Source organism: Pongo abelii, chromosome 22, assembly GCF_028885655.2.
Source record: "Pongo abelii isolate AG06213 chromosome 22, NHGRI_mPonAbe1-v2.0_pri, whole genome shotgun sequence".
Lineage (NCBI taxonomy): Eukaryota > Metazoa > Chordata > Mammalia > Primates > Hominidae > Pongo > Pongo abelii.
The window spans coordinates 8,941,832-9,013,920 of record NC_072007.2 but is presented as its reverse complement, the minus strand read 5'-3'; positions in this window follow the sequence as shown (position 1 = coordinate 9,013,920).

The window sequence follows — 72,089 nt, the reverse complement described above, 5'->3', positions numbered from 1 at the left end:
AAGTCTAATGGAATGTGGAATGGAATGGGAATGGAATGTGGAATGGAATCGATTGTGGAATGGAATTTAATTTGGAATGGAATGTAATGAAATTTGCAATGGAATGGAATGGAATTTGGAATGGAAAGGAATGGAGTGTGGAATGGAATAGAATATCGAATAGAGTGGAATTGAAAGGTATCTGGAATGGAATGGAATGGAAAGGAATGGAATGGAAGTTGGAGTGGAATGGAATGAAACTTTTAATGGAACATGGAATGGAACATGTAAAGGAAGGTGGAATGGAATGTGGAAAGGAATGTGGAAAGGAATAAAATGGAACGTGGAATGAAATGTGGAGCAGAATGGAATGGAATGTGGAATGGGATGCAATGGTTTGTGGAATGGAATGTGGAATGGAATGGAATGTGCAATGGAATGGAATGCAATATGGCATGGAACGTAGAATGTAATGGAATGGGACGTGGAAGGAACGTCTAACGGATAGTGGAAGGGAACGCCGAATGGAACGGAATGTAACGTGGAATGCAATGTCTAATGGAATATGGAATGGAACGTGGAATGGAGTGGAATCGAATGTGGAATGGAATGTGAAATGGAATGGAATGAAATGTATTACACAACATGGAACGGAATGGAAAGGAACGTGGAATGGAACGGAATGGAATGTGGGAAGGAATGGAATGGATTGTGGAATGGAATGGAATGCAATGTTATGGAATGTGCTATGGAATGGAATTGAATGTGTAATAGAGTGTGGAATGTAATGGAATTGAAAGTGGAATGGAACGTGGAATGGAAGGTGGAATGGAATGGAATAGAATGGAATGTGGAATGCAATGGATTGGAATGTGGAATGGAATGGAATGGAATGTGGAATGGAATGCAAACGAAGGTGGAATTCAATGGAATGGAATGTGGAATGGAATGGAATGGAATAGAATGTCGACTGGAACGTAGATTGGAAAGTGGAAAAGAATAAGCAAAGGAATGCAATGGAATGGGATGTGGAATGGAATGGAATGTGGAATCGAATGGAATGGAATGGAACGTAGAATGGAATGGAATGTGGAATGGATTGGAATGGAATGGAATGTGGAATGGAAAGGAAAGTGTAACGGATTGGAATGTCTAAAGGAATGGAATGGAAAGTGAAATGGAACTTGAATGGAATGGAAATTGGAAGGGAATATTGAATGGAACTTGGAATGGAATGTACAATGGAATGTGGAATGGAAAGTGGAATGGAATGGAATGGAAAGTTGAATGGAATGTGGAATGGAATGGAATGGAACTTCGAATGGAAAGTGGAATAGAATATGGAATGGAACGTGGAATGGAACGTGTAATGGAATGGAATGGGTGGTGCAGTGGAATGTGGATTTGAATGTGGAATAGAATGAGGAATGCAATGGAATGTAATGTGGAATGGAATGTGTAATGGAATGGAATGTGGAATGGATTGTGTAATTGAATGTGGAATGGATCGTGGAATGCAACGTGGAATGGAATGGAATGGAATGTGGAATGGAATATGGAATAGTAAGTATTGGAGTGAGGAATGGAGTGTCGAATGGAATGTTGAATGGAATGGAAAGTGGAATGGAATGTGGAATGGAATAGATTGGAATGTTTAAATGAAATGGAATGGAATGTGGAATAGAATGTGGACTACAATGGAATGCAATGTGGAATGGAATGGAATGGAATGTGGAATGTAATGTTTAACGTAATGTGGCATCTAATCTGGAGTGGAAAGTGGCATGCAACGTGGAATGGAATGGAATGGATTGTTGAATGGTACGTGGAATGGAACATGGAATAGAAGGGGTAATGAAGCGTGGAATGGAATGCAATGGAACGTGGAATAGAATGTGGAATAGAATGTGGTATGGAATGGAATGGAATGTGGAATGGAAGGGATTGGAATGTGGAAAGGAATGTGAAATGGAACGGAATGGAAAGTGGAATGGAATGTGGAATGTAATGGGATGCAATGTGGAATAAAATGTGGAATGGAATGCAATAGAACGTGGAATGGAATGGAATGCAATGTGGAACGGAACACAATGGATCGTGGAAAGGAATGTGGAATGGAATGTGGAGTGGCACGTGGAATGGAACGGAGTGCAATATGGAATGGAAGTTGAAATGGAATGTGAAATGGAACGTGGAACGGAATGCAATGTTGAATGGAACGTGGATTGGAACGGATTGGAACGTGGAACGGAACCTGGAATGGAACGTGGAGCGGAAAGCGGAATGGAATGGAATGTGGAAAGGATCGTGAAAAGGAATGGAATGGAACGTGGAATGGAATGTTGAATGGCACGCGGAATGGAATGTGGAATGGAAAATAGAATGGTATGTGGAATGGAACCCAGAATGGAATGGATAGCAATATGGAATGGAATGAGGAATGGATTGTGTAATGGAATGTGGAAAGGAATATGGAAGGGAAAGTGGAATGGAAAGTAATGAAATGTGGAAGGAAATGTGGAATGGAACGTGGAATGGAATGGAATGGAATGGATTGTGGAATGTAATGTGGAATGGAATGTGGAAAGAAAGTGGAATGCAATGGTATGGAACGTGGAAACGTATATACTGGAACGTGGAATGGAAAGTGGAATGGAAAGCGGAATGGAATGTGGAATGGAACGTCGAATGGAAAGTGGAATGGAATGGAATGGGCAATTCAATGGAATGGAATGTGGAATGGACTGTGGAATGAAATCTGGAATGCAATGGAATGGAATTTGGAATGGAGTGGAATCGATTGTTGAATGAAAGATGGAATGCAATGTGTAATATAACATGGAATGGAAAGGAATGGAATGTGGAATGGAAAGGAATGGAATATGGAATGGAAAGCAATGGAATGTGGAATGGAATAGAATGTAATTTGGAATTGAATGTGGAATGGAATGGAATGGAATGTGGAATAGAATGTGAAATAGAATGGAATGCAATCCAGAATGGAATGGAAAGGAATGGAATGCAATGTGAAATGGAACGTGGAATGTAAGGAGGAATGGAACGTGGAATGGAACGTGGAATGGAATGTGGAATGGAACGTGGGATGGAATGTGCAATGGAATGTGGAATGGAACGTGGAATGGAATGGAATGGAATATGGAAGGGAACGTGGAATGGAATGGAATGGAATGTGGAATGGTATGTGGAATTGAATGTGGAAAGTAATGGAATGGAATGTGGAAAGGAATGTGGAATGGAATGGAGTGGAATGGAAGGCGGAATGTAATGTGGAAAGGAATTTGGAATGGATTGTGGAATGGAATGGAAAGGAATTTGGAATTTAAAGTGGAATGGAAGGTGGAATGGAAAGTGGAATGGAATGGAGTGGAACAGAATGGAATGTGGAATGGAATGTTGAATAGAACGTGGAATGGAATGGATTGGAACGTGGAATAGAACATGGAAATGGAATGTGGAATGGAAAGTGGAATGGAAAGTGGAATGGAACGTACAATGGAATGTGGAATGGAAAGTGGAATGGTAAGGAATAGAAAGTGGATGGAATGCGGAATGGAATTGAATGGAAAGTGGAATGGAATGTGGAATGGACTGTGAAAGGAACTTGACATGGAACGTGAAATGTATTGTAATGGAATGTGGAATGGAATGTGGAATTAAATGTGGAATGGAATGCAAGGCAATGTGTATTGGAATGTGGAATGGAACGGAAAGGAATGTCCAATTGAATGTGGAAAGGAAAGTTGAATAGAAAGTGGAATGGTATGGAATGAAATGTGCAATGCAACGTGGAATGGAACGGAACAGAACACGGAAAGGAACTTGGAAGGGAGAGTGGAATGGAACGTGGAATGGAATGTGGAATGCAGCATGGAATGGAATGTGGAATGGAATGTGGAATGGAGTGCAATGAAATATGGAATAAAATGGAATGGAATGCGAAATTGAATTTGTAAAGGAATGGAATGCAATGTGGAATAGAATGTGGAATGGAATGGAATGGAATATGGATAGGAATGAAGTGGAATGGAGTGAAACATGGAATGGAACCTGGAATGGTATATGGAATGGAACGTGGAATGGAATGTGCAATGGAATGCGAAATGGAACGTGGAATGCAAAGGAATGGAAAGTGGAGAGGAATGTGGAATATAATGGAATGGAACGTGGAATGGAATGTAGAATGGACTTTGGAATAGAACGTGAAATAGAACGTGGAATGTATTGGAATGGAATGTGGAATGGAATGTGCAATAGAAGGTGAATGGAATGGAAAGGAATGTGCAATGCAACGTGGAATGGAATGGAATGAAACTTGGAATGGAACTTGGAATGGAACGTGGAATGGAAAGTGGAATGGAATGTGAAATGCAGCATAGAATAAAATGTGGAATGGAATGTGGAATGGAATGGAATAGAATGTGGAATGGAATGGAATGTAATGTGCAATGGAATGTGGAATGGAATGGAATGGAATGACGAAAGGAATGTGGAATGGAATACAATGGAATGCGGAGTGGAATGAAATGGAATGGTATGGAATGTGGAATGGAATGGAATGGAATGTGGAATGGAACGTGGAATGTAATGGAATGGAAGGTGGAATTGAATGTGGAATGCAAAGTGGAATGGAACGTGGAATAGAACGTGTAGTGGAATGGAATGGAATGTGGAATGGAATGAGGAATGTAATGTGGAATGGAATGTTGAATGGAATCGAATGGAATGTGGAAAGGAATGCGGAATGGAATGGAAAAAAATGGAATGGAATGTGAAATGGAATGTGGAAAGGAATGGAATGGATTGTTTAAATGGAATGGAATGGAATGTGGAATGGAATGTGGAATGAAATGGAATGCAAAGTGGAATGGAATGTGAAATGGAATGGAATGGAATGTGAAAAGGAATGTTTAATGGAAAGTTGAAAGGAAAGTGGAATGGAATGTGGAATGGAATGTGAAATAGAATGTGGAATGGAATGTGCAATGTAACACAGTGAAATGTGGAAAGGAAAGTGGAATGGAATGTGGAATGAAACGCAATGGAATGTGGAATGGATTATGGAATGGAATGTGTAATGGAATGTATAATGCAATGTAATGTTATGCAGAATGGAACATGGAATACAATGAAATGGAACGTGGAATCGAACTTGGAAAGAAACCTCTAATGGAACGTGGAATGGATTGTGAAATGTAATGTGGAATGCAAAGGAATGCAATGTGGAATGGAATGGAATGGAATGGAATGGAAACTGGAATGGTGTGGAATGGAATTTGGAACTGAATGTGGAATGGAAAGAAATGGAATGACAATAGAATGCTGAATGGAATGTAACGGAATGCGGAATGGAAAGGAATGGAATGGTACGGAATGTGGAATGCAGTAGAATGCAATGTGGAATGGAATGGAATGGAACATGGAATGTAAAGTTTAATGGAATGTAGAATGGAATGGAAAGGAATGTGGAATGGGTGGGAATGGAATGTGGAATGGAATGGAATGGAATGGAATGGATTGGAATGTGGGATTGAATGGATTAGAATGTAGAATGGAAAGGAATGCAATGAGGAATGGAATGGAATGGTTTGGAATGAGGAATGGAAAGCAATGGAAGGTGAAATAGAATGGAAAAGTTTGGAACGTAGAATGGAATGGAGTGGAATGGAAAAGAACGTGGAATGGATTGGCATGGAATGTGGAATGGAATGGTATCAAATGTGTAATTTAATGGAATGCAATGGAAAGTGGAATGGAATGGAATGTGGAATATAATGTAGAGGAATGTAGAATGGAAGGGAATGGAATGTGGAATGGAATGCAATGGAATGGAATGTTTAATGGAAAGAAATGGAATGTGGATTAGAAAGGAATTGTTTGGAATGTGGAAGGGAATTGAATGGAATGAAATGTGGAAAGGAATTTGAAAAAGAATGGAATGGAACGTGGAATGGAATGGAAAGGAATGTGGAATTTAATGGAATGGAATGGAATTTGGAATGGAATGGAATGGAAAAGAATGTGGACGTGAATGGAATGGAATGGAATGTGGACTGGAATTGAATGGAATGTGGAATGGAAGGGAATGGAATGGAATCGAATGTGGAATGGAATGGAATGGAGTGGAATGTGGAACAGAATGTGGAACGTAATGTGAAATCGAATGTGGAATGGAATGTGGAACACAATGAAATTGAACGTGGACTGGAATGGAATGGAACGTGGAATGGAATGGAATGAAACTTGCAATGGAACAAGGAATGGAACATGGAATGTAAAGTTGAATTGAATGAGGAATGGAATGGAATGGAATGTGGGATGAACTGTGGAATAGAATGCAATTGAATGATAATGGAATGTGGAATGGAATGGAATGGAATATGGAATGTATGTGGAATGGAATGGATCGGAAAGTGAAATGGAATGTGGAATGGAATGTGGAATGGAACTGAATGGATTGCGGAATCGAATGTGGATTAGAAGGTGGAATGGAATGTGGAATGGAATGGAAAGGAATCTGGAATGGAATATGGAATTAAATCGACGGAAACATGGAATGGAAAGTGGAATGGAATGTGGAATGGAATGTGGAAAGGAATGGAATGGAATGTGGAATGCAATGTGAAATGTAATGTGGAATGGAAACTAATGGAACATGGAATGGATAGTGGAATGGAATGTGGAATGGATTGTGTAATGGAATGTGGAATGGAGCAGAATGGAATGTGGAATGGAATGTGGAATGGACTGTGGTATGGAAATTGGAATGCAAAGCAATGGAATGTGGAATGGAACGTGGAATGGAATGGAATGGAATGTGGAATGCGTTGTGGAATGGAAAGTGGAATTCAATGGAATGGACAAAAAATGGAATGTGGAATGGAACTTGGAATCGAATGGAATGCAATGGAATGTGGAATGGAACATGAAATGGAATGGAAAAGAACATGGAATGTAACGTGGAAAGGAACGTGGAATGGAATGTGGAATTGAACGTGGGATGGAATGTCAAATGGAATGTTGAATTGAATGGAATTGAATGTGGAATGGAATGTGGAATTGAGTGTGGAAAGGAACATGGAATTGAATGGAATGGAATTTGGAAAGGAACGTGGAATGGCATGAAATGGAATGGAATGGAATGAAATGTGGAATGAAATGGAAAGAAATGGAATGGAATGTGGAATTGAAAGGAATGGAAAGTGGAATGGAATGTGGAATGGTATGAAATGAAATGTGGAATGAAATGTGGATTGGAATGGAATGGAAGGTGGAATGGAATGGAATGGAATGTGGATTAGAATTTAACGGAAAGTGGAATGGAACGTGGAATGGAATTGAATGCAATGGATTGTGGTTTACAATGGAATGGAATGTGAATTGGAAAGGAATGCAATGTGGAATAGAATTTAATGGAAAGAGGAATGGAGCGTGGAATGGAATGGAATGCAATGGAAAGAATGGAATGTGGTATGGAATGGAATGGAATGTGGAATGGAATGTGGAAAAGAATGGAATGAAATATGGAATGGAATGTGGATTGGAATGGAATGGAATGTGGAATGGAATTGTATGGACTGCGGAATGGAATGTGGAATGGAATCTGGAATGGAATGGAATGGAAAGTGTATTGGCATGTGAACAGGAATGCAATGGAACGTGGAATGGAATGTGAAATGAAATGCAATGGAATGAGAATGGAACGTGGAATGGAATGCGGAATGGAATGTGGAATGGACTGCGGAATCGAATGTGGAATTGAATGTGGAATGGAATGGAATGGAAAGGATTTTGGAATGGAATGTGAATTGGAATACAAAGGAATGTGGAATGAAATGAAACGATATGAGAATAGAATGTGGAATGGAATGTGGAATGGAATGTTGAATGGAGTGGAATGGAATGTGGAATATAATGTGGAATGGAATGGAATGGAATGTGGAATTGAATGGAATGCAATGTGGAATGGAACGTAGAATGGAACGTGGAACGGAACGTGGAATCAAACATGGAATGGAACGTGGAATGGGACGTGCAATGGAATGTGGAATGGAAAGTGGAAAGAAAGGGAGTCGAATGGAACGGAATGTGGAATGGAATGTGTAATCGAATGTTGAATGAAATGGAACGCAATGTGGAATGGAATATGGAATTGAATGTGGAGAGGAACGTTGAATGTAATGGAGAGGAATATGGACTGGAAAGTCGAATGGAATTGAATAGACAGTGGAACAGAAAGTGGAATGAAATGGAAAGGAACGTGGTTTGGAATGTGGAATGGAACATGGAATGGATTGGAATCAAACGTGGAATGGAATGTGGAAAAGAACGATTAATAGAAAGTGGAATGGAATTTGGAATGGAATGGAATGTGGAATGGAATGGAATGGAAAGTGGTATGGAATGGAATGTGGTATGGAATGGAATGGAAGGTGGAATGGAATGTGCAAAAGGAATGTGGAATGGAGTGGAATGAAATGTGGAGAGGTATGTGAAATGGAATGTGGAATGAAATGGAATGGAAAGTAGAATGGAATGGACTGGAATGCGGAATGGAATGGAATAGAATGTATAATGGAAAGGAATAGAATGTGGAATGGAATGGAATGGTTTGGAAGGAGGAATGGAAAGGAATGGAATGTGGAATAGAATGAAACGGTATGGAATGTGGAATGGAATGGAATGGAATGGAATGTGGAGTGGAATTGAATGGAATGTGTAGTGGAGTTGACAGAATATGGAATTTAACGGAATGGAATGAAATGTGGAATGAAATGGAATGGAATTGAATGCAGAATGGAATGTAATGGAATGTGGAATGGAAGGGAATGGAATAGAATGGAATGTGGAAAGGAACGGAATGGACTGTGGAATGGAATGTGGAATGGAATGTGGAATGGAATGTGGAATGGAATGGAATGGAACGAAATGGATTGAGGAATGGAATGTGGAATGGACTGTGGAATGGAAAGTTTAATGGAATGGAATGGAACTTGGAATGGGATGGAATGGAACGAGGAATGGAACATGGAATGCAACGTGGAACGGAACATTGAATGGAACCTGCAATGGAATGTGCAATGGAACGAGGAATGGAACGTGGAATGGAAAGAATGGAAGGGAAAGGATCGTGGAAAGGAAAGTGAAATGGACTGTGGAATGGAAAGTGAAATGGAAAGCGGAATGTATTGGAAGGGAATGTGGAATGGAATGTGGAATGGAATGTGGACTGTAATGCCAGGCAATGTGGAATGGAATGTGGAATGGAATGGAATGGAAAGTGGGATGGAATGTGGAATGGAATATGGAATGGAACGTGGAATGGAATGGAATGTAACATTCAATGGGATGTGGAATGGAATGGAATAGAATGTGGAATAGAATGTGGTATGGAATTGAATGGAATGCAGAATGGAATGGAATGGAATGGTTTGGAATATCGATTGGAATGGAATGGAATGTGGAATGGAATGTTATATAACGTGTAATGGAACATGGAATGGAAAGTATTGGAAAGACGAATGTAATGTGGAATGGAATGTGGAATGGAATCGAATGGAATGTGGAATGGAAAGTTGAATGGAATGGAATGGAATGTGGAATGGAATGGAATGGAATGTGGAATGGAATGGAATGGAATGTGGAGTGGAATGTGGAATGGAATGGAATGGATTGTGGAATGGTATGTGGAATGGAATTGAATGGAATGTGGAATGGAATGAAATAGAATGTGGAATGGAATGGAATGGAATGTGGAATGTAACGTTTTGTGGCACGTGGAATGGAATGGAGTGCAATGTGGAATGGAATGTGGAATGGAATCTGGAAAGGAAAGTGCAATGGAAAGGAAGGAAAAGGAAAGGAAAATGAAATAGAATGTGGAAAGGAATAGAATAGAACGAAATGGAACGTGGAATGGAATGTGGAATGGAATATAGAATGGAACGTGAAATGGAATGGAATCGAACGTGGAATGGAATGTGGAATGGAATATGGAATGGAATGTGCAATGGAATGGAAAGGAACATGGAATGAAATGTGCAATGGAATGTGGAATGCAAAGTGAAATGGAAAGGAATTGAAAGTGGAGTGGAACGTGGAATAGAATGGAATGAAATCTGGAATGGAACGTGGAATGGATTGTGGAATGGAATGTGGAATGGATGGCGGAATCAAACGGAATGGATTATGGTATAGAATGTGGAAAGGAATGTGGAATAGATAGTGGAAAGAAATTGAATGGAATGTGCAATGAAAGGGGAATGGAATGTAAAGGAACGTGGAATGGAACGTGAAATGGAAAGTGGAATGGAACGTAGAATTGAATGTGAAATGCAGCAAGGAATGTAATTTAGAATGGAACGTGCTATGGAATGCAATGGAATGTGGAATCGAATGTGGAATGGAATGGAATGTGGAATGGAATGGAATATAATGTGGAATGGGATGGAATGGAATGTGGAATAGAAAGTGGAATGGAATGGAAAGGAATGTGGAATGGAATGGAAGGGATTGTCGAATTGAATGTGGAATGGAATGTGCAACGGAATCTGGAATGGAAAGGAATGCAATGGAGAATGGAATGTGGAATGGAATGGACTGGAATTCCATATGCAATGGAATGGAAAGTGGAATGGAATGGAATGGAATCTAATGTGGAATGGAATGGAATGCAATGGAATGCAATGGAATGGAAAGCAATGTGGAATGAAATGGAATGGAATGTGGAACACAATGTGGAATGCAATGGAACGGAATGTGGAATGGAATGTGGAATGAAATGCAATGGAATTTGAAATGGACTGTGGAATGAAATGCAATGGAATGAGGAATGGAATGTGTAATGGAATGGAATGGAATGTAGACTGGAATGTGGAATGGAATGGAATGTGCTTTGGAATGTGGAATGGAATGGAACGTAATTTGGAATGGAATGGAAAGTAATAGAACGTGGAATGGAATGTGGAATCGAAGGTGGAATGGAATGGAATGTGGAATGGAATGGAATGGAATGTGGAATGCAATGTGGAATGGAATGGAATGGAATGCAATGGAATGGAGTGGAATGTGGAATGAAACGGAATGGAATGTGAAATGGAAAGTGGAATGAAACCTGGAATGGGAGGTGGAATTGAGCATGGAATTGAATGTGCAATGGAAAGCGGAATGGAACGTGGAATTGAATAGAATGGAAATTGGAATGGAGCGTTCCAGAATGGAATGTGGAATGGAACTTGGAATGGAACGTGGAAAGGAATGTGGAATGGTAAGTGGATTGGAAAGTGGAATGTAATGTGGAATGGAAAGGAATGGAATGTGGAATGTAATGGAATAGAATGTGGAATAGAATGTGGAATGGAATGGAATGGAACATGGAATGGAATGGAGTGGAATGCTATCGAATGTGGAAAGGAAAGTGGAATGGAAAGTGGAATGGAATGTGGAATGCCATGGAATGGAATATGGAATGGAATGAGGAATGGAATGAAATGTAAATTGGAATGTGGAATTGATTGTGGAATGGAAAATGGAATGGAACGTGGAATGGAACATGGAATGGAAAGGAAAGGAATGTGGATTGGAATGTGGAATGAAATGGAATGGAATGTGGAATGGAATGTGGAAAGGAATGGAAAGTAGAATGGAATGTGGAATGGAATGGAATGAAATTTTTAAAGGTAATACAATGGAATGTGTAATGGAACGTGCAGTGAAATGGAATGCAACGTGGAATGCAATGTGGAATGGAATATAATGGAATGTGGAATGGAAAGTTAATGGAAAGAGGAATGAAATATGTAGTGGAACGTGGAATTGAACGTGGAAAGTTATGGAATGGATCATGGAATGGAACGTGGAATTATAGGTGGAATGGAGGGTGGAATGGAGTGGAATGCAACGTGGAATGGAATGGAATGGAAAGTGGAATGGAATGGAATGGATCGTGGAATGGAAAGTGGAATGCAACGTGGAATGGAATGTAGAATGGAACGTGGAATGGAATGGAATGGAACGTTGAGTGGAATGTGGAATGGAATGTGAAATGGAATGGAATGGAATGTGGAATGCACTGTGAAATGGAATAGACTGGTATGTGGCCTGGAATGTGGAATGGAATTGAATAGAATGTGGAAAGGGGTGGAATGGAATCTGGAATGGAATGCAATGGAATGGGGAATGGAATGTGGAATGGAATGGATTTGAAAGTGGAATGGAATGTGGAATAGAATGTGGAAAGAAATGTGGAATGGAATGGAATGGAATGGAATGTGAAATGGAATGTTGAATGGAAATTGGAATGCCATGTGGAATGGAACGGAATGGAATGTGGAAAGGAAAGTTTAAAGGAACGTGGAATGGAATGGAAAGTGGAATGGAAAGTGGCATGGAATGGAATGGAATGTGGAATGGAATGTGGAATCAAATCTAATGGAATGTGGAATGGAAAGTGGAAAGGAACGTGGAATGGAATGGAATGTGGAATGGAACGTGGAATGCAATGTAATGGAATGTGGAAGGGAATGTGGAATGCAAATTGGAATGGCATGTGGAATGGAACGGAATGGAATGTGGAATGGAATGTTTAAAGGAAAGTGGAATGGAATGAAATGTAACGTGGAATGGAAAGTGGAATGGAATGGAACGGAATGTGTAATTTAACCTGGAATCGAATCTAATGGAATGTGGAATGGAATAGAATGATATTTGCAGTGGCATGTGGAATGGAATGGAATGGAATGGAATAAAATGTGGAAGGGAACGGAAAGGAATGTGGAATGGTATGTGGAATGGAACGTGGAATGGAATTGAATGGAATGTGGAATGGAACGTGGAATGGAATGGAATGGAACTTGTAATGGAACGTGGAATGGAACGTGAAATGCAATGTGGCATGGAACATGGAAGGGCATGGGCAAAGCAATGTGGAATGGAAAGTGGAATGTAATGGAATGCAAAGTGGAATGGACTGTGGAATGGAATGGAATGGAACGTGAATGGAATGTGGAATGGAATTGGGAATTGAACATGGAATGGAACGTGGAATGGAATGGAATGGAATGGAATGTGGAATGGAATGTGGAAAGGAATGGAAAGGAACTTGGAATGGAATGCAATGGAATGTGGAATGGAAGATGGAATGGAATTTGGAATGGAATGTGGAATGGGAAGGAATGGAATGTGGAATGGAATGAAATGGAATGTGGAATTTAATGGAATGGAATATGGAAAGGAATGTGGAATGGAATAGGTTGGAACGTGGAATAGAATTTGGAACGGACTGGAATGGAATCCAGAATGGAATGGAATGGAATGGAATGGAATGGAACGCGAAATTGAACGTGGAATGGAACACGGAATGGAATTTGGAATGGAATGGAAAAGAATGTGGAATGGAAGGTAATGCAATCTGGAATGGAATGTGGAATGGAATGGAATGGAATGTGGAATGGAATGGAAAATAATGTGGAATGGAAGTTAATGTGGAATGGAATGTGGAATGGAACATGGAATGGAACGTGGAATGGAATGGAATGGAATGTGGAATGGAATGGAATGGAATGTGGAAAGGAATGGAATGGAACTTGGAATGGAATGCAATGGAATGTGGAATGGAAGATGGAATGGAATTTGGAATGGAATGTGGAATGGGAAGGAATGGAATGTGGAAAGGAATGAACTGGAATGTGGAATTTAATGGAATGGAATATGGAAAGGAATGTGGAAAGGAATAGAATGGAACGTGGAATAGAATTTGGAACAGACTGGAATGGAATCCAGAATGGAATGGAATGGAACGCGAAATTGAACGTGGAATGGAACACGGAATGGAATTTGGAATGGAATGGAAAAGAATGTGGAATGGAAGGTAATGGAATCTGGAATGGAATGTGGAATGGAATGGAATGGAATGTGGAATGTAATGGAAAATAATGTGGAATGGAAGTTAAACTGGAATGGAATGTGGAATGGAACATGGAATGGAACGAGGAATGGAATGGAGTGGAATGTAGAACGGAATGTGGAATGGAATGTGGAATGGAATGTGGAATGGAATGTGCAATGGAATGCAACGGAATGGAATGGAATTGAATGTGGAATGTTATGGAATGGAACGTGGAATGCAAAGTGCAAAGGAATGGAATGGAATGTGAAATGGAACGTGGAAAGGAATGTGGAATGGAAAGTGGAATGGAATGTGGAACGGAATGTGAAATGGAATGGAATGGAGTGAGGAATGGAATGAGGAATGGAATGTGGAATGGAATGAAATGCTGTGGAATGTGGAATGGAATTTGGAATGGAATGCAATGGAATGTGCAAGGGAAAGGAAATGAAAGTGGAATGGAATGGAATGGAATGTGGAAGGGTATCGAATGGAAATTGGAAAGGAATGGAATGGAATGGAATGGAATGGAATGTGGAATTGAATGGAATGGAATGCAAAGCAGAATGGAATGGAATGGAATGTGGATTGGTTTTGAATGGAATGGAATGAAATTGGAATCGAATGTGAAATGGAAGGTGGAATGGAAATTGGAATGGAATGGAAATAAATGGAACGTGTAATGGAATGGCATGGAACGTGGAATGGAACGTGGAAATGAACGCAGAATGGAATGTAGAAAGGAACGTGGAATGGAATGGAATGGAATGTTGAATGAAATGGAATGGAATGTCGAATATAATTTGGAATGGAATGGAAAGGACTTCAGAATCAAATCGAATGGAATGGAATGGAATGGAAAGCAATGAAATGGAATGGAACGTGGAATGAAAGGGAATGGAAAGTGGAATGGAACATGGAATGGAACGTGGAATTGAATATGGAATGGAATGCAATGGAATGTGGAATGGAAGGGAATAGAATGTGGAAAGGAATGTGGAATTGAATCGAATGGAATGCAATGGAATGTGGAATGGAATGGAATGTGGAATGGAATGCGGAATAGAATGTGGAATGGAATGGAATGCAATGGAATGTGGAATGGAATGTGCAACGGAATGGAATGGAATGCGCAAGGGAATGGAAACGAAAGTGGAATGGAATAGAATGGAATAGAATGAAATGTGGAATATTATCTAATGTAAAGTGGCATGGAATGGAATAGAATGGAATGGAATGGAATAGAATGGAATGTGGAATTGAGTGAAATGGAAAGCGGAATGGAACGGAATGGAATGGAATGGAATGGAATGGAATGGAATTGGAAAGCAATGTGAAATGGAATGTCGAAAGGAAAGTGGAATGGAATGAAATGGAACGTGGAAAGGAATGGCATGGTACGTGGAATGGAATGGAATGGATCGTGGAATGGAACGAGGATTGGAACGCGGAATGGAACGTGGAATGGAATGTGGAATGGAATGTGCAATGGAATGGAATGGAAAGTTGAATGGAATGGAATGGAATGTAGAATGGAATGGAAAGGACTGTGGAATGGATTGAGGAATGGAAGGGAAAGGAATGTGGAATGACATGTGGAATGGAATGTGGAATGTAATGTGGAATGGAATGGAATGGAAAGTGGAATGGAATGAAATTGAATGTGGAATGGAATGGAATGAAATGTGGCATATAGTGTGGAATGTAACGGTATGGAAAGTGGACAGGAATCTAGAAAGGAAACTGGAATACAATGGAATGGACTGTGGAAAGGAATGTGGATAGGAATGTGGAATGGAACGTGGAATGCAATGGAAAGAAACGTGGAGTGGAAAGTGGAATGGAATGTGGAAAGGAAAGTTTAATGCAATGTAGAATGTAATGTGGAATTGAAAGTAATGGAAAGTGGAATGGAATGGAATGGTATGTGGAATGGAATGGAATGTGGAATCCAATGGAATGGAATGTGGAATACAATCTGGAATGGAACAGAAAGAAAGACGGAATGGATTGGAAAGGCATAGTATGGAATGTGGAATGGAATGGAATGCAATTTGGAATGGAATGAGGAATGGAATGGAATGGAACGTGGAATGGAAAGTGGAAGGGAATGGAATGAAATCTGGAATGGAAGGGAATGGAGGTGGAGTAGATTGTGTAATAGAATGGAATGGAATGTGGAATGAAATTCAATGGAATGTGGAATGGAAAGCAATGGAATGTGGATTGGAAGGGATTGGTATGGAATGTTGAATGGAATGCAATGGAATGGGATGGAATGTGGAATGGAATGGGATGGAATGTGGGATGGAATGTTGAATGGAATGGAATGTGGAATGGAATGGAATGGATTGTGGAATGGAATGTGGAATGGAATGGAATGTTATGTGGAATGGAATGTGGAATGGAACAAGGAAAGGAATGTAGTGTAATGCAGAATGGAAGGTGGAATGGAATGGAAAGGAAAGTGGAATGGAATGGAATGGAATGTGAAATGGAATGTGGAATGCAATGGGAAATGGAACGTTTAATGGAATGTGGAATGGAAAGGAATGGAACGTGGAGTGGATCGTCTAATGGAACGTTGAAGGGAACATGGAATGTGACATGGAATGGAATGGAATGGAAGGTGGAATGGAACTTGGAATGCAATGTGGAATGGAAGGTGGAATCGAATGTAGAATGGAATGGAATGGAACATGGAATTGAAAGTGGAATGGAATGGAAGGGAAGGTGGGATGCAAGGGAACGAAAGGTAGAATGGAATGCAATGGAATGTGTAATGTAATGTGGAAAGGAACGTGGAATGGAAAGTGGAATGTAACGACGAAACGAACGTGCAATGGAACGTTGAATGGAATGTGGAATGCAATGTCATGTGTTATGCAATTCAATGTGGAATGGAATGTGGAATGGAACGGAATGGAATGTGTAATGGAATGGAATGGAGTGTGGAATGGAAAGCAATGGAATGCTTAACAGAATGGAATAGTATGGAATTTGGAATGGAATGGAATGGAATGTGGAATGGAATGTGGAATGGAATGTGGAATGGAATAGAATGTAAAGTGTAATGTAATGGAATGGAAAGTGGAATGGAATGGAATGTGGAATGTGGAATGGAATGGAATGGAATGTGAAATGGAATGGAAGGGAACGGAACGTGGAATGGAATGTGGAATGAAATGTGGATTGGAATGTGGAATACAATGTGGAATAGAATGGAATGGAATGGAATGTGGAATGGAAAGTGGAATGGAATGGAATCGAATGTGGAATGGAATGGAATTGAATGTGGAATGCAATGGGATGTGGTATTCAATGGAATGTGGAATGGAATGCAACGCAGAATGGAACTTAATGGAATATGGATTGGAATGGAATGGAATGGAATGGAATGGAATGCGAAATGTAATGTGGAATGGAATGTGAATTGGATCGTGGAATGGGATGAAATGGAATGTGGAAATCTAAGGAGTGGAACGTGCAATGGAAAGGATTGGAACATCAAATGGAAAGTGGAATGGAAAGTGGAATGGAATGTGGAAAGGAATGGAATGGAATGTGGAATGGAATGTAGAATGCAATGTGGAATGGAACGTGGAAAGGAATGGAATAGAATGTGGAATGGAATGAAGAATGGAATGTGGAATGCAATGGAATGGAACATGAAATGGAATGTGCAATGCAATGTGAAATGGAACGTGGAAAGTAATGTGGAATGGAATGAAATGGAAGGTGGAATTTAATGCAAAGGAATTTAATGGAACGTGGAATGGAATGTGGAAAGGAATGTGGAAAGGAATAGAATGGAATGTGAAATGGAATGGAATGGTATGTAAAATGGAATGGAATGGAATGTGGAATGGAATGGAATGGAATGTGCAAAGGAATGTGGAGTGAAATCTGGAATGTAATGGAATGGAAAGTGGAATGTAATGTGCAACGGAATGTGAAATGGATTGGAATGGAATGTGGAATGGAATGGAATGTGGAATGGAATGTGGAAAGGAATTTGGAATGAAATGTGAAATGGAATGGAACGGAATGTGGAATGGATTGTGGAATCGAATGGAATGGAATGTGGAATGGAATTTGGAATGAAACCTGGAATGGAATGGAATGGAATGTGTAATGTATTGTGGAATCAAATGGAATGGAATGTGGTATGGAATGGAATGGAATGTGGAATGGAATGTGGTATGGAATGAAATGGAATGTGGAATGGTAGGTATAATGGAATGGAATGGAATGTGGAATGGAATGTGGAATGGAATGGAATGGAATGTGGAATGGAATGTGGAATGGAATATGGAATGAAATGTGGAATGGAATTCAGTGGAATTTGGAATGAAAGTTGAAAGGAATGTGGAATGGAACGTGGAATGGAATGTGCAATGCAACATGGAATGTAACATGGAATGTAATGTAGAATGGAAAGTGGAATTGAATGTGGAATGCAACGGAATGGAAATTGGAAAGAAACTTGTAATTGAATGGAAAGGAAGGTGGAAAGGAATGTGGAATGGAATGTGGAATGGAAAGTGGAATGAAATGTGGAATGGAAAGGAATGGTATTTGGAATAGAATGGAGTGGAATGTGGAATGGTATAGAATGGATTGTGGAATACAATGGAATGCAATTTGGAATGGAATGTGGAATGGAATGGAATGGAAAGTGGAATAGAATGTAATGGAATGGTATGGAATGTGGAACGGAATGTAATGAAATATGTAATGGCATGTGGAATGGAGTGAAGAACGGAACGTGGAAAGGAACTTGGAATGGAACGTGGAATGAAATGTGGAAGGAATGTGGAATGGAATGGAATGGAATGTGGAGAAGAATGGGGAAAGGAAGACAAAGGACAGTGGAATGGAATGAGGAATGGAATGTATGGAATGTGGAATGGGATGTGGAATGGAATGGGGAAAAGAACGGAATGGAGTGAGGAATGGAAAGTGGAATAGAACAGAATGGAATGAGGAATGGAATGTAGAATGGAATGTGGAATGGAACGTGGAAAGGAATGGAATAGAATGTGGAATTTAATGGAAAGGAATTTGGTATGGATTTTGGAATGGAATGTGTAATGGAATGGAATGGAATGTGGAATGGAATGTGGACTGGAATGGAATGGAATGTGGAATGGAGTGAAATGGAATGAGGAATGGAAAGTGGAACGGAATGGAATGGAATATGGAAAGGAATGTTTAATGGAATGTGAAATGGAAGGTGGAATGGAATTCAATGGAAGGTGGAATTCAATGGAATGGAACGTACAATGGAAAGTGGAATGCAATGGAATGAAACGTGCAATGGAAAGGGGAATGGAACACGGAATGCAACGTGGAATTGAATGTGGAATGCAATGGAATGGAATGTGGAATGGAATGGAATGGAAAGTAGATGGGAATGTGCAATGGAATGTGGAATGGAATGTGGAAAAGAATGGAATGGGGAATGGAATGTGGAAAGGAACGTGGAATGTAATGTAATGGATTGTGGAATGGATTGTGGAGTGGAATGTGGAAAGTAATAGAATGGAATGGGGAATGGAATGTGTAATGGAATGGGGAAGAGAATGTGGAATAGAATGGATTGGATTGTGGAATGGAATGAGGAATGGAATGGAATGGAATGGGGAGTGGAATGTCAAATGGAATGGGGAATGGAATGTGGAACTGAATGGAATATAATGGGGAATGTAATCTGGAATTGAATGTAATGGAATGTGGAAAGCAATGCTGAATGCAATGTGGAATGGAATGGAATGGAATTTGGAATGCAAAGTAGAATGTAATGGAATGGAATGTGGAATGGAATGCAATGGAATGAGGACTGGAATGTGGAATGGAATGGAATGGAATGTGGAATAGAATGGAATGGAATGTGGAATTGAATGGAGTGGAATGTGCAATGAAATGTGAAATGAAATGGAATGGAATGTGTAATAGAAAGTGGAATGGATCGTGGACTAGACCGTGGAATGCAATATGGAATGGAATGTGGAATGGAATGTGGAAAGAAATGTAATGGAAAGAGGGACGGAATTCTGAATGGAATGGAATGTGGAATGGAATCGAATGAATGGAATGTGCAATGGATTGGAATGTGGAATGGAATGGAATGGAATGAGGAAGGGAATGTAGAATGGAATGCAATGTGGACAGGAGTGGAATGGAATGTGGAGCGGAAAGGAATGTTGAATGGAATGGAATGGAATGAGGAAGGGAATGTAGAATGGAATGCAATGTGGACAGGAATGGAATGGAATGTGGAATGGAATGGAATGGAATGATGAAGGGAAGGTAGAATGGAATGCATTGTGGACAGCAATGGAATGGAATGTGGAATGGAATGAGGAATGGAATGTGAAATGGAATTTAATGTGGAATGGAATTTATTGGAATGGAATCCAATGGAATGGAATGGAATGGAATGTGGACTGGAATGGAATGGAATCTGAAATTGTGTGTGGAATAGAATTGAGTGGAATGTGGAATGGTATGTGGAATTGAATGGAGTGGAATGTGTAAAGGAATGTGAAATGGAATGGAATGGAATGCGTAATGGAAACTGGAATGGAACGTGGACTAGAACGTTTAATGAAATATGGAATGGAATGTGGAATGGAATGGAATGGAACGTAGAATGGAATGAAATGGAACGTGGTAAGGAATAGAATGGAATGAGGAAGGGAATCTGGAATGGAATAGAATGTTAAATGGAATGGAATGGAAAGGAATGTGGAATGGAATAGAATGTGGGACGGAATCGAATGTGGAATGTTATGTGGAATTGAATGGAATGGAACGTGGAACTGAATGGAAGGTGGAATGGAAAGGAAAGTGGAACAGAACGGGTTGCGGAATGGAATGCAATATGGAATGGAATGGACAGGAAAGGACAGTGGAATGAAATGGAATGGAATGGAATGTGGAATGAATTGGAATGGAATTTAGTGGAACTTGGAATGGAATGGAATGGAACGTGGAATGGAATGGAATGCAATGTGTAATGGAATGGAATGGAATGTGGAACGGAATGGTTTGGAATGGAATGTCGAACGGAATGGAAATTTGAATGGAATGGAATGGAACGTGGAATGGATTAGAATGGAACACGTAATGGAATGGAATGGAACGTGGAACGGAATGAAATGTGGAATGGAAAGTAGCAGGGAACGTGGAAAGGAATGGAATGGAAAGGAATGGAATGTGGAATGGAACGTGGAATGGAATGCAATTGAATGTGGAATGGAATGGAATGTAATATGGAATGGAATGGAATGCATTGTAATGGAATGTGGAATGGAATGGAATTGAATGTAGAATTGAATGGAATTGAATGTGGAATAGAATGGAATGGAATGCAATGTGGAAGGTAATGGAATGCAATGTGGTATAAATGAAACGGAATGTTTAATGTAATGGAATGGAATGGAATGTGGAATGGATTGGAATGTGGATGGAATGGAATGTGGAGTCGAATGGAATGGAATATGGAATGGAATGTGGAATGGAACGAGGAAAGGTATTCAGTGGAAAGTAGAATGGAACGTGCAATGGAATGTAATGAAATGTGGAATGGAATGGAATGGAATGTGAAATGAAATGTGGAATGGGATGTGAAATGGAATGTGAAATGGAATGTGGAATGGAATGGAACGGAACATGGAATGGATTGGAGTGGACCGTGAAGTGGATCGCGGAATGGAACTTGGAATCGAACATGAAATGGAACGTGGAATGGAATGGAATTGAACGTGGAATGGATCATGGAATGGAACTTGGAATTGAATGTGGAATGCAATGGAATGAAATGTGGAATGGAATTTGGAATGAAATGGAAGCGAACATGGAATGGAAAGTGGAATGGAATTAAATGGAAGATAGAATGGAAGGGAATGAAATGTGGAATGGAAAGTGGAATGGAACGTGGAGTGGAATGTGGAATTGAACGTGGAATGGAAAGGAATGGAATGTGGAATGGAACGGAATGGAAAGTGCACTGGAAAGTAATGGAATGTGAAATGGAAAGGAATGGTATGGAATTTGGAATGCAATGGAATGGAATGCATAATGGAATGGAATGGAATATGGAAGGGAATGCAATGGATTGTGTAATGCAATGTAATGGAATAGAATGTGGAATGCGGAAAGGAATGAAATGGAATTTGGAAAGGAATGGAATGAAATGGAACATGGAATGGAATATGGAATGGAACGTGGAATGGAATATGGAAAGGAATATGGAATGGAATGTGGAATGGAATGTGGAATAGAATGTGAAATGGAATGGAGTGGAATGCGAAATGGAATGCGAAATGGAATGTGAAATGGAATGAGGAATGGAAAGTGGAATGGAATGAAATGGAACGTGGAATGCAAAGGAGAGGAAGGTGGAAAGGAAAGAAATGGAAAGTCAATTGGAAAGTGGAATGGAACGTGGAATGGAATGTGAAATGGAACGTGGAATGGAATGTGGAATAGAATGGAAAAGAACGTGGAATGGAATGTGGAATGGTATGGAATGGAATGGAATAGAATGGAATGTGTAATGGTAAGGAACGGAATGTGGAATGGAATGTGGAATGGAAAGGAATGCACTGTGGAATGGTGTGGAAAGTGGAATGGAATGGAAAGGAATGTGGAATGGAATGGAATGGAATGCAATGGATTGCTAAATGAAATGCGAAGTGGAATGATGAATGGAATGTGGAGTGGAACGTTGAATACAATGAAATGAAAGGTGGAATTGAATGGAATGCAACGTGGAAAGTTATGGAATGGAACGTGGAATGGAACGTGGAATGGAATGTGGAAGGTAATGTGGAAAGGAATGCAAGGGACTGTGGAATGGAATGTGGAATACAATGGAGTGGAATGTGGAATGGGATGTGGAATGGAACGTGGAATGGAAAGTGGAATGGAACGGAATGGAACGTGGGGTGGAATGTGGAATGGAATGAAACGTAATGTGGAATGGAATGAAGAATTGAATGTGGAATGGAATGGAATGGAACGTGAAATGTAATGTGCAATGGAATGTGAAATTGAACGTGGAAAGGAATGTAGAATGGAATAAAATGGAAAGTGGAATGTAACTGAATGGAATTTAATGGAAAGTGGAATGGAACGTGGAATGGAATGCGGAATGGAATGGAATGAAATATGGAATGGAAAGTGGAATGGAAAGGAATGGCATGTAAAATGGAATGGAATGGATTGTGGAATGGAATGTGGAATGGAATGGAATGGAATGTGCAAAGGTATGTGAAATGAAATGTGAAATGGAAACTGGAATGGAATGGAGTGGAATGTGGAATGGAATGTGGAATAGAACGGAATGGATTGTGGAATGGAATGTGGAATGGAATTTGGAATGGAATGTGGAATGGAATTGAATGGAATGTGGAATGGAACGCGGAGTTGAACGTGGAATGGAACGGAATTGGGATGTGGTATGAAATGGAATGGAATGTGGAATTGAATGTGATATGGAATGGAATGGAAGGTGGAATTGTATGTATAATGGAATGGAATGGAATCTGGAATGGAATGTGGAATGGATTGGAAAGGAATGTGGAATGGAATGTGGAATGGAAGATGGAATGGAATGGAATGGAAAGTGGAATGGAATATGGAATTGAATGTTGAATGGAATGTAGAATCAAATGCAGTGGAATGTGGAATGCAACGTGGAATAGAATGGAATGGAACGTGGAATGGAATGGGGAATGGAAAGTGGAATGGAACATGGAATTGAATGTGGAATGGAATGTGGAATAGAACGTAAAATGGAATGGAATGGAACGTGACATATAATATGCAATGGAATGTGAAATCGAACGTGGAAAGGAATGTGGAATGGAATAAAATGGAAAGTGAAATGTAATTCAATGGAATTAAATGGAAAGTGGAATGGAACGTAGAATGGAACGTGGAATGGAATGGACTGAAATATGGAATGCAATATGGAATGGAAAGGATTGGTATGTAAAATGGAATGGAATGGAATTTGGGATGGAATATGGAATGGAAAGGAATGAAATATACAAAGGGAAGTGGAATGAAAAGTGGAATAGAAAGTGGAATGGAATGGAATAGAATGTGGAATGGAATGTGGAACGGAAGTTGGAATGGAACGTAATGGAACGTGGAATGGAATTTGGAGTGGAATTTGGAATGGAATGTGGAATGGAATGGAATGGAATGTGGAATGGAATGTGGAATGGAATGTGGAATGGTTTGGAATTGGAATGTGGTATGGAATGGAACGGAATGTGGAATGGAATGTGGCGTGGAATGGAATGGAAAGTGGAATTGTATGTATAATGCAATGAAATGGAATGTGGAATGGAATGTGGAATGGATGGGAATGGAATGTTTAATGGAATGTGGAATGGAAGATGGAACGGAATGGAATGGATTGTTGAATGGAATGTGGAATGGAAACGGGAATGCAACTTGGAATGGAATAGAATAGAACAAGTAATGGAATGCAATGGTACTTGGAATGGAATGTGGAATGGAACGTTTAATGGAATGTGGAATGAAATGTGGAATGCAAAGGAATGGAATCTGGAATAGAATGGAATGGAATGTGGAATAGAATGGAATGGAATTTGGAATGGAATGTGGAATGGAATTTAATGGAATGTGGAATGGAATTTAATGGAATGTGGAATAAAATGTAATGGACTGGTATGGAATGTGGAAAGGAATGGAATGGAATATGAAATGGAATGTGGAATGAAATATGAAATGGAATGTGGAATGGAACGTAGAATGGAACGTGGAATGGAATGTTTAATGGAATGGACAGGAATGGGGAATGGAATGTGGAATTCAATGGAATGGAATGGGGAATGGAATGGAATGGAAAGCGAAATGGAAAGTAATGAAATATGGAACGGAATTGAATGCTATGGAATGTGGATAGGAATGGAATGGAATGGATTGGAAAGGGACTTGGAATGGAAAGGAACGGAATGTGGAATGCAATGAAATGAAATATAATGTGGAATGGAATGGAATGGAATGGAACGTGGAATGGAATGGAATCAAATGGAATGGAAAGCGGAATGGAATGCAATGAAATGTGGAATACAATGGAATGGAATGGAACGTAGAATTGAATGGAATGGAATGTGCAATAGAATGGATTGGAATGTGGAATGGAATGTGGAATGCGATGGAATGGAATGTGAATTGGAATATGGAATGGAATGTGGAAAGTAATGGAGTGGAATGTGCAATGGAATATGTAAAGCAAAGTAAAGGGAACGGAATGTAATGTGGAATGGAATGTGGAATGGAATTTGTAATGGAATGGAATGGAATGTGGAATACAATGTGGAATTCAATGTGGAACGGAACGTGGAATGGAACGTGAAATGGAACACAGAATGGAATCTAATGGAATGGAAAGGAATCTGGAATGGAAGGGAAAGAATGTTGAATGGAATGTGGAATGGAATGGAATGCAATGGAATGTGGAATGGAATGGAATGGTATGGAATGTTGAATGTAATGGAATGGAATGGAATGGAATGTGGAATAGAATGGAATGCAATGTGAAATGGAATGGAATGGAATGTGGAAAGAATGGAAAGGAATGTGGATTGGAATCTAAAGGAATGTGGAATGGAATGGAATCGAATGCAATGGAAAGTGAAATGGGATGTGGAAATGAATCTGAAATGGAATGTGGAATGGTATGTGAAACAGAAAGAAAAGGAACGTGGAGTGGAATGGAATGGAACATGGAATGCGATGGAATAGAATATAGAATTGAAAGTGGAGTGAAACTTCGAATGGAACATGGAGTGAAATGTGGAAGGAATGTGGAAAGGAATGGAATGGAATTTGGAATGGAATGTGGAAAGGAATGGAATGGACTGTTGAGTGGAATGAGGAATGGAATGGAATGGAATGTAGAGGGGAATGTGGAATGGAATTAGGAATAAAACCGAATAGAATGTTTTATTCTATGGAACGTGAAATGGAACGTGAAATGTAACGTGGAAGGCAATGGAATAGAACGTGGAACTTAAAGTGGAATGGAATGGAATGGAATTTAGAATGCATTTTGGAATGGAAATTGGAATGGAATGGAATGGAATGTGGAATGGAATGTGGAGTGAAATGGAACGGAATGTGGAATGGAATGAAATGGAATGAGGAATGGAATGTGGAATGGAATGGAATGGAATGTGGAATGGAATGTTGAATGGAATGTGGAATGGAATGTTGAAAGGAATGTGGAATGGAATGTTGAATGGAATGTGGAATGGAATGTTAAATGGAAAGTGGAGTGGAATGGAATGGAATGTGGAATGGAAAGTGGAATGGAATGGAATGGAATGTGGAATGGAAAGTGGAATGGAATGGAAAGAAACGTGCAATGGAAAGTCGAATGGAACGTGAAATGGAAAGTGGAATGGAATGTGGAGTAGAATGTAATGGAATGTGGAATGGAAAGGAATGGAAAGTGGAATCGAATGTGGAATAGAATGGAATAGAGTCTGGAATGCAATGGAATGGAATGTGGAATTGAATGGAATGGAATGTGAAATGAAATGTGAAATGGAATGTGAAATGGAATGTGGAATGGAAGGTGGAAAGGAATGGAATGGAACTTGGAATGGAATGGAATGGAACGTGGAATGGATCGTGGAAAGGAACGTGGAATGGAACGTGTAGTGGAATGGAATGGAATGTTTAATGGAACGTGAAATGGAATGTGCAAAGGAATGTGTAATGTAGTGGAATTGAATGCGGAATGGAAAGGAATGGAATGTGGAATGGAATGTAACGTGCAATGGAAAGGAATGGAATGTGGATTGGAATGGAATAGAATATGGAATGTAATGTAAAGGAATGGAATGGAATATTAAATGGCAGGTGACATGGACTTCGGAAAGGAATCTGAAACGGAATGTGAAATGCAACGTAGAATGGAATGAAATGCAATGTGGAATGGAAAGTAATGGAACGTCTAATGGAATGGAATGCAACGTGGAATGGAATGCAGAATGGAACATGGAATGGAATGTGGAATGCAATGTGTAATGGAACGTAGAATGGAACGTGAAATGAAATGCGGAATGCAATGTGAAATGGAACGTGGAATGGAATGGAATGGAATGTGGGGTGGAATGTGGAATGGAATGGAATTAAATGTGGAATGGAATGTGGAATGGAATGGAAGGGAATCAAATGTCATATGGAATGTGGAAAGGAATGTGAAATAGAATGTTGAAGGGAATGTGGAATGGAACGTGAAATGGAATGTGGAAAGGAATGTGAAATGGAATGTGGAATGGAATACCGATTGGAATGAAATGGAAAGTGGAAAGGTATGGATCGGAATGGAATTTAACGTGGAATGGAACGTGGAATGGAATGTGAAGTGGAATGGAATGGAATGTGAAATGGAATATGGAAAGGAATGTCAAATGCAATGTGGAATGGGATGTGGAATGGAATGGATTGGAAAGTGGAATGGAATATAATGGAATAGAATTTAATGTGGAATGGAACATGGAATGGAATGTGGAATGCAATCGAAAGGAAAGTGTACTGGAATTTGTAATGTAATGAAATGGAATGTGGAATGGAATGTGGAAAAGAATGTGGAATTGGAAGTGGAATGGAGCGTGGAATGGAATGGAATGCAATGGAAAGGGGAATGGTATATGTAATGGAATTTAATAGAATGTGGAATGGAATGAATAATGGAAAGGAATGGAATGTGGAATGGATTTGAATGGAATGTGAAATGGAATGTGGAATGCAAGGTGGAAAGGAATATGGAATGGAACATAATGGAACGTGGAATGGAATATGGAATGGAATGGTATGGAATTGAAAGTGGAATGGAACATTGAATGGAATGTTGAATAGAATGTGGAAAGTAATGGAATGGAATGAGGAATGGAAGGCAAAGGAATGTGGAATGGAATGGAATGGTATGTGGAATGGAATGTGGAATAGAATGTGGAATGGATTGGAATGGAATCTAGAATGGAATGGAATCGAATGTGGAATGGAGTGGAATGCAATGGAATGCAGAATGTTATGCAATGGAATGTGGAATGGAATGGAATGGAATGGAAAGGAATGAAATGTGGAATTTAACGGAATGGAAAGTGGAATTGAAATGCAATGTGGAATGAATGGAATGGAATGGAAGGCGCATTGGAATGTGAAATTGAATCTGGAATGGAAAGTTCAATGGAATGAAATGGAACGTGAAAACGAATGGAACGGAACGTGCAATGGAATGGAATGGAACTTGGAATGGAATGGAATTGAATGTTGAATGGAAAGGAATGGAATGTGGAATGGAATGGAGTGGAATATGGAAAGTAACATGGAATGGAAAGGAATGGAACGTGGAATGGAACGCGGAATGGAACTTCTAATGGAACGTAGAATGGAACGTGAAATGGAAAATAGAATGGAGCGTGGAATGGAATGGAATGGAAAGTGGAATGCAATGTGGAATGGAATGTTGAATGTAATGGAAAGTAGCGTGGAATGGAATGGAATGGAATGTGTTATGGAATGTGGAATAGACTGGAATGGAATGTGGAATGGAATGTGGTATGGGATGTCGAATGGAGTGTGAAAGGGAATGTGGAACGCAATGTGGAATGGAATGTGGATTGGAATGTGGAATGAAATGGAATGCAATGTGGAAAGGAAGGTGGAATGGATTGGAAAGGAATGTGGAATGGAATGTGGAATGGAATGAAATGGAATGTGGAATGATAGCTGCAATGGAATGGAAAGGAATGTGGAATGTTATGTGGAATGAAATGGAATGGAATGTGGAATGGAATGGAATGGAATGTGGAACGGAACGTGGAATGAGATGTGGAATAGAAGGTGGAATGGAGTGGAATGGAATGTGGAATGGAACGTGGAATTCGACGGAATAGAACATGGAATGGAATGTGGAATGGAACGTGGAATGGAATGTGGAATGTTACGTGGAATGCAATGTGCAATGGAACGTGGAATGGATAGTGGAATGGAATGTAGGGTGGAATGTTGAATGGAAAGTGGAATGGAATGGAATAGAACGTGGAACGTAACTTGATTGGAATGGAACGTGGAATGGAACATGGAATGGAATGTGGAATGGAATGGATTGGAAAGTGGAGTGGAATATGGAATGGAACTTGGAATGGAATTGAATGGAATGTGGAATGGAACGTGAAATGGAATGGAATGGAACATGGAATGTAACTTGGAATGGAACGAGGAATGGAATGTGGAATTGAACGTGGCGTGGAATGTGGAATGGAATGTGGAATGGAACGGAATGGAATGTGGAATGAAATGTGAAATTGAGTGTGGAATGGAATGTGGAATGGAATGGAATGGAATGTGGAATCGAACGTGGAATGAAACGGAATGGAATGTGGAATGGAATGGAATGGAAAGTGGAATGGAATGTGGAATGGTCTGGAATGGAATTTGGAATGGAAGGTGTAATGGAATGGAATGAAATGTGGAATGAAATGTGGGTTGGAATGAAATGGAATGTGGAATGGAATGGACTGGAATGTGGAATGGAATGTGGAAAAGAATTTAATGGAAACTGGAATGGAACGTGGAATGGAATGGAATGGAATTAAATGCAATGTGGAATGGAATGGAATGGAATGTGGAATGGAATGTGGAATGGGAAGTGGAAGGTAATGGAATGACATGTGGAATGGAATGTTTATTGGAATGGAATGGATTGTGGAAGAGAACGGAATGGACATCGGAATGGAATGTGGAATGGAATGTTTAATGGAATAGGGAATATAATGGAATTTAAATTGGAATAGTATGTGCAATGGCATGTGAATTGAAATGCAATGGAATGTGGAATGGAATGTGGAATGAAATTCATTGGAAAGACAATGGAATGTGGAATGAAATGTGGAATGGAATGTGGAATGGACTGTGGAATGGAATTTGGAATGGAATGTGGCATGGAATGTGGAATGGAATGGAATGTGTAATGCAATGTGGAAAGGAATGTGGAATGGAATGTGGAATAGAACGGAATGGAAAGTGGAATGGAACATGGAATGGAATGCGGAATGGAATGTGTAATGGAACTTGGAAAGGAATGGAATGGAAAGTGGAATATAACATGGAATGGAATGGAATGGAACGTGGAGTGGAATGTGGAATAGATCGTGGAATGTAAAGTGGAGTGGACTGTGGAATGGAATGGAAAGTGTAGTGGAATGTGGAATGGAAGGGAATGTGGTTTGGAATGTGGAATGAAATGTGGAATAGAAAGTGGAAACCAAAGAGGAATGGAATGTGTAATGGAAAGGAATACAGTTTGGAAAGGAATGGAATTGTACGTGGAATGGAATGGAAAGGAATGTGGAAATTAATTAAATGGTATGTGGAATGGAATGGAAAGGAATCTGGCATGGAATGTGGAATCGAATGGAGTGGAAAGTGGAGTCGAATGTGGAATGGTAAGGAATAGAATGCGGAAAGGAATGTAATGCAATGGTAAGGAATATGGAAAAGAAAGGAACGGAATGTGGAATGGAATGTGGAATGGAACATGGAATGGAAGGTGGAATGGAATGGACTGGAAAGTGGAATGGAACGTGGAATTGAAAGTGGAATGGAACGTGGAATGGAAAGTGGAATGGAAGGTGGAGTGGAAATGAATGGAATGTTCAATGGAATGGAATGGAATGTGGAATGGAATGGAATTGATTGTGGAATTGAATGTGAAACGGAATGCAATGGAATGAGGAATACAATGAGGAATGCAATGCAATGGAATGCGGAATGGAATGGAATGGAATGGAATGTGGAATGGAATGGAATGTGGAATGGAGTGCAATGGAAAGTGGAATCGAATTGAATGGAATGTGGAATTGCTTCTGAAATGGAATGGAAAGGAATCTGGAATGGAATGGAATGGAATGCGGAATGGAATGGAATGGAATTGTATTGAATGTGGTATGGAATGGAATGCAATGTGGAATGGTATGGAATGTGGAATATAATGTAATGCAATGTGGAATGGAATGTAATGGAACATGGAATGGAACGTGGAATGGAATGTGGAATGGAAAGGAATGGAATGAGAAATGGAATGCGGAATTGACAAGAATGAAAAGGAATGGAATGGAATGTAGAATGGAATTGAATGGAATGTGGAATAGAATGTGGAATTGAATGGAATGGAATCTGGAATAGAATATAGAATGGAATAGAATGGAATGGAATGTGGAATGGAATGGAATAGAATGTGGAATGAGATGCGTAATGGAATGTGGAATGAAATGTGGAAAGGTATGTAAAGGAATGTGCAATGGAATGTGGAATTCAATGGATTCGAATGTGGAATGCACTGTGGAATGGAATGTGAAATGGAATGGAACGGAATGGAATGCAATGCAGAATGGAACGTGGAAAGGAATGGAATCGAATGCAATGTGGAATGCAACGTGCAATGTATCGTGGAATTGAATGTGGAATTGATCAGGAAATGGAAAGTGAAATGGAATGTGTAATGGAATGTGGAATGGAATATGGAATGGAACGTGAAATTGAATGGAATGGAATGTTGAAAGGAACGTGGAATGGAATGGAATGAGGAATGGAATGTGCAATGGAATGTGGAATGTAATGGAATGGAATGTGGAAAGGAATCTGGAAAGGAAAGTGGAATGGAAAGTGGAATGGAATGGAATGGAAGGTGGAATGGAATTTGGAATTGAAAATGGAATGGAACGAGGAATGTAACGTGGAATGGAATGGGCAATGGAAAGTGGAATGGAACGTGGAATGGAACGGAATGGAAAGTGTAATGGAACTTGGAAAGTACGGAATGGAACAAGGATTGGAATGTGCATTGGAATGTGGAATGGAACTTTGGAAGCATGGAATGGAACAAGGAGCGGCATGTGGAATGCAATGTGGAATGGATCGTGGAATGGAACGGGGAATAAAATGGAATGGAATATGGAAAGGAATGGAATAGAACTTGGAATTCAATGTATAATGGAATGTGGAATGGAAGGTGGAATTGAACGTGGAATGAAATGGAATGGAATCTGGAATGGAATGGAATGGAATCTGCAATGGTAATTAATTCAACGTGGAATGGGATGTGGAATGCAACATGGAACACACCGTGGAATGGACCGTGGAAATGAATGTGGAATGCAATGGATTGGCATGTGGAATGGAATGGAATGGAATGTGGAATGGAAAGGAAGGCAATGTGGAATGAAACGTGGAATGGAACGTGGAATGGAATAGAATGGAAGGAGGAATGTGATGTGGAATGGAATGTGAAGTGTAATGTGGAATTCAAAGTTGAATGGAATGGAATGAAATTTGGAATGGTATAGAATGGAACGTGGAATGGAAAGAAATGGAACTTGGAATTGGACATGGAATGAAACATCGAATGTGACAAGGAATGGAAAGTGGAATGGAATGTGGAATAGAATGGAATGGAATGGATTGTGGAATGGAATGGAATGGAATGTGGAATGCAATGGAATGGACTGGAATGTGGAATTGAATGGAATGGAATGGAATGCGGAATGCAATTGAATGGAATGTAGAATGGAATGGAATGGAAGGGAATTGAAGGTGGAATGGAATCGAATGCATTGGAATGAAATGTGGATTTGAGTGGAATGGAATGTGGAATGGAATGGACTGAAATGTGGAATGCAAAGGAATGGAATGTAGAATGGAATGTGGAGTGGATTGTTTAATGGAATGGAGTGGAAAGTGGAATGGAATGGAATGGAATGTGGAATGCAATGGAATAGACTAGAATGTTGAATTCAATGGAATGGAGTGCAGAATGCAATGGAATGGAAGGTGGAATGGAATGGAATGAAATGGAATGGAATGGAATGCAATGGAATGTGGAATGGAATGCAATGCAATGGAATGGAATGAGGATTTCAATGGAATGGAATGTGGAATGGAATGGATTGGAATATGGAATGCAACGGAATGGAACGTGGAATGGTATGTGGAATGGAATGTGGAATGGATTGTTTAATGTAATGGAATGGAATGTGGAATAGAATTGAATGGAATGTAATGTGGAATGGAATGTGCAAAGGAATGCGGAATGAAATGGAATGGAAAGTGGTATGGAAAGGAATGGAATTGAAAGGAAATTGAAAAAGAATGTGGAACGGAATGTGAAATGGAATGTGAAATGGAATGTGTAAGAGAATGAAATGGAACGTGGAATGGAATTGAATGGAACGTGGAATTGAATGGAATGAATTGTGAAATGGAATGTTTATTGGAAAGGAATGGAATGTGGAATGGAATGGAATGGACTGTGGAATGGAATATGGAATGGAATGTGGAATGGAATGGAATGGAATGGACTGAAATGTGGAATAGCATGTGAATTGGAATTCAGTGGAATGTGGAACGGAAAGTGGAAAGAAATGCAGTGGTATGAAAATGGAATGTGGAAAGGAGTGTGGAAAGGAATTTGGAATGGACTGCGGAATGGAATGTGGAATGGAATGTGGTATGGAATGGAATGGAATGGAATGTGGAATGGATTGTGAATTGGTATGCAATGGAATGTGGTATGAAATGTGGAATGAAATGCAATGGAATGAGAATTGAATGTGGAATGTAGGGTGGAATGGAATGTCAAACAGAATGTGAAGTGGAAAGTCGAATGTAATGGAATGGAATGTGGAATGGAACATGGAATGAAATCGAATGGATTGTGGAAAGTAAAGTGGAATGGAAGGGGGAATGAAATGTGAAATGGAATGGAAGGGAATCTGGAAAGGAATGGAATGGAAAGTGGAATGGGACGTGGAATGGAATGGGATTGAATGTGGAATGGAATGTGGAATTGAATGTAATGTGGAATGGAATGTGGAATTCAATGTGGAATGGAACGTGGAAAGGAAAGTGGAATGGAATGTGGAATGCAATGTGGAATGGAATGGAATGAAATGTGGAATGAAACGTGGATTGGAATGGAATGGAATGTGGAATGGAATTGAATGGAATGTGGAAAGGAATTTAATGGAAATTGGAATGGAACGTGCATTTGAATGGAATGGAATTAAATGGAATGTGGAAAGGAATGGAATGGAATGTGGAATGCAATATGGAATGGAATGGAATGGAATGGAATGTGGAATGGAATGGAATGGAATGTGGAATGGAATGGAATGGAATGTGGAATGCAATATGGAATGGAATGGAATGATACGTGGAATGGAATGTGTAATAGAATATGGAATGGAATGAGGAAAGTAATGGAATGAAAAGTGGAATAAAACGTGGATTGCAATGGAATGGAAATTGGAGTGGTATGGAATGGACTTCGGAATGGAATGTGTAATGCAATGTGGAATGGAATGTGGAATGGAATGGAATGGTATGGAATGGAATGTGAAATGGCATGTGAATTGGAATGCAATGGATTGTGGAATGGAATGTGGAACAACATGCAATGGAATGTGGAAAGAAATTCAATGGAATGAGAAAGGAACGTGGAATGGAAAGTGGAATGGAATGTGGAATGCACTGCAGAATGGAACGTGGAATGTAAAGTGGAATGGAATGTGGAATTGACTGTGGAATGGACTGCGGAATGGAATGCGGAATGGAACGGAAAGGATTGGAATGTGGAATGGAACGCGGAAAGAAATGACTGGAATGAGGAGTGGAATGGAACGCAACATGAAATGCAGTGCGGAATGGAATGTGGAATGGAATGTGGAATGGATTGGAAAGGAATGTGAAATGGAATGGAATGTGGAATAGAATGTAATGGAATGGATTGTGGAATGGAATGTGGAATGTAAAGTGGAATTGAATGGAATGGAATGCGTAATCTAATGAAATGGAATGTGGAATGGAATGGAATGGAAAGTGGAATGGAAGGGAATGTTGGATGGAATGGAATGGAATGTGGATTTGAATGCAATGGAATGAGAAATGGAATATGGAATGTAATTGAATGAAATGAGGAATGGAATGCAATGGAATGGTATGGAATGTGGAAAGGAATGGAATGGAATACGTAATGGCATGTGGTATAAAATGGATTGGAATGGAATGGAATGTTGAATGGAAGGGAACGCAATGTGGAATGGAATGTGCAATTGAATGGAATGTAATGTGGATTGGAATGTGCAAGTGAATGGAAAGGAATGGAATGGAATGTGGAATGCAGTGGAATGGAATGTGGAATGGAATGTGAAACTGAATGGAAAGGGATGTGGAATGCAATGTGGAATCCAAAGGAACGGAATGCTGAACGGAAAGTAATGCAGTGTGGAAAAGAATGGAATGCTATGGAATGTGGAATGGAATGGAATGGAGTGAAACGGAATGTGGAATGAAATGGAATGGAATTTGGAATGTAAAGGGATGGAATGTGGAATAGTATGAAATTAAATATGGAATAGAATGGAGTGGAATGGAATGTGGAATGAAATAAAATGGAATGGACTGGAATGCGGAACGTAATGGAATGAAATGTGAAATGCAACGGAAAGGAATGGAACGTGGAATCTAATGTGGAATAGAACGGGATGGAATGTGGATTGGAATGTGAAATGCAATGGAATGCAAAGTGGAATGGAATGTGTAACGGAATGTGGAATTGAATGGAGTGGATTGTGGAATGGAATGTGGAAAGCAGTGTGGAATGGAATGGAATGTACTCTGCAATGGAATGTGGAATGGAAAGTGGAACAGAACCTGGAACGGAAAGAATGGAATGGAATGGAATGTACAATGGAAGGGAATGGAATGTGGAATGGAATGTGGAACGGAATGGAACGCAATGGAATGTGGAATGCAATGGAATGGAATGTGGAATGGAAAGAATGGAATGCGGAAAGGAATGGAATGGTATGGAATGTGGAATGAATTGGAATGGAATGCAAAGGAATGTGGAATGGAATGGAATATGAAATGCAATGTGGAATGGAATGTGAAATGGAATTATAAGGAACATAGAATGGAGTGGAATGGAACATGGAATGCAATGGAAAGGAACGTGAAATGGATCATGGAATGGAATGTGGAAGGAAACGTGGAATGGAACGTGGACTGGAATGGAATTGAATGTGGAATGGAATGCGGAATGGAAGGGAATAGATTGTGGAATGAAATTTGGTATGGAATGCGGAATGGAATGGAATGGAATGTGGAATGGAATGTAGAGTGGAATGGAATGGAATGTGGAATGGAGTGAAATGGAATGAGGAATGGAATGTGGAACGGACTGAAATGGAATGTGTAATGGAAAGTTGAATGGAATGTAGAATGGAATGTTTAATGTAATGTGAAATGCAACGTGGAATGGAATGCGGAAAGGAATGGCATGGAATGTGGAGTTGAATGGAATGGAATGGAATGGAAATTGAAATGGAATGTGGAATGGAACGTGGAATGGAATGGAATGGAACGTGTAATGGAATGGAACAGAAGGTGGAATGGAAGGGAATGGAATGTGGAGTGGAATATGGAATGGAATGGAAAGGAATGGAATGGAATGTACAATGAAATGGAATGGAATGTGGAATGGAAAGGAATGCAATGTGGAATGGAACGGAGGGGTATGGAATGTGGAATGAAAAGGAAAGGAATGGAATGGACTGTGGAACAGAATAGAATGGAATGTGGAATGGAATGAAATGGAATGTGGAATGGAATGTAATGGAATGTGGAATGGAAAGAAATGGAATGTGGAATGGAATGGAATGGAATGTGGAATGGAATGGAACGGAATGTGGAATACAATCTGGAAGGAATGGAAAGCAACACGGAATGGAATGGCATGGAATGTGGAACGGAATTGAATGTGGAATGGAATGGAATGGAATGTGGTAGGGAATGGAATGGAATCTGTAATGGAAAGGAATTGATGTGGAATAGAATGTGGAATAGAATGCAATGGAATGTCGAATGAAATTCAATGGACTGTGGAATGGAAAGGAATGGAATGTGGATTGGAAGGGATTGGTTTGGAATGTGCAATGGAATGCAATTTAATGGAATGGAAAGTGGAATGGAATGGAATGGAATGCGGAATGGAATGGAATGTGGAATGGAATGGAATGGATTGTGGAATGGAATGTGGAGTGGAATGGAATGGGTTGTGGAATGGAATGTGGAATGGAACGAGGAAAGGAATGGAGTGGAATGTAGAATGGAATGTTTAATGGAATGGAATGGTAAGTGGAATGGAAAGTAGTGTAATGTATAATGGAATGTGGAATGGAATGGAATGGTAAGTGGAATGGAATGGAATGGAATGTGAAATGGAATGTGGAATGGAATGTGAAAGGGAATGTTTAATGAAAGGTGGAATGGAAAGGAATGGAACGTGGAATGGAATGGAATGGAACGTGGAGTGGATCGTCTACTGGAATGTGCAAGGGAACATGGAGTGGAACGTGGAACGAAGTGGAATGGAAGGTGAAATGGAACTCGGAATGCAATGTGGAATAGAACGTGGAATGGAATGTGGAATGGATTGGAACGGAATGTGGAATGGAATGTAATGGAAAATTGAATTGAAATTGGAATGGAATGGAATGGAAATTGGAATGGAAGGGAATGAAACGTAGAATAGAAAGTGGAATGGGAAGTGTAGTGCAATGTGAAATGGAATGTGGAATGCAAAGGAATGGATTGTGGAATGGAATGTAATGGACTTTGGATTGGAATGTGGAATAGAACGTGGAATTGAAAGGGGCATGGAAAGTGGAATGGAACTTGCAATGGAACGTGGAATGGAATGTGAAACGGAATGTGGTGTGGAATGCAATTGAATGTGGAATGGAATGTGGAATGGAATGGAATGGAATGTGGAATAGAATAGAATTGAGTGTGGAATGGAAAGGAATGGAACGCTTAATGGAATGGAATAGCATGGAAATTGGAATGGAATGGAATCAAACGTGGAATGGAAAGTGGAATGGAACGTGGAATGTAACGGGGAATGTAATGGAAAGGAAAGTGGAATGGAACGTGGAATGGAATGGAATGGAACATGGAATGAGATTTGGAATGGACTGCGGAATCGAACGTGGAATGGAACGTGGAATGGAATGCATTGTAATGTAGAATGAAAACTGGAAAGGAATGGAATGGAATGTGGAATGGAATGTGAAATGGAATGTGAAATGCAATGGACTGGAATGTGCAATGGAATGGAATGGAATGTGGAATGGAAAGTGGAATGGAACGTGGAATGGAACGTTTAATAGAATGTGGAAATGAACACAGAATGATATGTGGAATTTAATGTGGATTGGAAAGGAACGGAAAGTGGAATTGAATGAAACAGAATGTGGAATGGAGTGGAATGGTATTTGGAATAGAATGTGGAATGGAATGGAATGGAATACGGAATGAAATGGAATGCGATGGTATGGAATGTGGAATGGAATGTAATGGAACGTGGAATGGAACGTGTAATTGAATGACGAATGGAATGTGGAATGGAATGGAATGGAATGTGAAATGGAAGAGAATGGAATGTGGAATGGAATGTGGAATGGAATGGAATGGATTGGAACGGAATGGAATGTGGAATTAAATGGAATAGAATGTGGAATTGAATGGAATGGAATGGAATGTGTAATGGAATGGAATGGAATGTGGAATCAAACTTAATGGGATGTGGAATGGAAAGGAATGGAATGGAATAGAATGCGGAATGGAATGGAATGGAATGTGGTATGGAGTGTAATGAAATGGAATGTAATGTGGAATTGAATGGAATGGGAAGTAGAAAGGAATGGAATGGTATGGGGAATAGAATGGGGACTGAAAAGGAATGGAAGGTGGAATGGAATGTGAAATGGAAGGTACGATGGAACACGGAATCTAATGAAATGGAACATGGAATGCAGTGGAATGGAATGGAATGGAATGGAACTTGGAATGGAAAGTGGAATGGAAGGTGGAATGCTATGTGGAATGCAGTAGAATGGATTATGAAATGGAATGTGTAATGGAATGTAATGCAACGTCATGTACAATGGAATATGGAATGGAATGGAATGGAATGTGGACTGCAATGTTATGGAAAGTGGAATGGAATGAAATCGAATGGAAAGTGGAATGGAATGTGGATTAGAATGTGCAATGGAATGTGGAATGGAATGGAATGCAATGAGGAATGGAATGTAATGCAATGAGGAATGGAATGGAATGGAATGTGGAATAGAATGAAATGGAATGGAATGTGGAATAGAATGTCAAATGGAATGCGGAATGGAATGAAATGGAAGGTGGAATGGAATGGAATGCAATGTGGAATGAAATATGGAATTGAATGGAATGGAATGTGGAATGGAATATGGAATGGAATGTGGAATGGAGCGTGGAATGGAATGTGGAACGGATCACGAAATGGAATTGAATGCAACGTGGAATGGAACGTGGAATGGATCCCCAAATAGAACGTGGAATGGTATTTGGAATGCAATCTGGAATGTAATATGGAACGGATCGTGAAATTGAATGGAATGGAATGTTGAATTCAACGTGGAATGGAATGGAGTGGAACGTGGAAAGGATTGCAGAATGGAATGTGGAATGGAACGCGGAATGGAACTAGGAATGTAATGGAATCGAAAGTGGAATGGAGCGTAGAATGGAATGGAATGGAATGTGCAAAGCAATATGGAAAGGAATGGATTGGAATGTGGAATACAACGTGGAATGGAATGGAATGGAATGTGGAATGGAATGTGGAAAGGAATGGAATGGAATGTGCAATGGATAGTTGAAGGGAATGTGGAATGGAACGTCGAAATGAATGGAATGGAATGCGGAATGGAATGTGGAATGGAATGTGGAGTGGAAGAGAATGTAACATGGAATGGAATGTGGAATGCAATGTGGAAAGGAAAGTGGAGTGGAGTGGAATAGCATGTGGAATTCAACTTGGAATTGAAAGGAATTGAACGTAGAATGGAAAGAGGAATGCAACGTGGAATGTAAAGAGGAAAGGAATGTGGAAAGGAACGCGGAATGCAATGTGGAATGGAATGTGGAATAGAAAGGAATGGAATGGGATGTGGTATGGAATGGAACAGAATGTGGAATGGAATTGAATGCAAAGTGGAATGGAATGTGGAAAGGAACGGAATGGATGGTGGAATGGAATGGAAAGGAATGGTATGGAATGTGCAATGGAATGGTATGGAACGTGGAATGGAATGTGGAATGGAAATTGCAATAAATTGGAATATAATGTGGAATGGAATGGGGAATGGAATGGAATGGAAAGTAGAATGGAATGTGGAATGGAACGTGGAATGGAAGGGGCAATGGAAGGTGGAATGGAACGTGGAATGGATTGGAATCTAAAGTGGAATGGAACTTGGAATGGAACGTGGAATGTAACGTGGAATGGAATGTGCAATGGAAAGTGGAATGCAATGGGCAATGGAATGTGGAATGGAACGTGGAATGGAAAGTGGAATGGAACGTGGAATGGAATGGAACGTGGAATGGAATCTGGAATGGACTGTGGAATGGAACATGGAATGGAACGTGGAATGGAATGGATTGGAATTTGGAATGGAATGTGGAATTGAATGGAATGGAATGTGGAATGCAATGGGCAATGGAATGTGGAATGGAACGTGGAATGGAAAGTGTAATGGAACGTGGAATGGAATGGAACGTGGAATGGAATCTGGAATGGACTGTGGAATGGAACATGGAATGGAACGTGGAATGGAATGGATTGGAATTTGGAATGGAATGTGGAATTGAATGGAATGGAATGTGGAATGCAATGTGGTGTGGAATGGAATGCAATGTGGAATGGAAAGTGGAATGGAATGCAATTGAATGTGGAATGGAATCAGGAATGCAATGTGGAATAGAATGTAATGGAATATTTAATGGAATGTGGAATGGAATGTGGAATGGAATATGAAATGGAACGGAAAGGAATTAGGAACTGAATGTGGAATGGAATGGAATGCAATGTGGAATGGAACGTGGAATGGAATGGAACAGAAAGTGGAATGGAACTTCTAATGGAATGCAATGAACAGCGTAATGAAATGTGGAATAGAAAGTGGAATTGAACATGCAATGGAATGTGGAAGGGAATGGAATGGAACGTGGAGTGGAATGTGGAATGGAACACGGTACGTTATGTGGAATATAATGTGGATTGGAAAGGAATGGAATGTGGAAATGAATGGAATGGAATGTGGAGTGGAATGAAATGGTGGGTGGATTAGAAAGTGGAATGTAATGGAATGGAATCCAGAATGAAATGGAATTGAATGGTATGGAATGTGGAATGGAATGGAATGGGGAGTGGTATGGAATCTAATGTGAAATGGAATGTGGAATGGAATTGAATCGTATGTGGAATGGAATGTGGAATGGAATTTGGAATGGAATGGAAAGGAATGTGGAATGGAATGTAGAAAGGAATGTGAAATGGAACGGAATGGAATGTGAAATGGAATGGAATGGAATATGGAATGGAATGTGGAATGGAATTTGAAATGGAGTGTGGAAAGGAAAGTGGAATGTAACGGAATGGAATGTGGAAAGGAATGTGTAATGGATTGTGGAATGGAATGGAATGGAATTTAGATTGGAATGGAAAGGAATGTGGAATGGAATGGAATGCAATGTGGAATGAAATGTGGAATGGAATGGATTGCAATGTGCAATGGAATGTGGAAGGGATGATAACGGAATGTGAAATGTAATTTAGAGTGGAATGTGGAAAGAAATGTCGAAAGTAATGGAATTTAACCGGGAATATAATGGAATGGAACGTGGAACGGAACACGGAATGGAACGTGGAAAGGAATGTGGAATGGAATGGAATGGAATGTAGAATGGAATGTGGAATGGAATGGTATGGAATGTGGAATGGAATGTGAAGTGGAATGTGGAATGGAACGTGGATGGAATGGGAAATGGAATATGTAATGGAACGGAATGCAATGCAGAATGGAATGTGGAATGGAATGGAAAGGAAGGTGGAATGGAATGGAATGGAATTTGGAATGAAATGGAAAGGAATGAGAAATGGAATGTAAAATGGAATATGATATGGAATGTGGAATGGAATGTGGAATGGAATGTGGAATGGAATGTGGAATGGAATGGAACGGAATGGAATGTGGACTGGAATGTGGAATGGAATGTGGAATGGAACTCAATCGTATGTGGAATGGAATGTGGAATGAAATGTGGAATGGATTGAAATGGAATGTGGAATGGAACGTAGAAAGGAATGTGAAATAGAATGGAATGGAATGTGAAATGGAATGGAATGGAAAAAGGAATGGAATGTGGATTGGAATAGAATGCAAAATGGAATGTGGAAAGAACGTGGAACGGCATGAAATGGAACGTGGAATGCAATGGAATACAACATGGAATGGAATGGAATGTGACGTGGAACGGAACGTGGAATGTAATGTGGAATAGAATGTGAAATGGAATGTGGAATGGAATGTGAAATGGAAAGTGGAATGTAATGTGGAATTGAATGAAATGGAAAGTGGAATGGAAAGTAGAATGGAAAGTGGAATGGAATGGTATGAAATGTGTAATGGAATGTGGAATGGAATGTAATGGAATGTGGAATGAATGGAATTTGTTTGTATGGAATGTGGAATGGAATGTGTAATGGAATGGAATGGAATGGAATGGAATGTGGAATGGAATGTGGAATGGAAAGTGGAATGGAACTGAATCGTATGTGGAATGGAAAGTGGAGTGGAATGTGGAATGGATTGGAATGGAATGTGGAATGGAATGTGGAATGGAATGGAATGGAATGGAATGTGGAATGGAATGGAATGTAATGGAATTGAATGTGGAATGGAACTGAATCGTACGTGGAATGGAAAGTGGAATGGAATGTGGAATGGATTGGAATGGAATGTGGAATGGAATGTAGAAAGGAATGTGAAATGCAATGGAATAGAAGGTGATATGGAATGGAATGGAAAATGGAATGGAATGTGGAATTGAATGTCTAATGGAGTTTGGAATGCAATGTGGAGTGTAAAGGAATGGAATGTGGAAAGGAATGTGGAATGGAATGTTGAATGGAATGTGGAATGGAATGGAATGGAATTTGGATTGGACTGGAATGGAATGGAATGGAATTTGGATTGGACTGGAATGGAATGTGGATTGGATTAGAATGCGAAATGGAATGTGGAAAGTACCGTCGAACACCACGATATGGAACGTGGAATGCAATGGAATACAACTTGAAATGGAATGGAATGTAACGTGGAATGGAACGTGGAATGTAACATGGAATAGAATGTGGAATGGAATGTGGAATGGAATGGAATGGAATGGAATGTGAAATGGAATGTGGAATGGAATGTGAAATGGAAAGTGGAATGTAAGGTGGCATGGAATGAATTGGAAAGTGGAATGGAAATTAGAATGGAATGTGGAATGGAATGGGAAGTGGAAAGTGGAATGTAATGTGGAATGGAATGAAATGGAAAGTGGAATGGAAAGTAGAATGGAATGTGGAATGGAATGGTATGAAATATGGAATGGAATGCGGAATGGAATGGAATGGAATGTGGAATGAATTGTGGAATGGAATGGATTGGAAAGTGGAATGGAAAGTGGAAGGGAAAGTAACGGTATGTGAAATGTAATTTGGAATGGAATGTGAAATGGAATGTAGAAAGAAATGTCAAAAGGAATGGAATTTAACGTGGAATGTAATGGAATGGAATTTGGAATGGAAGGTAGAATGGAAAGTGGAAAGGAACGTGGAATGCAATGGAACGGAATGTAGAATGGAATGTGGAATTAAATGAAATGGAATGTAGAATGGAATGTGAAATGGAATGTGGAATGGAACGTGGAATGGAATGGAAATGGAATATGGAATGGAACGGAATGCAATGCGGAATGAAATGTGGAAAGGAATGTAATGGAAAGTGGAATGAAATGGAAAGGATTGAGGAATGGAATGGGAAATGGAATATGATATAGAATGTGGAATGGAATGGAAAGGAATTTGGAATGGAATGTGGAATGGAATAGAGTGAAGTGGCATGGAATGTGGAATGGAATGTGGAATGGAATGTGGAAAGGAATGGAATAGAATGTGTAATGCACGGTGGAATGAAATGTGGAATGGACAGTGGAATGGAATGGGGTGGAATGTGGAATGTAACGTGGAATGGAACGTGGAATGGAATGGAATGGAACGTGGAATGAAACGTGGAATGGAATGTGGAATGGAACGTGGAATGGAATGTGGAATGGAATGTGGAATGGAATGGATGGGAACATAGAATGAAACTTGGAATGGAATGCAATGGATGGCAGAATGGAACGGAATGTAACGCGGAGTGCAATAAGGAATGGAACGTGGAGTGCAATGAGGAATGGAATGTGGAATGGAAAGGAATGGAATGTGAAATGGAATGTAACGGAATGTGCAATGAAATGTGGAATGGAACTGGGAATGGAACGTGCAATGGAACATGGAATGGAATGTGGAATGGGATTTTGTATGGAATGGAATTGAAAGTGGAATGGAATGTAGAATGGAATGGAATGAAATGTGGAATGGAATGGAATGGAATGTGGAACAGAATGAAATGGAATGTGGAATGGAATGTGGAACGGAAAGTGGAAAGCAATGGAATGGAATGTGGAATGGAATATAGAATGGAATGTGGAATGGAATGGAAGGGTATGTGGAATGGAATGTGGAATGGAATGCGGAATGGAATGCAATGGAATGTGGAATAGATTGTGCAAAGGAATGTGGAATGGAACAGAATGGAATGTGAAATGGAACAGAATGGAATCTGAAATTTGAATGTGGAATGGTATGGAAAGGAAGGGAATATGGAATGGAATGTGGAAAGGAATGTGGAATAGAATGGAATGGAATGTGGAATGGAATGTGGAATGCAGTGTGTAATGGAATGTGGAATGTAACGGAATGGGATGTGGAACGGAATGTGGAAGGGAATCTGAAATGGAATGGAATAGAATGTGGAGTGGAATGTGGATGGGAATGTGGAATGGAATGAAATGGAAGGAAAAGTAATGTGGAATGGAATGGAAAGTCATATGGAATGGAATGTAGAATGGAATGTGGAATGAAATGGAATGGAATGGAATGTGAAATTGAACTTGGAATGGAATGTGGAACGGAATGAAATGGAAAGTGGAATGGAACGTGGAATGGAATGTGGAATGGAATAGTATGTACTATGGAACGGAATGTGGAATGGAGTGGAATGGAATGTGGAATGGAATGTGGAATGGAATGTATTGGAATGTGGCATGGAATGTGGAAGGGAATGTTACGGTATGTGAGATGGAATTTGGAATAGAATGTGAAAGGGAATGTAGAAAGAAATGTTAAAACGAATGGAATTTAACATGGAATGTAATGGAATGGAACGTGGAATGGAAAGTGGAATTGAAAGTGGAAAGCAACGTGGAAAGGAGTGGAAAGGAATGTGGAATGGAATGGAATGGGAAGTGGAATGGAATGGAATGGAATGTGGAATGGAATGTGAAATGGAGTGTGGAATAGAACGTGGAAAGAAATGAGAAATGGAATATGGAATGGAACAGAATGCAATGTGGAATGGAATGTGGAATGGAATGGAATGGAAGATGGAAAGAAATGCAGTGAAATGAGGAATGGAATGTAAAATGGCATATGATGTGGAAGTGGAATGGAATGCAATGGAATGTGGGATGGAATGTGGAATGGAATGGAATGGAATGAAATGTGGAATGGAATAAGGAATGGAATGAAAAGCAATGGAAAGGAATATGGAATGGAATGTGTAATGGAATGTTGAAAGGAATGAAATGAAATGTGGAATGTAAGGTGGAAATGAATGTGGAATGGAACGATGACTGGAATGGATTGGAATGTTGAATGGAACGTGGAATGTAATGTGGAATGTAATCGAGTGGAACGAGCAATGGACCGTGGAATGGAATGTGGAATGGAACGTGGAATGGAATGTGGAATGGAATGGAATGGAATGTGGAATGGAATTGATTGGACCATGGAATGAAAGGTGGAATGGAATGAAATGGAAGTCGGAATGGAAGGGAGTGAAACGTGGAATGGAATGTGGAATGGAACGTGGAGTGCAGTGTGGAATGGAATGTGGAACGGAAAGAAATGGAATGTGGAATGGAATGGAATGTGTAAGGGAATGTGGAAAGGATCGTGGAATGGAATATGCAATGGAACCTGGAATGGATTGTGGATGGAATGTGGTATGGAATGGTATTGAATGTGGAACGGAATGTGGAATGGAATGGAATGGAATTTGGAATGGTATGGAATGGAACGTGGAATGGAAAGGAATGGAATTTGGAATGGAATGGAATGGTGTGGAATGTGGAATTGAATGTGGAAGGGAATGTAACGTTATGGGAAATGGAATTTGGAATGGAATGTGAAATGGAATGTGGAAAGAAATGTCGAAAGGAATGGAATGGAACATGGAAAGTAATGGAATGGAAAGTGGAACGGAACGTGGAAAGCAACACGGAAAGGAACGTGGAATGGAGTGGAATAGAAAGAGGAATGGAATGCAATAATGGAATATGGAAAGGAATGGAATGGAATGTGGAATGGAATGTGAAATTGAATGTGGAATGGAACGCGGAATGGAATGAGAAATGGAACATGGAAAAGAATGGAATGCAAAATGGAAGGGAATGTGCAGTATAATGGAATGGAAGGTGGAATGAAATGGAGTGAAATGAGGAATGGAATGTGAAACGGAATATGATATAGAATGTGTAATGGAATGGAACGGAATGTGGAATGGAATGTGGAATGGAATGTGGAATGGAATGGAATGGAAAGGAAAGTGGAATGGAATGTGGAATGGAATGTGGAATGGAATGTGGAAAGGAATGGAATGGAATGTAGAATGTAAAGTGGAATGGAATGTGGAATGGAACGTGGAATGGAATGGAGTGGAATATGGAATAGAAAGTGGAATGAAAGGTGGAATGGAAAGTGGAAGGGACAGGAGTGGAACGTGGAATGGAGCGTGGAAAGCAATGTGGAATGGAACGTGGAATGGAATGTGGAATGGAATGGAATGGAATGTGGAATGGAATGCAATGGAATGTGGAATTGAATGGAATGGAAAGTGGAATGGAAATAAATGGAATTTGGAATGGAATGGAATGGTCTGGGAAGTGGAATGGAATGAAATGGAATGTGGAATGGAACGTGGAATGGAATGGAATGGAATGTGGAATGGAATGTTGAGTGGAAATGAATGGAATGGAATGTGGAATGCGGAATGGAATGGAATGGAATGGAATGGAACGTGGAATGGAATGCGGACTGGAACATGGAATCAAACATGTAATGGAATGTAGAATAGAATGTGTAACGGAAAGGAATGGAATGGAATGTGGAATGGAACATGGAAAGGAAAGGAATGGAATGTGGAATGGAATGGAATGGGATGTGGAATGCAATGAAATCTGGAATGAAATGCAACGTGGAATGGAATGGAATGGAATATGGATTGGAATGGAAAGGAATGTGGAATGTAAGGGAAAGGAATGGAATGCGAAATGGAATGACGATTGGAATGTGAAATGGAATGTGTTATAGAATGTGGAATAGAATGAAATGGAACGTGGAATGCACAGGAGTGGAACGTGGAAAGGAATGGAAAGGAATGTCAAACGGAAAGTGGAATGGAACGTGGAATGGAAAGTATAATGAAACGTGGAATGGAATGTGGAATGGAATGGAATGGAATGTGGAATTGAATGGATTGAATTGCAAAATGGAATGGAAAATTATAATGGAATGTAATGGAATGTGAAATGGAACGTGGAATGGAATGTGGAATGGAATGGAAGGAAATGGAATGGAATGTGGAAACGAATGGAATGGAATGTGAAATGGAATGTGGAATTGAAAGTGGAAAGTAATGTGGAATTGAATGGAATGGTATGTGGAATGGAATGGAATGGAATGAAATGGAATGTGAAATTGAATAGAATGGAATTTAGAATGGAATTTGAAATGGAATGGAATGGAAAGGTATGGAATGGAATGTGGAATGGAATGGAATGGAATGTGGAATGGATTGTGGAAAGAAAAATGTAATGGAATGTGTAATGGATTGGAATGTATTGGAATGTGGAGTGGAATGGGGACTGGAAAGTGGAATGGAATGTGGAATGGAAGAGAATGGAGTGGAATGGGATGTGGAATGGAATAGAAAGGAAGGTGGAATGGAATGGAATGGAATGTTGAATGGAATTTGAAATGGAATGGAGTGGAATGGAGTGGAATGGAATAGAATGGAAAGTAGAATGGAATGCGTAATGCAAAGGAAAGGAATGTAATGGAATGTGGAATGGAATGTAATGGAATGGAATGCAACCTGGAATGGAAAGTGGAGAGGAACGTGGAATGGAATGCGAAATGGTATGTGGACTGGAATGCAGTGGAATGGAAGGGACGTTGGAATGGGATGAAATGCAATGTGGAATGAAATGGAATGGAATAGAATGCAATGGAATGGAGTATAATGGAATGGAATGGAATGTGGAATGGAAAGTGGAATGGAATGTGGAATGGAAAGTGGAATGCAATGTGGAATGGGATGTGGAATGGACTGGAACGTGGAATGGAATGGAATGGAATGTGTAATGGAATGAAATGGAATGGAATGGAATGTGGAAAGGAAAGTGGAATGGAAGAAGGAATGGAACATGGAATGTAATGTGGAGTGGAACGTGGAATAGAATGTGGAATGGAATGGAATGGAATGGAATGAGGAATGGAATGGAGTGGAATGTGGAATGGAATGGAAGGGAATGTGAAATTTAATGGTATGGAATCTGGAATGGAATGGAATGGAATGTGGAATGGAATGCAATGGATTGGAATGTGGAATGGAATGGAACAGAATGTTGAATGGAAAGAAATGAAATGGAATGTGCAATGTAATGCATTTGAATGCAATGTGGGATGGAATTGAATGGAATGGAATGTGGAATGGAATGGAATGGAATGTGGAGTGAAATGCGGATTGGAATGAAATGGAATATGTAATGGAATTGAATAAAATCTGGAATGGAATGTAATTGTATGTGGAATGGAATGTGGAATTGAATGCGTAATGGAATGTGGAATGGAATGGAATGGAATGTGAAATGGAATGTAGAATTAAATGGAATGTAATGCGGAATGGAATGGAATGGAATGTGGAATGGAATGAAATGGAACGTGGAACGGAAATTGGAATGAAACCTGGAATGCAATGTGGAAAGGAATGTGCAATGGAAGGGAATGGAATGTGGAAAGGAATGGAATGGAATGGAAAGGAATATGGAATGGATTGTGGAATGGAATGCAGAAAGGAATGAGGAATGCAACCGAATGGAATGTGGAATGGAATGGGGAATGGAGTGTGGAATGCAATGTGGAATGGAACAGAATGGAATGTGTAGCTGAATGTGGAATGGAATGTGGAATGGAATTTGGAATGCAATGTGGAATGGAACGGATTGCCGTGTGGGATGCATTGTGGAATGGACCGGAATGGAATGTGGAATGGAAAGTTGAATGGAAAGTGAAATGAAATTGAATTGAATGTGGAATTGAACGTGGAATGGAAAGTAATGGGACGTGGAACGGAACGTTTAATGGAACTCAGAATGTGATGAAATGGAAAGTGAAATGGAATGTGCAAAGGAATGTGGAAAGGAAAGGAATGGAATGTGGAATGGATTGTGGAATGGAATGGAATGTATTGGACAATGGAATGGAATTGAAAATGAAATGTAATGTGGAATGGAGTGTGAAATGGAAAGTGCAAAGGAATGTGGTATGAATTGTGGAATGGAATGTGGAATGGAATGGAATGGAATATGTAATGGAATGTGGAATGAAGTGTGGAATGATATGTGGAATGGAACGGAATGGAATTTGGAATGGAATGTGGAATGGAATGGAATGGAGAGTGGAAAGGAATGGAATGGAATGTGTAATGGAATGCAATGTTATGTAGAATGGAATAGAATGGATCGTGGAATGGAATGTGGAATGGAATCTGGAAAGGAATGTGGAATGGAATGGAATGGAATGTGGAATGCAATTGAATGGAATGTGGAATGGAATGTAACGTGTAATGGTAAGGAATGGAATGTGGATTGGAATGTAAAGGAATGCAGATTCTAATGCAATGTAATAGAATGGAATGTGTAACGGAATGTGAAATGGAATTTGGAATGGAATGTGAAACGAAATGTGCAATGCAATGTGGAAAGGAAAGAAATGCAACGTGGAATGGAATTTAATGGAAAGTGGAATGGAATGGAATGCAACGTGTAATGGAACATAGAATGGAACGTGGAATGGAATGTGGAAAAGAAAGTGGAATTGAAGGTGGAATGAATGTGGAATGGAATGGAATGGAATCAAATGTGAAATGGAATGATGAAAGGAATGTGAAATACAATGTGGAATGTAATATTCAATGGAATGTGTAATAGAATGGAAAGGAATGCGAAATGGAAAGTAGAAAGGAATGTGAAATTTAATGTGGAATGGAAAGTGGAATAGAATCTAATGGAATGTTGAATGGAAAGTGGAATGGAATGGAATGGAATGTGGATTGGAATGTGGAATTTAATGGAACAGAATGTGGAATGGAATTGAATGGAATGTGAAATGGAATGCGGAAAAGAAGGTGGTATGGAATGTGGAATGGAATGGAATGGAATGTGGAATGAAACGTGGAATGGAATGTGGAATGGAATGGAATGGAAACTGGAATGAAATGTGGAATAGAATTCGGAATGGAATGGAAAGCAGAATGCAATGAGATGGAATGAGGAATTGAATGGAATGGAATGGAATTTGGAGTTGAATGGAATGGAATGTAGAATTGAATGGAATGGAACGTCGAATGCAATGTGAAAAGGAATGTGGAATGGAATTTGGAATAGAATGGAATGGAAAGTGGAATGGAATGGAATGAAATGTGGTATAGAATGAAATGGACTGGAATGTGGAATGGAATGTGGAATGGAATGTGGAATGGAATATAATGGAACGTGGAATGGAACGGAATGGTATGTGGAATTGAATGGAATGGAATGTGGAATGGAATACAAAGTCAAATGGAATGGAATGGAATGTGGATTGGAATTCAATGGAATGTGGAATAGAATGGAATGGAATGGAATGTGAAATGGAATGTGTAATGGAATGTTGAAACGAATGTGGAATGGAATGAATTCTAACGTGGAATGGAGTGTAGTGGAACGTGGAATGGAATGGAATGGTACATGGATTGAAACGTGGAATGGAATGTGGAATGGAATGGAAAGTAGTAGGAATGGAATGTGAATTGGAATTGAATGCAGTGTGGAATAGAATGGAATGGAATGGAATATGAAATGCAATGCGGAATAGTTGGTGGAATGAAATGTGGAATGCAATGGAATGGAACGAAGAATGGAAAATGGAATGGAATGGAATGGAATGTGGAATGGAATGTGTAATGGAAAGGAGTGGAATGTGGAATGGAATTGAATGGAATGTGAAATGGAATGGGGAAAGGAAGGTGGAATTCAACGTGGAATGGAATGGAATGGAACGTGGAATGGACTATGCAATGGAATGGTGTGAAATGTCGAAGGGAATGGAATGGAATGTGGAAAGGAACATTGAATGGAACGTGGAATGGAACGTGCAATGCAACGTGGAATGGAATGTGGAATGGAAAGTGGAATGGATTGGAAAGGAATGTGGAGTGAAATAAAATGCAATGGAGTGGAATGTGGAATGGAATGGAATGGAATGAGGAATGGAACGGAATGGAAAATAATGCGGAATTGAATAGAATGGAATGTAGAATGGAAAGGAATGGAATGTGGAATGGAATGTGAAATGGAATGTGGAATTGAAAGTGGAATAGAATGGAATAGAAAGTGAAATGGAATGGAATGGAATGTGGAATAGAATGGAATGGAATGGAATGTGGAATGGAATGTGGAATGGAATGGAATGGAATGTGGAATGGAAGGGAATGGAATGTGGAATGGAATGTGGAATGGAATGGAACGTGGAAAGGAATGGAATGAAATGTGGATTGGCATTGAATTCAATGTGGAATAGAATGGAATGGAATGGAATGTGAAATGCTATGTGTAATTGAATGTGAAAACGAATGTGCAGTGGAATGAATTGGAACGTGGACGAGAGTGTAATGTAACGTGGCATGGAATGCAATGGAACGTGGATTGGAATGTGGAATGGAATGTGGAATGGAATGTGGAATGGAATGGAATGGAATGGAATGTGAAATGGAATGTGGAGTGAAATGGAATGGAATGTCGAATGGAATGTTGAATGGAAGGGAATGGAATGTGGAATCGAATGTGGAATGGAATGGAATAGAACATGGAATGGAACGTGGTATGGAAGGGAATGGAAAGTGGAATGGAATGGAATGAAACGTGGAATGGAATGTGGAATGGAACGTGGAGTGCAATGTGGAAACGATTGTGGTATGGAATGGAATTGAGTGTGGAATGGAAAGTGGAATGGAATGCAAGGGAATGTGGAATGGAATGGAATGGAATGGAATTTGGAATGGAATGGATTGGAATGTGGAATGTAATGCAATGGAATGTGGAATGGAATTGAATCGTATTTGCAATGGAATGTGGAATGGAATTGAATGGAATGTGCAATGAAATAGAATGGAATGAAATTGCATGCGAAATGAAATGTGGAATGGAGTGTGTAATGGAATGTGGATTGGAAGGTGGAATGGAATGAAGTGGAACGCGGAATGGTATGGAAAGGAACGTGGAATTGAATGGAATGGATTGTGGAATGGAAGATGGAATGGAACGCAGAATGGAACGTGAAAAAGAATGGAATGGAATGTGGATTGGAATGGAATGGAATGCGGAATGGAAACTGGAATGGAATGCAATGGAATGTGGAATGGTAAGTGGAATAGAATGGAATGGAATCTGGAAAGGAATGGAACGGAATGTGGAAGGCAATGACGGATGGAATGGAATGGAATGGAGAAAGGAAATTGGATGCAATGGAATGTGTAATGGAAAGTGGAATGCAATGTGGAATTGAATGGATTGGAATGCGGAATGGAATGTGGAATGGAATGTAATGGAATGTGGAATTGAATGGAATTTGTTTGTATGGAATGTGGAATGGAATGGAATGGAAAGTGAAATGTAACGTGGAATGGAAAGTGGAATGGAACGTGGAATGGAATGTGTAATGTAATGGAAGGGAGTGTGGATTGGAATGCAATGGAATGTGGAATGGAAGGGAATGGAATTGAATGGAATGTGAAATGGAATGTGGAATGGAATGTGAAATGGAATGTAGAATGGAATTTGGAATTGAATGAAACCAAACGTAGAATGAAATGGAATGGAACGTGTAATGGAATGAAATTGGATGTGGAATGGAATGAAATGAGACGTGGAATTGATGTTGGAATGGAACATGGAATGGAATGTGCAATGGAATGCGGAATGGAACGTGGAATGCATTGGAATGGAACGTGGAACGGATCGTGGAATGGAATGGAAAGGAACGTGTAATGGAATGTGGAAATTGTCGTGGTATGGAAGTGAAATTGAATGAATGGAATTTGGAATTGAATGTGAAAAGGAATGCAATGGAATGTGGAATTGAATGTGTAATGGAATGGAATGGAATGTGGAATACAATGAGCAAAGAAATCGAATGGAATGTGGAATGGAATGTGGATTGGAATGGAGGGGAATGTGGAATGGAATGGAATGGAAAGTGGAATAGAATGTGGACAGGAATGCAATGGAAATTGGAATTGGAAAGTGGAATGGAAAGCAACGTGGAGCGGAATGCAAAATCGAAAGTGGAATTGAATAGAATGGAACGGGCAATGTAAAGTGGGATGGAACGGAATGGTATAGGGAAAGGAATGTGCAATGAGAAGTGGAATGGAAACTGGAAAGGAATGGAATGGAATGGAATGTGGAGTGCAATGTGGAATGGAATGGAATGGAATGGAATGGAATGTGGAATTGAATGGATCGGGGAATGGAATGTGGAATGGAATACTGAATAGAAAGGAATGGAATGTGGAATGGTATGTGGAAAGGCATGGAATGGAATGTGAAATAGAATGCGGAATGGAACCTGGAATGGAACGTGGAAAAGAACGTGGAATAGAATGTGGAATGGAACATGGAATGGAATATGGAATGGAATCTGGAATGGAATGGAATGGAATGAAAGATGGAATGCAACGTGGAATGGAATGGAATGGAACGTGCAATGCAAACTGGAATTCAATGAGGAATGGAACGTTGAATAGAACATGGAATGGAATGGAATTGAATGTGAAATAGAATGCGGAATGGAACCTGGAATGGAACGTGGAAAAGAACGTGGAATGGAATGTGGAATGGAACATGGAATGGAATATGGAATGGAATCTGGAATGGAATGGAATGGAATGGAATGGAATGGAATGGAATGGAATTTGGAATGGAATGGAATGAAATGGAATGTGGAATGTAATGGAAGGGAATGGTATGGAATGTGGATTCAAACGGAATACAATGCAGAATGGAACGTGGAATGGAAAGTGCAATGGAATGTGTAAAGGAAAGTGGAATGGAATGTGCAGTGGATTTGAAAGGTATGTGGAATGGAATGGAATGGAATATGGTATGTAATGGTATGGAATATAGAAGATAATTAAACGAAATGGAATGGAATGTTGAATGGAATTTGGAATGAAATGCAATGGATTGTGGAATGGAATGGAATGGAATGTGGAAACGAATGGAATGGACTGTGGAATGGAATGGAATGAAACGGAATTTAGAATGGAAAGGAATGGAATGAAATGGAGTGCAGAATGGAACAGAATGGAATGCGGAATGGGATTGAATGGAAGGGAATGGAATGTGGAATGGAATGGAATGGAAAGTGGAATGGAATTGAATGGAATGTGGAATGGAATGCAATGGAATGTGGAATGGAAAGGAATGGAATTGAATTGAATGGAATTTGGAAGGCAATGGAATGGAATAGAATGGAATGCAATGCGGAATGGAAGGGAATGGATTGCACAATGGAATGGAATGGAATGGAATTGAATGGAAAGGAATGTGGAATTGAATTCACTGGAAAGTGGAATGGATTGCATTGGAAGGTGGAATGAAATGGAATGGAACGTGTAATTTAAATTGGAATGGAATTCAGATTGGAATGGAATGGAATGGAATGTGGAATTGAATAGAATGGGATGCAAAATGGAATGGAGTGGAATGTGGAATGGAGTGGAATGGAATGCGGAATGTAATGTGAAAAGGAATGGGGAATGCAATGGAACGGAATGTGGAATGAAATGGAATGGAATGTGGAATGGAATGTAACGTGGAATGGAAAGGAATGGAATGTGCATTGGAATGTTATGGAATGTGGATGGTAATGCAATATAATGGAGTGGAATGTGAAATGGAATTTGGAACGGCATGTGAAATGTAATGTGGAATGCAACGTGGAATGGAATGAAATGCAACATGGAATGGAATGGAATGGAATGTGGAATGGAATGGAGTACAACGTGTAATGGAACATAGAAGGGAACATGGAATGGAATGTGGAATGAAATGGAATGGAAAGTCGTCTGGAATGTGGAATGGAATGGAAAGGAAAATGGACTTTAATGTGGAATGGAATGTAATGGAAGCAAATGGGAAATGGAAGGTGGAAAGGAATAAGAAATGGAATGTGGAATGGAATGTTGAATGGAATGTGTAATGGAATGGAATGGAATGTGAAATGGAATGTGGAATTGAATGTGGAATGGAATGAAATGGAAAGTGCAACGGAATGGAATGGAGTGGAATTTAAATTGGAATGGAACATGGAATGGAATGTGTAATGGAATGGAATGGAATGTGGAAAGGAATGTGGAATGGAATGGAATGGAATGTTGAGTGGAATGTGGAATGCAATGGAATGGAATGTGGAATGGAATGTGGAAAGTAATGGAAAGGAAAGTGGATTGGAATTGAATGGGATGTGAAATGGAATGTGGAATGGAAGGTGGAATGGAATGTTTAATTTAATGGAATGGAATGAGGAATGGAATATGGAATGAAATGGAAAGGAAAGTGAAATGGAATGTAAAATGTAAAGGCATGGAAAGTGGAATGGAATTGAATGGAACGTGGAATGGACCATGGAATGGAATGGTATTTAACGTGGAATGGAATGGAATGGAATGTGGAATGCAACGTGAAATGGACCGTGGAATGGAACGTTGAATGGTACGTGGAAAGGAATGTGGAATGGAACGTGGAATGGAATGGAATGGAATGTAGAATGGAATACAATGTAATGGAATGGAATGCGGAATGGAATGGAATGGAATGAGGAATGGAATGGAATGGAAAGGAATTTGGAATTGAATGGAATGGAATGTAGAATGGAAAGGAATGGAACGTGGAATGGAATGTGAAATGGAATATGGAATGGAATGTGGAAAAGAATGGAATGGAAAGTGAAATGGAATGGAATGGAATGTTGAATACAATGGAATGGAATGGAATGTGGAATGGAATGTGGAATGGAATGTGGAATGGAATGTGGAATGGAATGTGGAATGGAATAGAATGGAATGTGGAATGTAACGGAATGGAATATGGCATGGAATGGAATGGAATGTGGAATGGAATGGAACGTGGAATGGAAGCGAATGGAATGTGGATTGGAATTGAATGCAATGTGGATTAGAATGTAATGGAATGGAATGTGAAATGGAAAGTCTAACGGAATGTGGAAACGAATGTGCAATGGAATGTATTGGAACGAGGAATGGAGGGTAGTGGAACGCTCAAAGGAATGCGATGGAACGTGGAATGGAATGTGGAATGGAATGTGGAATGGAATGTGGAATGGAATGTAATGGAATGGAAAGTGAAATGCAATGTGAAGTGGAAAGGGAAGGAATGTCCAATGGAATGTGGAATGGAATGGAATGGAATGTGGAATCGAATGTGGAATTGAATGGAAGAGAACATGGAATGGAACGTGGAATGGAATGGAATGGAACGTGGAATGGAATGGAATGCAACGTGGAATGGAATGTGGAATGGAACGTGGAATTCAATGTGGAATGGAATGTAGTATGGAATGGACTTGAATGTGGAATGGAAAGTGGAAAGGAATGGAATGGAATGTTGAATAGAATGGAATGGAATGGAATGTGGAATGAAATGGAATGGAATTTGGAATGGAATGCAATGAAATGTGGAATGGAATGGAATGGAATGTGGAATGGAATTGAATGGTATGTGGAATGGAATGCGGAATGGTATTTTATGAAATGTGCAATGGAATAGAATGGAATGTAATGCAGGAGAAATGGAAAGTTTTATGGAATGTGGATTGGAATGTGGAATGGAATGAAGTGGAAGGTGGAATGGTGTTGAATGCAACGTGGAAATGAACGGAATGGAATGTGAAAAGGAAGGTAGAATGGAACGTGGAATGGAACGTAGAATGAAACGTGCAATGGAATGCAGTGGAATGTGGAATGGAAAGTGGTATAGAATGGAAAGGAATGTGGAAAGGAATGGAGTGGAATGTATAATGCAATGTGGGATGGAATAGAATGGAATGTGGAATGGAAATTGGAACGCAATGGAATGTGGAATGGAAAATGAAATGCAATGTGGAATGGAATGGACTGGAATGTGGAATGGAATGTGGAATGGAATGTAATGGCATGTGGAATGGAATTGAATTGGTTTGTGTGGAATGTGGAATGGAATGGGATTGGATGTGGAATGCAATGTGGAATTTAATGGACCGGAAAGTGAAACGGAACGTGGAATGCAAAGTGGAATGGAACGTGGAATGGAACGTGGAATGGAATGTGGAATGTAATGGAAGGGAAAGTGAATTGGAATGGAATGTAATGTGGAATGGAATGAAATGGAATGGAATGGAATGGAATTTGAAATGGAATGTGGAATGGAATGTGAAATGGAATGTAGAACGGAACGTGGAATTGAGTGAAATGGAACGTGTGTGGAATGGAATGGAACGTGGAATGAAATGAAAGGGGACGTGGAAAGGAAGGTGCAATGGAAGGTGGAATTGAATGTGCAATGGAATGCGCAATGGAACGTGGAATGGAATGGAAAGGAACTTGGAAATAATAGTGGAATAGAATGGAAAGGAACGTGTAATGGAATGTGGAATTGGTCGTGGAATGGAATGTGGAATGCAATGGAATGGAAAGTGGAATGAAATGTGGAATGGAATTGAATGGAATGTGGAATGGAATGAGCAATGTAATTGAATGGAATGTGGAAAGGAATGTGCATTTAAATGGAGGGGAATGCGGAATGGAATGCAATGGAAAGCGGAATGAAATGTGGACAGGAATGCAATGGAATTTGGAATGGAATGTGGAATGGAAAGGAAAGAGGAATGGAATGTGGAATCGAAAGTGGAATGGAATGGAATGGAACGTGGAATGTAACGTGGAATGGAATGGAATGGTATGTGGAATGGAATGTGGAATGGAAATTGGAATGGAAATTGGAATGGAATGGAATGGAATGGAATGTGGAGTGCAATGTGGAATGGAATGAAATGGAATGTGGAATGGAAAGTGTAATGGAAATTGCAATGGAATGGAATGGAATGGAATGTGGAGAGCAATGTGGAGTGGAATGTGGAGTGCAATGTGGAATGGAATGTGGAATGGAATGAAATGGAATGTGGAATGGATGGTGGAATGGAATGAAATGGAATGTGGAATGGATGGTGGAATGGAATGGATCGTGGAATGGAATGTGGAATGGAATGTTGAATGGAATGTGGAATGGAATGGAATGGAATGGAAGATGGAATGGAACGTGGAATAGAATGGAATGCAACTTGGAATGGAAACAGGAATTCGATGCGGAATGGAACGTGGAATAGAATGGAATGCAACTTGGAATGAAAACAGGAATTCGATGCGGAATGGAACGTGGAATAGAATGGAATGCAACTTGGAATGGAAACAGGAATTCGATGCGGAATGGAACGTGGAATCGAATGGAATGGAACGTGGAATGGATTTTAATGGAATGTGGCATGGAATGTTGAATGGAACGTGGAATGGAAAGTAACAGAAAGTGGAATGCAATGTTTAATGGAATGGAATGGAAAGGAATGGAATGTGGCATGGAAAGTAATGGAATGTGAAATGGAATGTGGAATGGAATAAAATGGAAAGTCGAATGGAATATGCAATGGAAAGGAATGGAATGTGGAATGGAATGTAGAATGGAATGTGGAATGGAATGTAGAATGTAGAATGTAAATGGAACTTGGAACGGAATGGAATGGGAAATGGAATGGAATGGAATGGAATGAGGAATGCAATGTAATGGAATGTGGAATGAAATGGAATGAAATGTGGAATGGAATGTGGAATGAAATGGAATGGAATGTGGAATGGAATGGATATGGAATGGAATTCAATGTGGAATGGAATTTAATGGAATGTGGAATGGAATGGAATGGAATATGGAATGGAATGTGGAATGGAATGTAATGGAGTGTGGAATGGATAGTTGAAAGGAAAGTGGACTAGAATGTTTAATGGAATGTGGAACGTAATGGAATGGAAAGGCTAGGAAAGTGGAAATGAATGTGGAATGGAATGGAGTGGAATGAGAAATGGAATGTTGAATGGAATGAAATGTGCAATGGAATGGAAATGAATGGAATGTGGAACGGAAAGGAATGGATCATGGGATGAAACATGGAATGGAGAGAGGAATGGAATGGAATGGAGTGTGGAATGGAAAGTTGAAAGGAAAGTGGACTAGAACGTTTAATGGAATGTGGAACATAATGGAATGGAAAGGCTAGGAAAGTGGAAATGAATGTGGAATGGAATGGAGTGGAATGAGAAATGGAATGTTAAATGGAATGAAATGTGCAATGGAATGGAAATGAATGGAATGTGGAATGGAATGGAACGGATCATGGGATGAAACATGGAATGGAAAGTGGAATGGAATGGAATGAAATGTGGAATGGAATGTGGAATGAAATTGAATGGAATGTGGTATGGAATGAGAAATTGAAAGGAATGGAATGTGAATGGAATATAGAATGCAATGAATTGGAATGTGGAATGGAATGTGGAATGGAATGGAATGGAATGGAATGTGGAATTGAATGGAATGGAATGTGGAATTCAATGTAATGGACTGGAACGTGGAATTCAATGTAATGGAACGGATTGTGGAATGGAATGGAATGGAATGGAATGTGAGATGGAATGGAAAGGATTGTGTATTGGAACGTGGAATGGAATGGGATGCAATCTGCAATAGACTCTGGAATGGAATGGAATGGAATGTGGAATGGAATGGAATATGGAATGGAACATAGAATAGAATGGAATGGAATGTGGAATGGAATGAAGAATGGAATGAAATGGGATGCGGAATAGAATGTTGAATGGATTGGAATGGAATATTTAAAGGAATGCCATGGAACGTTGAATGGAATTAAATGGAATGCATAATGTAACGGAGTGGAATATGGAATGGAATGCAATGGAATGGAATGGAACGTGGAATGGAATGTGACATTGAAAGTGGAATACAATGGAATGGTATGTGGAATGGAATGGAAAGGAAGGTGAAAAGGAATTGAATGGTTTGGAATGGAATGTTTAACGGAATGGAGTGGAAAGTGGAATGGAATGGAATGGAACATGGATTGCAATGGAATGGAATGGAATGTGGAAGAGAATGGAATGGAATGGAATGGAATGGAATGTGGAATGGAATGGAAATTAATGTGGAATTGAGCGGAATGCAATGTTGAATAGAATTTGGAATGGAATGGGATGGAAAGTGGAATAAAATGTGCAATGGAATAGAATGCAAAGGAATGTGGAATGGAATTGAATATAATGGAATATGGAACCTAATGGAATTGAACATGGAGCGGAATGGAATGGAATGTTGAATGGAATGTAGAAGGTAATGGAATGGAACGTGGAATGGAATGTATAATGGAAAGGAATGTAATATGGAATCAAATTGAATGGAATGTGAAAAGGAATTTGGAAAGGAAGTTGGAATGGAAAGTGCAATGGAATGCAATGGAATGTGGAATGGAAAGTGGAATGGAATGGAATGGACAGTGGAAAGGAATGGAATGGAATGTGGAATGCAATGTGGGATGGAATGGAATGGAATGTGGAAAGGAAAGTGGAATGCAATGGAAAGTGGAATGGAAGGTGGAATGCAATGTGGAATGGAATGGATTGGAATGTGTAATGGAATGCGTAATAGAATGAAATGGAATGTGAAATGGAATGGAATTGTTTTGTATGGAATCTGGAATGGAACGAATTTCAATGTGGAATGGAATGTGGAATGTAATGGAATGTTGAATGCAATGTGGAATGGAATGGAATGGAATGTGTAAATGGAATGGTATGCAATGTGTAATGGAATATGGACTGAGATGGAAAGCAGTGTGGAATGGAATGTGGAATGGAATGGATTGGAACTTGGAATGGAAACTGGAATGGAACGTGGAATGTTATGTGGAATGGAATGAAATGGAATATGTAATGCAAGGGAATGGAATGCGGAATGGAATGTGGAATGAAGTGGAATGGAAAGGAATGAAATGTGGAATGAAATGGAATGGAATGTGGAGTGGAAAGGAATGGAACGTGGAATGCAACGTGGAATGGAACGTGGAATGGAAAGTGGAATGGAATTTAATGGAATGTGGAATGGAAGGGAATGGAAAGTGGAATGGAATGAGGAATGGAACGTGGAATGCCACGTGGAGTGGAATGTGGCATGGACTGTGTAATTGAATGGAATAGAATTTGGAATGGAATGGAATGGACTGTACAATGGAATTGAATTTGGAATGTAATGGAATGTAGTGGAATGTGGAATGGAATGGAATGGAATGTGGAATATGATGGAATGGAATGTGGAATGGAAAGGAATGGAATTTTGAAGAGAAAGGAATGGAATAGAATGTGGAATGGAATGGAAAGAATGGAATGGAATGTGGAATATGGAATGGAAGGTGGAATGGAATATGGAATGGAATGCGGAATTGAATGCAAGGGAATGTGGAATCGAATGGAATGGAATATGGAATGGAATGGAATGGAATGGAAGGAGAAACGTCATGTGGAATGGAATGTGAAAAGGAATGTGCAATGAAATGTGGAACGGGATGAAATGGAACGTGGAATGCAATGGAATGCAACGGGGAATGGAATGGAATAGAACTTGGAATGGAACGTGGAATGGAACATAGAATGGAACGTGTAATGGAATGTGTAATGCAATGCAAAGGAATGTGGAAGGGAATGTGGAATGGAATGTGGAATAGAATGTGGAATGGAATGGATTGGAATGTGGAATGGGATGTGGAATGGAATGTGGAATGGAAAGTGGAATGGAATGTAATGGAACGGAATGGATTGTGGAATGGAATGTGGAATGGAATGTGGAATGGAACGTGGAATGGAATGGAACGGAACGTGCAAAGGAATGGAATGGAAACTGGAATGGTATGGAAGGCAATTCGGAATGGACTGTGAAATATATTGGAATGTAATGAGGAATTGAATGTAGAATGGAACGTGAAAGGGAATTTGGAATGCAATGTGGAATGGAATGTGGACTTTAATGTGGAATGAAATGGAATGGAATGCGGAATGGAATGTGGAATGGAATGGAATGGAATGTGGAATTGACTGTGGAATGCAATGGAAAGGAATGTGGAATGGAATGTGGAATTGAATGTAACGGAATGTGGAATGGAATGTCAAATGGAATGTGGAATGGAATGGAATGGAATTGAATGGAATATGGAATGGAATCTGGAATGGCATTTGGAATGGAATGCAAAGGAATGGAATTGAAGGTGGAGTAAAATGGAATGGAATGCAATGTGGAATGTAATGGAATTCAATGTGGAATAAATAAAGTGGAATTTGGAATGAAATGGAATGGAATGGAATGTGGAATGGAATGGTATAGAATGTGGAATGTAATCAAATGGAATGGAATGTGAAACGGAATGGAATGGAATGTGAAATGGAATGGAACGCCATGTATTATGGAATGGAATGTAATCGAAATTGGACTGGAATGTGGAATGGAACGTGGATTGCAATGTGGAGTGGATTGGTATTGAATGTGTAATGCAACGTGCAATGGAACGGAATGGCATGTGAAATAGAACCTTGAATGGAACGAGGAATGGAAGGTGGAATGGAATGGATTGCAATGTGGAATGGAATTTGGAATGGAATGGAATGGAATGGAATGTGGAATGGAATGTGGTCTGGAGTGGAAAGCAATCTGGAATGGAAAGTGGAATGGAATGGAATTGAATGTGGAAAGGAATGTGGAAAGCAATGTGGAATAGAATGTAATTCAATATGGAATGGAATATGGAATTTAATGTGGAATAGAATGGAATGCAATGTGGAATGGAACGTGGAATGCAATGGATTGAAAAATGGAATGGAACTAGGAATGGAATGGAATGGAACGTGTACTGGAATGTACAATGGAAAGAGGAATAGAACGTGGAATGGAACGTGGAATGGAATGGAATGGATCGTTTAATGGACTGTGGAATGGAACACGGAATGTTATGTGGAATATAATGTGGATTGGAAAGGAATGGAATGTGGAAATGAATGGAATGGAATGTGGAGTGGAATGGAATGGTGTTTGGAAAAGAATGAGGAATGGAATGGAATGGAATCCGGAATGAAATGGAATGGATTGGTTTGGAATGTGGAAGGGAATGGAATGGAACGTGGAATGGAACGTGGAATGGAACATGGAATGAAATGTGGAACGAAATGAAATGGAATGTAGAATGGAAGGGAATGGAATGTGGAATGCAATGGAATGGATTGGAACGGAATCGAATGTGGAATGGACGGGAATGAAAAGTGGAATGGAACTTAATTGAATGTGGAATGAAATGGAATCGAATGGAAACAATGTGGAATTGAATAGAATGTGAGGTGGAATGAAATGGAAAGGAATGGGGAACAGAATGGGTAATGGAAAGGAATGGAAGCTGGAATGGAATGTGAAATGGAATCTGGAATGGAACATGGAATGGAATGAAATGGAACGTGAAATGCAATGGAATGGAAAGTGGAATGGAATGGTATGGAACGTAGAATGGAACGTGGAATGGAATGAAATGGATCCTGGAATGGAAATTGGAATGGAACGTGGAGTGGCATGTGGAATGCATCGTACAATGGAATGTGGAATTTAATTTGGAAGGGAATGTGGAATGGAATGTGGAATGCAATGGAATGGAAAGTGGAATGGAATGTGGAATGCAATGGAATGGAAAGTGGAATGGAATGTGGAATGGAATGGAGTGGAATGGAATGAACAATAGAATGTAGAAAGGAATGGAATGGAATTTGTAATGGAATGGTATGAAATGTGGAATGCAATGTGGAATGAAACAAGGAATGCAATGTGGAATGGAATGAAATAGAAAGTGGATGGAATGGAATGGAATGTAAAGAGGAATGGAATGTGGAATGGAATGTGGAATGGAATGTGTAATGAAATGTAAAGTGGAATGGAAGATGGAATGGAATGTGGAAAGGAACGTTGAATGGAACGCGGAATGGAATGGAATGAAATGTGGAATGCAATGTATAATTGAATGAAATGGGATGTGGAATGCAACGTGGAATGGAATGGAATGGAATGTGGAATGGAATGGAAAAGACTGTGGAATGGAATGTGAAGTGGAATGGAACGGAACATAAAATGTAGTGTGTAATGGAATGTGGAATGGAATGAAATGTGGAATATAATGGAATGGAATGTGGAATGGAATGTGGAATGGAAAGTTGAAATGAATGGAATGGAATGTGGAATGGAATGGAATGGAATGAGGAATGGAATGTGGAATGGAATGGAATGGAATGTGGAATGGAATGGAATGCCATGTGGAATGGAATGGAATGGAATGCAGAATGAAATTTAATGGAAAGTGGAAGAGAATGGGGAATGGAATGTGGAATGGAATGGAATGGAATGCCTAATGGCATGGAATGGAATGTGGAAAAGAATGGAATTGAATGGAACGGAATGGGAATGGAATAGAATGAAATTTGAAAAGCAATGCAGTACAATGAAATGAATAATTGAATGGAATTTAATGTGAAATGCAATGGAATGGAATGTAGAATGGAAGGTGGAGTAGAATGTGGAATGGAATGTGGAATGGAAAGCAAAATGGAATGGAATGGAAAGTGGAACGGAATGGAATGTCATGTGTAATGGAATGGAATGGAATGGGGAATGCAATGGAATGGAATGTGGATTGCAATGGAATGGAAAGAAATGTGGAATTGAATGTAATGGAATGTGGAATTGAATTTAATAAAATGTGGGATGCAATGGAATGGAACGTGGAATGGAATGTGGAATGGAATGGGGAATGGTATGTGGAATGGAATGTGGAATGCAATGGAATGGATAGTTCAATGGAATGGAATGAAATGTGGAATGGAATGAGGAATGGAATGGAATGGGAACAGGAATGGAATGCAATGGAATGTGAAATGGAAAGGAATGGAACATGGAATAGAATGTGGAATGGAATTTGGAAGGGAATTTGGAATGGAATGGAATGGAATGCGGATAAGAACAGACTGGGATTGAATGGAATGCGGAATATAATGGAAAGCTATGTGGAATGGAATGGGGAATAGAATGTGAAATGAAATGTACAATAGAATGTGGAATAGAATGGAATGGAAATTGGAATGGAATGGAATGGAATGTGAAATGGAATGGAACATGGAATGCAATGAAATTCAATGTTGATTGGAAATGAATGAAATATGGAAAGGAATGGAATTTAATGGAATGGAAAATGAAATGGAATTTGGAATGGAATGTGGAATGGAATGTAATGGAATGTGGAATGGAATGGAATGGAATGTGGATTGGAATGTGGAATGGAATGTGGAATGGAAAGTGGAATGGAATGTGGAATGATTTGTGGAATGGAGTGTGGAGTGGAATCCAATAGAATGTGGAATGGAATGTGGAATGGAATGTGGAATGTATCGTGGAATGGAATACTGAATGTAATGTGGAATGGAAAGTGGAATGTTAAGGAATGGAATGTTGAACTGAACGTAATGGAATGTGGAATGGAATGTGGAATGAAACGTGGAATGGAAAGTGGACTGGAATGGAATATAATGGAACGTGGAAAGGAATGGATTGGAACTTGGAATGTAATGTGGCATGGAAGAGAAAGGAATGAGGAACGGAAAGTGTAATGGAGTGTGCAATGGAATGGAATGGAATGTGAAATTAAATTGGGAATGGAAGGGAATGTTATGTGGAATGGAATGTTGAATGGAATGTGGAATGGAATGTGGAATGGAATGGAATGGAATGTGGAATAGAATGTGGAATGGAATGGAATGGAATGCGGAATGCAATGTGCAATGGAAAGGAATGTAATGTGGAAAGGAATTGAATGGAACAAGGAATGGAATGTGGAATGGAATGGAATGGCAGGTGGAATGGAATGGAATTGAATGTGGACTGAAATGGAATGGAAAGTGCAATAGAATGCGGAATGGAATGTGGAATGGAATTGAATTGAATGTGGAATGGAATGAAATGGAATGTGGAACAAAATGGAATAGAATGGAATGGAATGGGAATGGAATGTAATGGAATGTGGAATGCAATGGCATAGAATGAAATGCGGAATTGAACTTAATGGAATGTGTAATGGAATGGAATGGAATGTGGAATGCAATTGAATGGAATGAAATGAGGAATTGAATGGAATGTAATGTGGAATGGAATGGAATGTAATGTGGAATGGAATGGGATAGAACGTGGAATGGAAAGTGGAATGGACTGAAATGGAATATTGAATGAAATGGAATGGAACTTGGAATAGCATGTGGAATGAAATGTGCAATGGAAAGTGGAATGGAACGGAATGGAATGTGGAATGGAATTGAATGGAATGTGGAATGAAATGGAATAGAATGGAATGGAATGCGGAATGAAATGGAATAGAATGGAATGGAAAGCGGAATAGAATTTAATGGAATGTGGATTGCAATGGAAAGGAATGAAATGTGGAATTGAATGGAATGAAATGTGGAATGGCATGCAAGGTGGGATGGAATTTGATGGAATATGGACTGGAATGTTGAATAAAATGTAGAATGGAATAGAATGGAATGCGGAATGGATCGCAGAATGGAATGCAATGGAACGTGGAATGGAACTTGGAATGGAACGTGTAATGAAACGTGGAGTGGAATGTGGAATGGAAACTGGAATGAAGTGTGCAATGGAATGTGGAATGGAAAGTGGAATAGAATGGAATGGCAGTGGAAAGGAAAGTCGAATTGAATGGATAGGAACGTCAAATGGAAGGAGGAATAGATAGTGGAATGGAATGTGGAATGGAAAGTGGAATGCAATTTGGAATGGAATGTGGAATGGATTGTCGAATGGAATGGAATGGAATGTGATTTGGAATGGAATGGAATGTGGAATGGAATGGAATGGAATGAGGAATGGAATATGGACTGGAATGCAAACGAATGTGCACGGAATGTGGAAGGGAAAGGAATGGAATGTGAATTGGAAAATGGAATGGAATGTGGAGAGAAATGCAATGGAATGTGGAATGGAATGGAATGGAATGTGGAATGGGATGCGGAAGGGAATGTGGAATGACATGGAAAGGAATGTGGAATGGCATGGAAAGGAATGTGGAATTCAATGTAGAATGCAAAGGAATGGAATGTGGAATGGAATGGAAAGGAATGTGGAATTGAAAATGGAATGGAACGAGCAATGTAATGTGGAGTGGAATGAGCAATGGAATATGGAATGGAACGTGGAATGGAATGGAATCGAAAGTGGAATGGAATTTGGAAATTGTGGGATGGTGCTTTGAAAGTATGGAATGGAATAGGGATTTGAATGTGGAATGGAATGTGGAATGGAACGTGGAATGGAACGTGGAATGGAACCTGGAATGGAATGGAATGAAATGTGGAAATAAATGGAAGAGAATTTGGAATGCAATGTAGAAAGGAAAGTGGAATGGAAGGTGGAATTGAACGTGGAATGAAATGGAAAGGAATGCTGAATGAAATGGAATGGAATCTGTAACAGAAATTAATTGATCATGGAATGTGACGTGGAATGGAACATGAACTCAACGTGGAATGGTTCGTGCAATGGAATGTGAAATGCAATGGAATACAATGTGGAATGAAATGGAATGGAATGTGGAATGGAAAGGAATGCAATTTGCAATGGAACATGGAATGGAACTTTGAATGGAATGGAATGGAACGTTGAATGGAATGGAATGAACGTGGAAAGGAATGTGGAATGGAATGGAATGGAATTTGTAATGGAGTGGAATGGAATGAGGAATAGAAAGAAATGGAATATGGGATATGGAATGGGACGTGGAATGAAACATCGAATGCGACGTGGAATGGAAAGTGGAATGGAATGTGGAATGGAATGGAATTGAATGTAATGGAATGGATTGTGGAATGGAATGGATTGTGGAATGGAATGGAATGGAATGGAATGTGGAATGCAATGGAATGGACTGGAATGTGGAATTGGATGGAATGTTATAGAAAGGAATGTGGAATGCCATGGAATAGAATGTGGAATGGAATGGAATGGAATGGAATGGAATGTGGAATGGAATGGAATGCAATGGAATGGATTGTGGATTTGAATGGAATGGAATGGATTGGAATGCGGAATGCAACGGAATGGAACATGGAATAGAATGTTGAATGGATTGTTTAAAGGAATGGAAAGGAATGTGCAATGGAATGGAATGGAAGGTGAAATGCAAAGGAATGGACTGGATTGTGGAATTGAAAGGAATGGAATGGAATGGAATGCAGAATGCAATGTAATGGATTGTGGAATTGAGTGGAATGGAATGGAATGGAATTTGGAATGGAAGGGAATGCAATGGAATGGAATGTTGATTTGAATGGAATGGAATGTGGAATGGAATGGATTGGAATATGGAATGCAATGGAATGAAACATGGAATGGAATGTGGAAAGGAATGTGGAATGGATTCTTTTGTTTAATGGTTTGTTTAATAGAATGGAAATGAATGAGGAATGAAATGTGGAAAGGAATGTGGAATGAAATGGAATGGAATGTGGAATGGAAAGGAATGGAATGGAAAGGAAATTGAAAAAGAATGTGGAACGGAATGTGGAATGGAATGTGGAACAGAATGAAATGGAACGTGGAATGGAACGGAATGGAACGTGGAATTGAATGGAATGGAACGTGAAATTTAACGCGGAATGGAACATGCAATGGAATGTGGAATGGAATGTGGAATGCAATGGAATGGAATGTGGTATGAAAAGTGAAATGGAATGGAATGGAATGTGGAATAGAATGTGGAATGTAATGCAGTGGAATGACAGTGGAATACGGAATGGACTGACATGGAATGTGGAATGGAATGTGGAATGGAATGCGCAATGGAACGGAAGGGAATGTGGAATGGAAAGTGGAATGAAACGTGGAGAGGAACGTGGAATGGAATGGAATGGAACTTGGAATTAAATGTGGAATGGAATGGAAGGAAATGTGCAATGAAATGTGGAGTGTAATGGAACGGAATATGGAACGGAATGGAATGGAATGTGGAATGGAATGTAGAATGGAACCGAATGTAATGTGGAATGGACTTTAATGGAATGTGGAATGCAAAGTAGAATGAAATGTGCAATGGATTCTGGAATGGAATGTGGAATGGAACGGAATGGAAGGTGGAATGGAATGTGGAATGGAATGTGGAATGGTATGTGGAATGGAACTTGAAATGGAATGCAATGGAATGTCGAATGGAACGTGGAATGGAATCGAATGCAACATGGAATGGAATGGAATGGAACGTGGAATGGAAAGTGGATTGAAATGTGCAATGAAATTTGAAATGGAATGGAATGGAACGTGAAATGGAATGAAAAGGAATGTGGAATGGAACCTGGAAAGAAAGGAGGAATTGAAGGTGGCATTGAATGTGGAATGGAATGTGCAACGGAACGGAATGGAATGTGGATAAGAATGTGGAATTGAATGTGGAATAGAACGTGGAAAGGAATGGAATGGATTGTGGAATGGAAAGTGCAATGGAACGTGGAATGGAATGTGGAATGGAATGGAATGGAATGTGGAATGGAATGGAATGCAATGGAATGGAATGTGGAATGGAATGAAATGAAATGTGGAATGGATTATGTAATGTAATGGAATGGAATGTGGAATGGAATGTGCAATGGAATGTGGAATGGAATGGAATGAAATGTGGAATGGAATGGAATGGAATGTGGAATGGAACATGGAATGGAACCGAATGGAAGGTGGAAAGGAAAGTGGAATGGAATGCGGAATGGAATGTGGAAAGGAATGGAATGGAATGAGGAATGGGATGTGGAGTGGAATGGGATGGAATGCGGAGTGGAATGTGCAGTGAAATGGAATGTGGAATGAAATGTGGAATTCAATGTGGAATGTAACCTGGTAAGGAAATTTTAATGCAGTGTGGAATGCAAAGTGGAATGGAAACGAATGAAATATGGAATGAAACGTGGATTGGAATGGAATGGAATGTGGAATCGAATAGAATGGAATGTGGAATGGAATTTAAAGGAAATTGGAATGGAAAGTGCATTTGAATGGAATGGAATGGAATGGAATGTGGAATGGAATGGAATGCAATGGAATGTAATGTGGAATGGAATGGAATGAAATGTGGAATGGATTATGTAATGGAATGGAATGGAATGTGGAATGGAATGTGGAATGGAATGTGCAATGGAATGTGGAATGGAATGGAATGAAATGTGGAATGAAATGTGGATTGCAATGGAATGGAAAGTGGAATCGAATGGAATGGATGGCGGAATGGAATGTGGAATGAAAAGTGTAATGGAATGTGGAATGGGATGGAATGGAATGTGGAATGGCATGTGAATTGGAATACAATGGATTGTGGAATGCTATGTGGAACGAAATGAAATGGAACGTGGAACGAAATTCAATGGAATGAGAATGGAACGTGGAATGGAAAGTGGAATGGAATGTGGAATGGAATGGGGAATATAATGCGGAATGGAATGTGGAATGCAATGGAAAGGATTGGAATGTGAAATGGAATTTGTAATGGAATGGAAAGGAATGTGGAATGGAATGTGAATTGGAAGGCAATGGAATGTGGAATGGAACGTGGAATGGAGTGTGGAATGGAATGTGGAATGGAAAGTGGAATGCACTGTGCAATGCAATGGAATGGATTGTGAAATGGAATGTGGAATGGAATGGAATGTCAAATGGAATATGGAATGGAATGGAATGGAATGTGGAATGGAAGGGAATGGAAAGTGGAATGTAATAGAAACGAATGGAACGTGGAATGGAATGTGGAATGGAATGTGGAATGCAATATGGAATGGAATGGAATGCAACGAGCAATGGAATATAATGGAATGTGGAATAGAATGGAATGGAATGGAATGTGGAAAAGAATGTCGAATGGAATGCGGAATGGAATGGAATGGAATGTGGAATGTGGAATGTTAAATAGAAGGTGGAATGGAATGTGAAATGGAATGGAAAAGAATGAGAATGGAAGGTAATGGAATGTGGAATGGAAAGTGGAATGGAATGGAATGCAATGTGTAATGGAATGGAAAAAATGTGGAATGGATGGTCAGGTAATGTGGAATGGCATGTGGAATGGAATGAAAAAAATGTGGAATGGAAGGTAATGGAAATGCAATGGTAGGTAACGGAAAGTGGAATGGAATGAAATGGAACGTAGAATGGAACGTGGAATGGAATGCGGAATGGAGCGTAGAATGGAAAGTGGAATGTAATGTGGAATGGAAAAGAATGGAATGTGGAATGGAATGGAATGGAATGTGGAATTGAATGGAGTGGAATGCAGAATGGA